Consider the following 71,738-nt stretch of genomic DNA (forward strand, 5'->3'; position numbering starts at 1 on the left):
AACATGTATATCACATATACCTTTGTTCACCTTGCCATCCTTCTTATCCGCCAAATACTTGGGGCAGTTCCGCTTCCAGTGACCAGTCCCTTTGCAGTAGAAGCACTCAGTCTCAGGCTTAGGTCCAGACTTAGGCTTTTTCACTTGAGAAGCAACTTGCTTGCCGTTTTCTTGAAGTTCCCCTTCTTCCCTTTACCCTTTTTCTTGAAACTGGTGGTCTTGTTGACCATCAACACTTGATGCTCCTTCTTGATTTCTACCTCCGCAGCCTTTAGCATTGCGAAGAGCTCGGGAATCGTCTTATCCATCCCTTGCATGTTATAGTTCATCAGGAAGATTTTGTAGCTTGGTGGCAGTGATTGAAGAACTCTGTCAATGACACTATCAACTGGAAGATTAACTCCCAGTTGAGTCAAGTGATTATGTTACCCAGACATTTTGAGTATATGCTCACTGACAGAACTATTCTCCTCCATTTTGCAGCTGTAGAACTTATTGGAGACTTCATATCTCTCAATCCGGGCATTTGCTTGAAATATTAACTTCAACTCCTGGAACATCTCATATGCTCCATGACGTTCAAAACGACGTTGAAGTCCCGGTTCTAAGCCATAAAGCATGGCACACTGAACTATCGAGTAGTCATCAGCTTTGCTTTGCCAGACGTTTTTAATGTCATCGGCAGCATCTACAGCAGGCCTGGCACCTAGCGGTGCTTCGAGGACGTAATTCTTCTGTGCAGCAATGAGGATAATCCTCAAGTCACGGACCCAATCCATGTAGTTGCTACCATCATCTTTCAACTTAGCTGTCTCTAGGAACGCATTAAAATTCAAAGGAACAATAGCACGGGCCATTGATCTACAACAACATAGACATGCAAAATACTATCAGGTACTAAGTTCATGATAAATTAAAGTTCAATTAATCATATTACTTAAGAACTCCCACTTAGATAGACATCCTTCTAATCATCTAAGTGATCACGTGATCCAAATCAACTAAACCATGTCCGATCATCACGTGAGATGGAGTAGTTTTCAATGGTGAACATCACTATATTGATCATATCTACTATATGATTCACGCTCGACCTTTCGGTCTCAGTTTCCATATCTGCATATGCTAGGCTCGTCAAGTTTAACCCGAGTATTCTGCGTGTGCAAAACTGGCCTGCACCCGTTGTATGTGAACGTAGAGGTTATCACACTCGATCATCACGTGGTGTCTCGGCACGACGAACTTTCGCAACGATGCATACTCACGGAGAACACTTGTACCTTGAAATTTAGTGAGAGATCATCTTATAATGCTACCGCCAAACTAAGCAAAATAAGATGCATAAAGGATAGACATCACATGCAATCAATATAAGTGATATGATATGGCCTTCATCATCTTGTGCCTTTGATCTCCATCTCCAAAGCACCGTCATGATCACCATCGTCACTGGCACGACACCTTGATCTCCATGGTAGCATCGTTGTCGTCTCGCCAACTATTGCTTCTACGACTATCGCTACCGCTTAGTGATAAAGTAAAAACAATTATAGGGCGATTGCATTGCATACAATAAAGCGACAATCATATGGCTCCTGCCAGTTGCCGATAACTCTGTTACAAAACATGATCATCTCATACAATAAAATTTAGCATCATGTCCTGACCATATCACATCACAACATGCCCTGCAAAAACAAGTTAGACGTCCTCTACTTTGTTGTTGCAAGTTTTACGTGGCTGCTACGGGCTGAGTAAGAACCGTTCTTACCTACGAATCAAAACCACAACGATTTTTCATCAAGTGTGCTCTTTTAACCTTCAACAAGGACCGGGCATAGTCACACTCGATTCAACTAAAGTTGGAGATACTGACACCCGCCAGCCACCTGTGTGCAAAGCACATCGGTAGAACCAATCGCGCGTAAGCGTACGCGTAATGTCGGTCTGGGCCGCTTCATGCAACAATACCGCCGAATCAAAGTATGACATGCTGGTAAGCAGTATGACTATTATCGCCCACAACTTTTTGTGTTCTACTCGTGCATATAACATCTACGCATAGACCTGGCTCGGATGCCACTGTTGGGGAACGCAGTAATTTCAAAAAAAATCCTACGCACATACAAGATTCATCTAGGTGATGCATAGCAACGAGAGGGGAGAGTGTTGTCCACGTACCCTCGTAGACCGAAAGCGGAAGCATTATGACAACGCGGTTGATGTAGTCGTACGTCTTCATGATCCGACCGATCCTAGTACCAAAAGTACGTCACCTCCGCGATATGCACACATTCAGCTCGGTGACGTCCCACGAACTCTAGATCCAGCTGAGTGTCGAGGGAGAGCTTCGTCAGCACGATGGCGTGATGCCAATGATGATGAAGTTACCGACGCAGGGCTTTGCCTAAGCACTACAACGATATGACCGAGGTGGAAATCTATGGAGGGGGCACCGCACACGGTTAAACAATCAACTTGTGTGTCTATGGGGTGCCCCCTCCCCCGTATATTGTGACGCCCGGATAGTTAAGCTACAGTAACACTCTGCTAATGATACCATGTCACTTCGATTACTGTTGCTAATCTCGCGTTAGTTCGAAACCGATTCAAATTCAAATTCAAAATCAAGCAAACAATAAAATTTTCAAATGTTAAAACTAAAATGTCCGGGTGAACCAAATATTTGCATAGGAAATTATGGTGGAGAAACCACACCTTTATAAAATGTTTAAACACTCTAAAATGAATAAAATAGTAGCAATAATAATTATTTAAATGCTTTTAAAATGATAAACAATTTCAAAACTATTTTATTTTAGTGCTAAGTTGTTTGTGGTTGTGGCATAATTTGTAACATCTATTTGGGTGCCACTTTAGTATTTTAATAAAACTAAAAATAAAAAAACTAAAAGAAAGCAAATAAACAGAAACTATAAAAGAATATAAGGATAAAAGAAGGGGTGGCAAGCCCCAGGCCACTGGGCCATCCGGCCCAGCTCCACCCTGGCCCGACCGGCCTCCCTTATCCCCCACCCCAGGAAACCCTGACCCCCGAGTCACCCCACTCCCCCCACACGATCCCCTCCTCTGCCCCTCCCCCGATCCAGATCGGGGGGCATCGACCCCTTCGCCGCCCGTAGTCCCTGCCGTCGCCGCCGCCTCATCGCCGCCGTGCCCTGGACCTCCGCTCGCCTCGCCTTCGACTCCCACGCCGCTGGATCGGAGCCGGGGAGTACATGCGTCGCCGCCCGCCGTCTCCGGCACCGCCACGCCGTCGCCCGGCCTCGTCGATGCCTCCCCGCCTCTCCCTCGCCGGCTCCAACAAGCCACGCCTCCCCCTCTCTCGTCAACGCATGTGAGTGCCCCCCGTCGCTCCTTTCCCCGCTGCTGTCTGCGCTCCTCGCGCTCACCTCGCTCGCGCCTCGCGTTGTGGCCGCGCCACCGCCACGTCCAGCAACCGCCTGCGCGCCCCGCTTCGCCCTTCACGCTCCCGCTCGTGCAATTGCACGGCCGCCCGCGCGTGCGCTCGCTCTGCATGCCCCCGCCGCTGCTGGTGCTGCCTGCTGCTGCAGCCACCACGCCTCGGTCGCACGCGCCCGTCGAGCCCAGTCGCAGCCGCCCACGCTCGTCGTCCCACCTGGCCTCCTCGCGCCGCCCTGCTCCGGCAGCCACCGCGGTCGCCCCCTTCCCTGGTCGCCTCAGGCGTGCGGGCACCCCTTCGCCCGCACCCGACGCCCGCTAACCCACATCGGCCCCCTGGGCCTATGACATGTGGGGCCGCCCCCTGAGAACGTTAACAAAACATATAGTAGAAAATTAATTAATTAATTAATTAATTAAAGAGTTAATTAACTTAATTAACCTGTGTTAGTTAATCTAATAACCTAATTAGTCTATTTAATCTGTTAGGTTAGTAAAACAGTCAATGACAGGGGGGGCCCACCCCCTGTTGACCTGGCCCACCTGTCAGCCTCTGGTACACTTCTGTGTACGCAGAGCTGGGTGCACCTAGCATTTAGCTATTTAATTTCGAATTAATAATGATTTCATAATATTACTAAAACTTGGAAAATTATAATAAATAATCCGTAACTCGGATGAAAATACTTTGTACATGAAAGTTGCTCAGAACGACGAGACGAATCCGAATACGTAGCCCGTTCATCCGCCACACATCCCTAGCATAGCAAACACGCAACTTTCCCCCTCCGGTTTATCTGTCCGAAAACGCGAAACACCGGGGATACTTCCCCGGATGTTTCCCCCCTTCGCCGGTATCACCTACTACCGCGTTAGGGCACATCTAGCACCGCTCATTGTCTTGTCATGCACCGTCATGCTTATGTTTGCATTATATTTATTGTTTCTTCCCCCTCTTCTCTCGTTAGACACCGAGACCGACGCCGCGACCCCTAGTTCGACTACGGTGTTGACGACCCCTCCTTCTTGCCAGAGCAATCAGGCAAGCCCCCCTTTGATCACCAGACATCGCCTATTCCTTCTCTTCACTGCTTGCATTAGAGTAGTGTAGCATGTTACTGCCTTCCGTTAATCCTATTCTGCTGCATAGCCTGTCATTGTTGCTACAGTTGTTACCCTTACCTGCAATCCTAAATGCTTAGTATAGGATGCTAGTATTCCATCAGTGGCCCTACACTCTTGTCCGTCTGCCATGCTATACTACTGGGCCGTGATCACTTCGGGAGGTGATCACGGGCATATGTTATATACTTTATACTGTTACATTACTTATGATACTGTTCGGAGATGGGGGCTGAAGGGGCAGGTGGCTCCATCCCGGTAGAGGTGGGCCTTGGTTCTCGACGGCCCCCGACTGTTACTTTGTGGCGGAGCGACAGGGCAGGTTGAGACCACCCAGGAGAGAGGTGGGCCTGGCCCTGGTCGGCATTCGCGGATACTTGACACGCTTAACGAGATCTTGGTATTTGATCTGAGTCTGGCCACTGGCCTATACGCACTAACCAACTACGCGGGAACAGTTATGGCCACTCGGTGTCGTGGTATCAGCCGAAGCCTTCGTGATGTCAGCGACTAAGCGACGTGCGCCAGATTGGAACGTAAGCTCACGCTTGTATTAAGGGGGCTAGTTCCGCTTCCGGCCGCCCACGCAACATGCAGGTGTGCAATGGGCGATGGGCCCAGACCCCTGCGCCATAGGATTTAGACCGGCGTGCTGACCTCTCTGTTGTGCCTAGGTGGGGCTGCGACGTGTTGATCTTCCGAGGTCGGGCATGACCCAGGAAAGTGTGTCCGGCCAAATGGGATCGAGCGTGTTGGGTTATGTGGTGCACCCATGCAGGGAAGTTTATCTATTCGAATAGCCGTGTCCCTCGGTAAAAGGATGACCCGGAGTTGTACCTTGACCTTATGACAACTAGAACTGGATACTTAATAAAACACACCCTTCCAAGTGCCAGATACACCCAGTGATCGCTCTCTAACAGGGCGACGAGGAGAGGATCGCCGGGTAGGATTATGCTATGCGATGCTACTTGGTGAACTTACCATCTACTCTCTTCTACATGCTGCAAGATGGAGGCTGCCAGAAGCGTAGTCTTCGACAGGACTAGCTATCCCCCTCTTATTCTGGCATTCTGCAGTACAGTCCACCGATATTGGCCCTTTACACAAATACCCATGCATATGTAGTGTAGATCCTTGCTTGCGAGTACTTTGGATGAGTACTCACGGATGCTTTTCTCCCTCTTTTCCCCCTTTCCATTCTACTGGTTGTCGCAACCAGATGCTGGAGCCCAGGAGCCAGACGCCACCGTCGATGACGACTCCTACTACACCGGAGGTGCCTACTACTATGTTCAGGCCGCTGACGACGACCAGGAGTAGTTTAGGAGGATCCCAGGCAGGAGGCCTGCGCCTCTTTCGATCTGTATCCCAGTTTGTGCTAGCCTTCTTAAGGAAAACTTGTTTACTTATGTCTGTACTCAGATATTGTTGCTTCCGCTGACTCGTCTATGATCGAGCACTTGTATTCGAGCCCTCGAGGCCCCTGGCTTGTATTATGATGCTTGTATGACTTATTTTATTTTTATAGTTGTGTTGTGATATCTTCCCGTGAGTCCCCGATCTTGATCGTACACGTTTGCGTGTATGATTAGTGTACGATTGAATCGGGGGCGTCACATATATAAAGGAGGGGAGGAGGAGGCCGGCCAGCCCTAGAGGGCGCGCCAAGGGGGGAGGAATCCTCCTCCTAGTAGGAGTAGGATTCCTCCTTTCCTAGTCCTACTAGGAGGGGGAAGGAAGGAGAGGGGGAGGGAGAGGGAAAGAGGGGCCGCGCCCCCTCCCCTAGTCCAATTCGGACTCCCTTGGGGGGGCGCCACCTCCTGGCTGCTGCCCTCTCTCTCCCCTAAAGCACACTAAGGGCCCAATAACTCCCCGGGTGGGTTCCGGTAACCCTCTGGAACTCCGGTTTTATCCGAAACCTCCCGGAACACTTCCGGTGTTCGAACATAGCCGTCCAATATATCAATCTTTATGTCTCAACCATTTCAAGACTCCTCGTCATGTCCGTGATCACATCCGGGACTCTGAGCTACGTTCGGTACATCAAAACACATAAACTCGTAATACCGATTGTCACCGAACGTTAAGCGTGCGGACCCTACGGGTTCGAGAACTATGTAAGCATGACCGAGACTCATCTCCGGTCAATAACCAATAGCGGAACCTGGATGCTCATATTGGTTCCTACATATTCTACGAAGATCTTTATCAGTCAAATCGCATAACAACATACGTTGTTCCCTTTGTCATCGGTATGTTACTTGCCCAAGATTCGATCGTCGGTATCTCAATACCTAGTTCAATCTCGTTACCGGCAAGTCTCTTTACTCGTTCCGTAATGCATCATCAAGCAACTAACTCATTAGTCACATTTCTTGCAAGGCTTATAGTGATGTGCATTGTCGAGAGGGCCTAGAGATACCTCTCCGATACTCGGAGTGACAAATCCTAATCTCGATCTATGCCAACTCAACAAACACCATCGGAGACACCTGTAGAGCATCTTTATAATCACCCAGTTACGTTGTGATGTTTGATAGCACACAAAGTGTTCCTCCGGTATTCGGGAGTTGCATAATCTCATAGTCATAGGAACATGTATAAGTCATGAAGAAAGCAATAGCAACAAACTAAACGGTCATCGTGCTAAGCTAACGGATGGGTCAAATCAATCACATCATTCTTTAATGATGTGATCCCGTGAATCAAATGACAACTCATGTCTATGGCTAGGAAACTTAACCATCTTTGATTCAACGAGCTAGTCAAGTAGAGGCATACTAGTGACACTCTGTTTGTCTATGTATTCACACATGTAGTACAATTCTAGCATGAATAATAAACATTTATCATGATATAAGGAAATATAAATAACAACTTTATTATTGCCTCTAGGGCATATTTCCTTCATCTATAAAGTAAGCCATGCTGTGTACCAGACCTATTGTATACCCTGCCCTGAGTTTAGCAAGGGAGTACAATTTTGATCTAGGAGTAGATCACTGGACAGCGGTCAAAATTATCCTTAGAGGACTAAGGAAATATTTCTCGGTTATGGAAGTGATAAAGAGTTCGTCGTAAAGAGTTGCGTCGATGCAAGCTTTGACACCGATCTGGATGACTCTAAGTCACAATTTGGATACATATTGACAGTGGGAGCAATTAGCTAAAGTACCTTCATACAGAGCATTGTAGACATAGAAATTTGCAAAATACATACGGATCTGAATGTGGCAGACCCGTTAACAACTTCTCTCACAAGCAAAACATGATCACACCTTAGTACTCTTTAGGTGTTAATCACATGATGATGTTAACTAGATTATTGACTCTAGTAAACCCTTTGGGTATTGGTCACATGGCGATGTGAACTATAGAGTGTTAAATCACATGACGATGTGAACTATTGGTGTTAAATCACATGGCGATGTGAATTAGATTATTGACTCTAGTGCAAGTGGGAGACTGAAGGAAATATGCCCTAGAGGGAATAATAAAGTTGTTATTTATATTTCCTTATATCATGATAAATATTTATTATTCATGCTAGAATTGTATTAATCGGAAACTTGATACATGTGTGAATACATAGACAAAACAGAGTGTCCCTAGTATGCCTCTACTTGACTAGCTCGTTGAATCAAAGATGGTTAAGTTTCCTAGCCATAGACATGTGTTTTCATTTGATGAACGGGATCACATCATTAGAGAATGATGTGATGGACAAGACCCATCCGTTAGCTTAGCATAATGATCGTTTAGTTTTATTGCTATTGCTTTCTTCAGGGCTTATACATGTTCCTCTCACTATGAGATTATGCAACTCCCGAATACCGGAGGAACACCTTGTGTGCTATCAAACGTCACAACGTAACTGGGTGATTATAAAGATGCTCTACAGGTGTATCCGATGGTGTTTGTTGAGTTGGCATAGATCAAGATTAGGATTTGTCACTCCCACTATCGGAGAGGTATCTCTGGGCCCTCTCGGTAATGCACATCACTATAAGCCTTGCAAGCAATGTGACTAATGAGTTCGTTGCGGGATGATGCATTACGGAACGAGTAAAGAGACTTGCCGGTAACGAGATTGAACTAGGTATGATGATACCGACGATCGAATCTCGGGCAAGTAACATATCGACGACAAAGGGAACAAACGTATGTTGTCATGCGGTTTGACCGATAAAGATCTTCGCAGAATATGTAGGAGCCAATATGAGCATCCAGGTTCTGCTATTGGTTATTGACCGGAGATGTGTCTCGGTCATGTCTAGATAGTTCTCGAACCCGTAGGGTCCGCACGCTTAACGTCTGATGACGATTTGTATTATGAGTTATGTGATTTGATGTACCGAAGTTTGTTCGGAGTCCCGGATGAGATCACGGACATGACGAGGAGTCTCGAAATGGTCGAGAGGTAAATATTCATATATTGGAAGGTTGCATTCGGACATCGGAATGGTTCCGAGTAATTCGGGCATTCTTCCGGAGTACTGGGAAGTTAGCGGAACCCCCTGGGGAAAGATATGGGCCTTATGGGCCATAGGAAGGAGGCTAACAAGCCCATAAGGGGCTGGTGCACCCCCCACAAGGGAGGAGGCCGAATTCGATTTGGGAAGGGGGTGCCACCTCCCTTTCCTTCTCCTACTCCCTCTCCTTCCCCTTTTCCCCCTCCGGTAGAAGGAAAAAAGGGTGGGGCCGAATCCTACTAGGACTGGAGTCCTAGTAGGACTCCCCTCTCCCTGGCGCGCCCCTTGTTGGCCGGCCTCCTCCTCCCCTCCTTTTTATACGGGGGCATGGGGGCACGCCAACGGCACAACAGACAATCTCTTAGCCGTGTGCGGTGCCCCCCTCCACAGTTCAACACCTCGGTCATATCGTCGTAGTGCTTAGGCGAGGCCTTGCACCGGTAACTTCATCATCACTGTCACCACGCCGTCGTGCTGACGAAACTCTCCCTCGGCCTCAAATGGATCAAGAGTTCGAGGGACGTCACCGAGCTGAACGTGTGCAGATCGCGGAGGTGCCGTGCGTTCGGTACTTGGATCGGTTGGATCGCGAAGACGTTCGACTGCATCAACCGTGTTACTATACGCTTCCGCTTTCGGTCTACGAGGGTATGTAGACACACTCTACCACCTCGTTGCTATGCTTCTCATAGATAGATCTTTCGTGATCGTACGCAATTTTTTTATAATCTACGTTCCCCAACACACTTTGTGTGCTATCAAACGTAACAACGTAATTGGGTGATTATAAAGATGCTCTACAGGTGTCTCCGATGGTGTTTGTTGAGTTGGCATAGATCGAGATTAGGATTTGTCACTCGGATTGTCGGAGAGGTATCTCTGGGCCCTCTCGGTAATGCACATCACTATAAGCCTTGCAAGCAATGTGACTAATGAGTTAGTTGCGGGATGATGCATTACGGAACGAGTAAAGAGACTTGCCAGTAACGAGATTGAACTAGGTATTAAGATATCGACGATCGAATCTCGGGCAAGTAACATACCGATGACAAAGGGAACAACATATGTTGTTATGCAGTTTGACCGATAAAGATCTTCATAGAATATGTAGGAACCAATATGAGCATCCAGGTACCGCTATTGGTTATTGACCGGAGATGAGTCTCGGTCATGTCTACATAGTTCTCGAACCCGTAGGGTCCGCACGCTTAACGTTCAATGATGATCGGTATTATGAGTTTTATGTATTTTGATGTACCGAAGGTAGTTCGGAGTCCCGGATGTGATCACAGAGATGACGAGGAGTCTCGAAATGGGCAAAACATACAACAACAACAATAACTACAACAACAACAACAACAACAACAACAACAACAACAACAACAACAACAAAGCCTTTAGTCCCAAACAAGTTGGGGTAGGCTAGAAGTGAAACCCATAAGATCTCGCAACCAACTCATGGCTCTGGCACATGGATAGCAAGCTTCCACGCACCCCTGTCCATAGCTAGCTCTTTGGTGATACTCCAATCCTTCAGGTCTCTCTTAACGGACTCCTCCCATGTCAAATTCGGTCTACCCCTCCCTCTCTTGACATTCTCCGCATGCTTTAGCCGCCCGCTATGCACTGGAGCTTCTGAAGGCCCGCGCTGAATATGCCCAGACCATCTCAGACGATGTTGGACAAGCTTCTCTTCAATCGGTGCTACCCCAACTCTATCTCATATATCATCATTCCGGACTCGATCCTTCCTCATGTACACATCCATCTCAACATACGCATCTCCGCCACACCTAACTGTTGAACATGTCGCCTTTTAGTTGGCCAACACTCAGCGCCATACAACATTGCGGGTCGAACCGCCGTCCTGTAGAACTTGCCTTTTAGCTTTTGTGGCACTCTCTTGTCATAGAGAATTCCAGAAGCTTGGCGCACTTCATCCATCCGGCTTTGATTCGATGGTTCACATCTTCATCAATACCCCCATCCTCCTGCAGCATTGACCCCAAATACCGAAAAGTGTCCTTCTGGGGTACCACCTGGCCATCAAGGCTAACCTCCTCTTCCTAACACCTAGTACTGAAATCGCACATCGTGTACTCGGTTTTAGTTCTACTAAGCCTAAACCCTTTCGATTCCAAGGTTTGTCTCCATAACTCTAACTTCCTATTTACCCCCGTCCGACTATCGTCAACCAGCACCACATCATCCGCAAAGAGCATACACCATGGGATATCTCCTTGTATATCCCTTGTGACCTCATCCATCACCAATGCAAAAAGATAAGGGCTCAAAGCTGACCCCTGATGCAATCCTATCTTAATCGGGAAGTCATCAGTGTCGACATCACTTGTTCGAACACTTGTCACAACATTATCGTACATGTCCTTGATGAGGGTAATGTACTTTGCTGGGACTTTGTGTTTCTCCAAGGCCCACCACATGACATTCCGTGGTATCTTATCATAGGCCTTCTCCAAGTCAATGAACACCATATGCAAGTCCTTCTTTTGCTCCCTATATCTCTCCATAAGTTGTCATACCAAGAAAATGGCTTCCATGGTCGACCTCCCAGGCATGAAACCAAACTGATTTTTGGTCACGCTTGTCATTCTTCTTAAGAGGTGCTCAATGACTCTCTCCCATAGCTTCATTGTATGGCTCATCAGCTTAATTCCACGGTACTTAGTACAACTCTGAACATCCCCCTTGTTCTTAAAGATTGGTACTAATATACTCTGTCTCCATTCTTCTGACATCTTGTTTGCCCAAAAAATGAGGTTGAAAAGCTTGGTTAGCCATACTATCGCTATGTCCCCGAGACCTTCCCACACCTCAATGGGGATACAATCAGGGCCCATCGCCTTGCCTCCTTTCATCCTTTTTAAAGCCTCCTTGACCTCAGACTCCTGGATTCGCTGCACAAAACGCATGCTGGTCTCATCAAAGGAGTCGTCCAGTTCAATGGTAGAACTCTCATTCACCCCATTGAATAGCTTGTCAAAGTACTCCCGCCATCTATGCTTAATCTCCTCGTCCTTCACCAAGAGTTGGCCTGCTCCGTCCTTGATGCATTTGACTTGGCCAATATCTCTCGTCTTCCTCTCTCGGATCTTGGCCATCTTATAGATGTCCTTTCGCCTTCCTTCGTGCCTAACCGTTGGTAGAGGTCCTCATATGCCCGACCCCTTGCTTCACCAACAGCTCGCTTTGCAGCCTTCTTCGCCATCTTGTACTTCTCTATGTTCTCTGCACTCCTATCCAGGTATAGGCGTATGAAGCAATCTTTCTTCTCTTTAATTGCCTTCTGGACATCATCATTCCACCACCAGGTATCCTTATCTTCGCTTCTCCTTCCCTTGGACACTCCAAACTCCTCCGAGGCCACCTTACGAATGCGAGTCGCCATCTTCATCCACACATTGTCCGCATCCCCTCCTTCCTCCCAAGGGCCCTCCTTAATGACCCTCTCCTTGAACGCCTGAGCTACCCCCCCCCCCTTGAGCTTCCACCACTTTGTTCTAGCGACTTTGGCACGCTTATCCCGCTGGACACGAATCCGAAAGCGGAAGTCAGCAACCACCAGCTTATGTTGGGGTACAACACTCTCTCCAGGTATCACCTTACAGTCTAGGCACGCACGCCTATCTTCTCGTCTCGAGAGGATGAAATCAATCTGGCTAGAGTGTTGGCCACTACTAAAAGTCACCAGATGTGATTCTCTCTTTCAGGGTGTTAGCTACAATCATGTTGTAGGCTAGAGCAAAGCTTAAGACATCTTCTCCTTCTTGATTCCTGATGCCATAGCCAAAGCCCCCATGCGCCCCTTCAAAACCTGTGTTAGATGTACCCATGTGGCCATTGAGGTCTCCTCCTATGAAGAGCTTCTCACCAATCGGTACACTCCTAACCATGTCTTACAGGCCTTCCCAGAACTGCCACTTGGTGTTCTCATTGTGGCCTACTTGCGGGGCATACGCGCTGATAACATTGAGAACCAAGTCCTCAACTACCAGCTTGACCAGGATAATCCGGTCCCCACGTCTCTTGACGTCTACCACTCCATACTTGAGGCTCTTGTTGATCAAGACGCCAACGCCATTTCTGTTTGCAACTGTCCCCGTGTACCACAGCTTGAAGCCAGTATCCTCCACCTCCTTCGCCTTCTGTCCTCTCCATTTGGTTTCTTGGACGCAAAGGATATCAACACATCTCCTCACCGCTGAATAAACTAGCTCCCGAAGCTTCCATGTCAGAGACCCTATGTTCCAGCTACCTAAGCGAATCCTCCTAGGCTCGGCTAGCTTCCTTACCCTTCGCACTCGTCGAGTCAAATGCGAAGACCCTTGCTCATTTTCCACTACATTCGAGCGCCGATGTAGCGCGCCACTAAGGATGCGACGGCCCGATCCTTGCTCACTTGCCACCGTATCTGGATCAAGATACGGCGCGCCACCTGGGGGGTGACGGCCCGACCCTTGCCCATTTTCCACCACACCCGGGTTTCGATGTGGCGCGTCGCTGAGAGTGTTACGCCCCAACGAAAATCTTTTGGGTTTCATCTCCATAAGAGTGGCTGAGTTTTTACGTTGGCTTGCCAAGCCTATCACAACCCTCCTCCTTTTCGCGGGCTTGGGACTTGAAATGGGCGAAACATAAAGATTGATATATTGGAATGCTATGTTTGGACATCGGAATGGTTCCGGGTGAGTTCAGGCTTTTACCGGAGTACTGGGAGGTTACCGAAACCCCCCGGGGAGTATATGGGCCTTATTGGGCCTTAGTGGGAGAGAGGAGGAGGCGGCCAAGGTGGGGGCGCGCCCCCAAGCCCAATCCGAATTGGGGTGGGGGGTCGGCCCCCTTTCATTCTCCCTCTCTCCTCCTTCCTTCCTCTCCTACTCCAACTAGGGAAGGGGGAATCCTACTCCCACCGGGAGTAGGACTCCCCCCTTGGGCGCGCCATAGAGAGGGCCGTCCCTCCCCTCCTCCACTCCTTTATATACGGGGGAGGGGGGCACCCCATAGGCACACAAGCTGATTGTTTAGCCGTGTGCGGTGCCCCCTCCACAGATTTCCACCTCGGTCATATTGTTGTAGTGCTTAGGCGAAGCCCTGCATCGATAACTTCATCATCACCGTCATCACACCGTCGTGCTGAAGAAACTCTCCCTCGACCTCAGCTGGATCTAGAGTTCGTGGGACGTCACCAAGCTGAACGTGTGCAAATCGCGGAGGTGTCGTACTTTTGGTACTAGGATCGGTCGGATCGTGAACACGTACGACTACATCAACCACGTTGTCATAACGCTTCCGCTTTCGGTCTACGAGGGTACATGGACAACACTCTCCCCTCTCGTTGCTATGCATCACCTAGATGAATCTTGCGTGTGCGTAGGATTTTTTTTAAATTACTGCGTTCCCCAACAAATAGATCCGAGGGCCATAGGTTTCACTAGAGGCTTCTCTCGAGATAGAAATTATTACGGTGGGTGAACAAATTACTGCCGAGCAATTGATAAAAAAGCGCATAGTTATGGCGATATCTAAGGCAATGATCATGAATATAGGCATCACGTCCGTGTCAAGTAGACCGAAACAATTGTGCAACTACTACTATTACTCCACACATTGACCAACTCATGCCTGCATCTAGAGTATTAAGTTCACAAGAACATAGTAACGCATTAAGTAAGATGACATGATGTAGCGGGATTAACTCAAGCAATATGATGAAAACCCCATCTTGTTATCCTCGATGGCAACAATACAATACGTGCCTTGCTGCCCCTACTGTCACTGGGAAAGGACACCACAATATTGAACCCAAAGCTAAGCACTTCTCCCATTGCAAGAAAAACCAATCTAGTTGGCCAAACCAAATCGATAGTTCGAAGAGACTTGCAAAGATATCAAATCATGCATATAAGAATTCAGAGGAGATTCAAATAATATTCATAGATAAACTTGATCATAAATCCACAATTCATCGGATCTCGGCAAACACACCGCAAAAGCGTATTACATCGAATAGATCTCCAAGAACATCGAGGAGAACTTTGTATTGAGAATCAAAGAGAGAGAAGAAGCCATCTAGTTACTAGCTATGGACCGTAGGTCTCAAGTAAACTACTCACGCTTCATCGGAGAGGCAATGGTGTTGATGTAGAAGCCCTCCGTGATCGATCCCCCCTCCGGTAGGATGCCGGAAAAGGCCCCAAGATGGGATCTCACGGGTACAGAAGGTTGCGGCGGTGGAAAAGTGGTTTCGTGGCTCCTCTAGATGTTTTTGGGGTATAAGAGTATATATAGGAGGAAGAATTAGGTCAGGAGAGCTACGAGGGCCCCACGAGGTTAGGGGGCGCGCCCTCCACCCTTGTGGCCGCCTCGAAGCTTCTCTGACTTGTACTCCAAGTCTCCTGGGTGTCTTCTGGTCCAAGAAAAATCATGGCGAAAGTTTTATTACGTTTGGACTCCGTTTGGTATTACTTTTCTGCGAAACTCTAAAACAAGGAAAAAAACAGAAACTGGCACTGGGCTCTAGGTTAATAGGTTGGTTCCAAAAATCATATAAAATAGCATAGTAATGCATACAATACATCCAACACAGATAATATAATAGCATGGAACAATCAAAAGTTATTGATACGTTGGAGACGTATCATCGGGCGTCGCCGAGCGGTGGAGATGCGAACCGCGACAGGCCGCCATGGACCGGCGCGAAGCTGCAGCTGCCCCTCCGGGCAACCAAGGAGGTCGAGGACACTACGGAGATTGAGATCCTGCCATTGTACATGTGTGATCGGCGGAGGGAAAGTTCCTCGTCGTCCTCCTCGGGTCTGGATTCTTCCTTGAGGAGTGCCTCCCATTCGATGGGGTGGGACTTATTGCCGAATCCACTGCCGGAGTTGGCCATGCTGGCGGTGGGAGGGGACGGGACAAGGAGGGGAAGGAAGGAGATGGGCGATGGACGAAAGCAAAAGTTGTCAAGACTATGGAGGACTATGGTTTGATCCGGGGTGGGGTATATGTGGGGTCGGATGGGCCGGTCCGACATGACGGCGCCATCCAGGCGCGTGCTGGCCGTCCGATATCCGCCCCACATATAGGTTGAGTTTGGGGATGCCGGTTAGCCCAGACATTTAGACTGGGTATAAGGCGGTCGGTTGGGTGCTGTTTTTCTAACCGGTTTGTCCACCCGAAAGTTTAGGAAAAAAAAGTAAAATTTCTTAAAGAATAGCTCGTAGGTGACACCAAAACATCTTCGCTTTTCGAGGGAAAAAATAAAATTTCTTAAAGAATACCTCCGTTTGGTGTTGAAATGATGCAATTGACAGTTGCGTTTATGAAGAATACGATTTTGCTAAAGCATATTCAGACGTGTCTTAATTATTGCACATCTAAGTCTTATGTCATTGATTTTACACGGAGATTCGTGTGGGTATTTTTTTCTTTTTTTTTCGTTGTATGTTTGAATGAATCATTTAGATGTGCAACACTTAAAGCACATCTAGATGTGTCCGTCCCTCAAAAAATTAGATGTGCCCTAGACATACCCTTGTACTCTTTCCGTTTCTTTTTACTCCGCATATAGAATCTGTCTTAAGTCAAAATTCACAATGTTTGACCAAATTTATACAAAACTAAAATTATGCAATCTGGAAATTAATTTCATAATGCATCTGATTATATTGATTTAGTATTGTGAATATTGATATTTATTTAGATAAATATGATCAGACTTTACTATGTTTGACTTTAAGCAAATCTTATATGTGAAATAAAAAAGAAACGGAGGGAGTACATGTTAGAACTTAGAAATCATCTTCCGTGTAGCACCTTTCACCGTCTAATATTTTCGATAAAAAGATGGATTTGTCTAGGGCATATTTAGATGTGCCCTAGTTATTACACATCTATTCTAACTTTCTAAGTGACTCAATCAAGCATAAAAAAGCCTCGCATGAATCTTCATATAAGATCAATGACATATGACCTAGATATGCAACACAGTTTTGCTAAAGCACATCTCAGGTGTGCTTTAGTAGAACAGTAGAAAGATATTGTTGATTCTAATGGGCATTGCATAATTTAAAATCTGGATTGTGCTTTTCTATTTTGCAGGTGAAAATCTGGATTGTGGATTTGTGGTTACCTCTTCTTATAACCATCCATAGTTTTTCTACACAAAATAGTTAGTACGGCTATATATGAAACAAAAAATGTATAAGGACGTTCATGTTGATCTTGGTAGCCTTAGGAAAATTGGATCATCCGCCAGTAAATGTTCTGCAGCGTGAATCAAGAAGTTGTGTCATCACAGTTCGAAAAGAAAAGAGGACGGTGGAGGTTGGATCAAAATTTCGATTCACGCCGCAGCTGCATGTATGCATATGGTGTGGGAGACCATTCACGGCCCGCTTCCGATGGCATCGGCATGTCCTTACGCACAACATGGCGTTGCATGCATCCGGCTGAAACGACGAGCTAGCTCTCTCAAAATTTCGGCCCAACAATCACTCCCCACCGTAGCTTCTCCGTCCCCGGCATGCAGTGCATGGAACGATCGCTACGTCGTCACCGTCGACCGTGAAGCCGCCGTCGCCGGGGTTGGAGTTAGGCAGAACGGCCGGCCGAGGACGGGAAACGATCGATGACGACGCAGCCGGCGGTGGGCGACCCTCTGTCGGACCTATGGGAGCACCTGATGTCGCCGAACAGGACGCACCTGTCCTGCTTCTACCCGAGCAAGATCACCATGAGCGGCATCTGGACCGGCGACAACCCGCTCGACTTCTCCCTCCCGCTCATCCTCTTCCAGATGCTCCTCATCACCTCCACCACCCGCGCCGCCACCCTCCTCCTCTCCCCGCTCGGCCTCCCCCGCTACATCTCGGAGATACTCGTACGTCCGGCGTCTCCATGATCACCGCGTGCATGCACGCGTCCATCATCCATGGCGGCGACGACGGCTGACTGTTTGCCATGCATCAACGCGTGCAGGGCGGCTTCGTTCTCGGGCCCTCGGTGCTCGGCCGGCTCCCGCACTATACCGACATCGTTTTCCCCCCGCGCAGCATCTTCATCCTCGACTCCATGGCCCTCCTCGGCCTCGTCTACTACAGCTTCACCATCGGCGTCGAGATCGAGGTGCCCACCATCACCCGCGCCGGCTTCCGCAGCTTCTGGTTCGCCGGCGCGTCGGCGCTCCTGCCTTTCCTTATCGGCGCCACCACCGGCTACGTCGCCCTCGGCACCGACGATTCCCGTCAGAATGCTGACTTCGTCGACAAACTCTCCTTTCCCATCTTCCTCGGGTCCACCTTCGCCTCCACCGCCTTCTCCGTGCTCGCCCGCAACATCGCCGAGCTCAAGCTCGCCGGTACCGACGTCGGCCAGATCACGCTCTCCACCGCCCTCATCAACGACACTATCGCGTGGACTGGGCTCACCGTCGCCACGGCGCTCTTGTACGCGGAGGACAGTGGGTTGCTCTCGTCCGTGTGGACGCTCCTGTCGGGGCTTGTCATCTTCGGCGCGAGTGTCCTCCTGGTCCGGCCCGCGCTCGTGCGGCTGGCGCAACGCGCAACCACCGAGGGGGAGGTAATCGGTGAGGAGCGCGAGTGCGCCGTGCTTGTCGGCGTCATGGTGGCAGCTCTCGTGGCGGACGCCGGGGGCACACACGTCATCTTTGGGGCCTTCGTGTTTGGGCTCGCCGTGCCCAACGGGCCCGTCGGCGTGGAGCTGGTGGAGAAGGTGGAGGACTACGTGGTGGGGACGCTACTCCCGCTCTTCTTCGCCATGTCCGGCCTCCGCACGGACACCTCCAAAGTTACGAGCATGGAGGCCGCCGTGCTGCTGATGGTTGCCACCTTTGCCGCGGCGGTGTTGAAGGTGGTCGCTTGCATCGGTGTGGCCGCGGGGTTCGGCATGCCGCTGCACGACGGCACGTCCATTGGGCTGCTGCTCAACACCAAGGGGGTCATCGAGCTCGTCATCCTCAACATTGCAAGAAACAAAAAGGTTTCAATTAAGCCGATTAATTCTAGGATATAGTGTATTGTTGGACAATCAATTTGTTGCTAATTCGTGCGTGCGTGTCTTTCTCTGCTGCTTGCAGATCATGAGCGACCAGTCGTTCACGGTGCTGGTGTTCATGTCGGCGCTGATCACGGCGCTGGTGAGCCCGTTGCTGACCATGGTTGTCAAGCCGGCACGGCGCCTCGTCTTCTACAAGCGGCGCACCGTGGCGTGGCCGCAGCCGGACGCCGAGCTCCGCGTGCTCGCCTGCGTGCACGTGCCCCGCGACGCCCCCGCAGCCATCACGCTCGTCGACGTCCTGTGGCCCTCGCGGCGCTCACCCATCGCCGTGCACGCCCTTCACCTCATCGAGTTCGCCGGTCGCGCCTCGGCCCTCCTCTTGATCAACGCCGCTGCCCCGGCCGCCTCTTCCTCCGAGTTCTCGGACCAGGGCCGGAGCCACGTGGAGATGCAGTTCAAGCACATCGCCCACGCCTTCATGGCTTACGTGGAGAACCACGCGCCAGGCGGCGTCTTGGCGCGCACCATGGCCGCCGTGTCGCCGTACGCGTCCATGCACGAGGACATCACCGCCGCCGCCGAGGACCAGCACTCGGCGCTCATCGTGCTCCCGTTCCACAAGCACCGGTCGGTGGACGGCGGCATGGAGGTGTCCCACCCGGCGATCCAGTCGCTGAACGCCAGCGTGCAGTCCTGCTCGCCATGCACGGTGGCCATCCTCGTCGACCGAAGCCTCGGCAACGGCGGCACCGCGCCGGGTGGAGCCGGCGGGTACCGCGTGGCGGCGCTCTTCTTCGGCGGGCGCGACGACCGCGAGGTGGTGGCCCTGGCCACCCGCATGGCGCGCAACCCGGCCGTCGGCCTCACCGTGATCCGCTTCGTCCAGAAGGGCAGGGCCGGCAGCATGACCTCGAGCGAGTTCGACGCCCTCAAGGAGCGGAAGGCCGACGACGGGTGCATGCGGGAGTTCCTGGACCGGGCCAACGCCGGCGGCGGGGGCGTGGAGTACTGCGAGAGGGGGGTGTTCAACGCGAGCGAGATGGTGGCGGAGATACGGAACGTGGAGGCGGCCGGGAAGGACCTTTTCTTGGTGAGCAGGACGCCGGGGGCGACGGGACTGACGGCCGGGATGTCGGACTGGAGCGAGTGCCCGGAGCTGGGGCCGATCGGGGACCTGCTTGTGTCCAAGGACTTCCAGACCAAGGCGTCCGTGCTGGTGGTGCAGTCCTACGGGAGGGCGGCGGCGTCGGCGTCTTCCGAATTTGCTGTTGGCGAGGCCGTCTTGCCGGCGCCAGAGGCCATCATGCCGGCGACCTCCATGGGGCACCCGCCAAGGCGCCCACGACAACATTCACATTCTGACCTTATGCTTTGATAGTATAGTTTGGTAATGCTTGCTAGCACATTAATTAATTAATTAGGGAGCGCCTAATTTTTGCAGGGGAATTAGGAAGTGTCTAATGATCAGTCCACTGATGTTAATTTGGGTGACAGTCAAACATTTAATCTAGTCAGAAGCGTACACGTCTATTAGCTAGCTTTGTTAACAGGGTATAAGATTACTGTAAGAGTGTGACTAGGTCTCAGTCCATTAAAATTTAATTAAATCTCAATCAAGTGACATAACATGTAAAAGAATTTAAAAATAAAAATTTGCACGGAACTTAATATAACATCTCACGGACTTAGTATCGACTGAGACAGAGACATAACGAAGTATCAGTCAACTGAGATTTAGCTCCATAACCAGCCCCTCTCCATCGGGCTAATTAATTGAAGGAAAAGGCACACCCGCTAAGACACTGAACAAACACAGAAAAAGGCAAACATACACATTCACACAAATACCTCTGTTTTTAAGAATCTTTAGCATATTTTCTCAACAACAACAAAAATTTAGCACATGCTATCAAAGTAAGAAAACTTTACATATTACACAATCCTCTAATATCCAAGGAGAGCAAGCGCCAGAAACGTCTCAAGAAAATTCCATTGCGAGATAAATGGGCTGACTTCAAAATTATTTGGTTGAGAAGACAAATTCATATGAAAACTGATAGGGATCTTCTATTCTATAACTTCCAAAATTGCAGATGGACAAAGCTGCCGAACAAATGTGAGAAAGCAAGGTACAGATGAACAACTGCAACAATGTTGTGGTCACTACTGGAATTGCCTGTTGTGTCGAGGATACTCGACGAAGGCCCTAAGAAACTCGGGAAAGCCTTTGCCGAGAACAGTTATCAGCAAAGCATACTGGGCGTCGACCCCTCTGGCAAATCTTTGTCGAGAACCGTCCACCGGGCTCTCAGCATAATTATCTCTGAGTATAATAGAGGCACTCTCGGCAAAGTAAAGTGACTTCACGTCCGCGAGTTGAGGACGACATCGTCAGGCCTTTGCCGAGAACCAAGGGAGAACTCGGCAAACACTTTCCTAGTTGCCGAGCACCAACTCTCGACTTACCTGGCACCAGCACCTCCTCAGGAGCTGCCACGTGTCACCTTTTGCCGAAGTTGCCACCAAGATCTCGGCTTATAGACACCAGCAACTCCTCATGTGCTCCCTTTTGCCGAGCTCCTTCCCCGGGTTCTCGGCAAAGACTCAAGCGAGCTGTCAGCGCATGCCACGTGTATTTTTTACCGAGAGCGACACTCAGAAAAGACCTCTTTGCCGAGTTCACCTCTCATAAAATGACATTGTTAGCCTGGTTTCTAATTGTTTTTTTATATAACCCTGCACCAAAAATAGATATAACAGTAATATCTACTAAAATTCACATTATGAAGCTTGTATACTCTATAAGGATCACATACATAATGACAAAACTCACAAAAGCATCATATATGGTCTACACAAGCTTCATACGGAGTCACAAAATAGTTACTTAGCACTAGCGCCTGCTCACTAAACAATAAGGTAGCCAATGCATGTTACTTACGAGCACATGATAAAAGCAACACCATAATTCGGATGAACAGGAAAAGAATTGTCAAGTTCTTGAATCCACTTAGACCCGATAAGCTGGCCTGCACCATTGCTTAATTCATGATTACTCTCCTCATTGAGCGCATACTTGGAATAATGATTCTTTGCCTCCTCCCTACTGTTGAACGAATCTAAGGAGCTGACTTTGTAACGAATCACTTGTTCATTGCATGTGGCTATGAAACATAGACTTCTGAACACCTACCTCTGTACACCACATACCACTTCATCTACAAAGAAAAATATATTTCAAGAATTGCAAGTGAAAAATAATACATATGACAGTCACGTAAGCATTCATCACTCATATACCTAGAAGCATCACAAGTGCTAATCCGAGTCGACAACTACATCACTAAATTAAGGTCGAACTATCTAGTTAGACTACTCTGAGTTGTAGTCCGTGAAGCTAGTGATCGTGGAGTCGGAGCAAGTGGGCCCCCACAGTAGAAGAGCAAGCATTGCCGGGAATGGCGGTCGGCGGACCATGGAATTTTATTATTAGTTATAGTCCTCACAAAAAAAAGTGTTTCTAAAAACCATGGATTTTTTTTTGTAATTTTGCCATGGCATTTTTTACTACATGGCATTTTTATTATTTAGAGAACTTCATTTTTATTATTAAGAGCATAGCAATTTTTAAGAGCTTGGCATTTATTTTATCTATATAAGGATGGTAAACTTATTTTAAATGGCTTAATTTGTGAATCATGGTAATTTCTTTTTTGTGTGGTTATTTATTTTGACAAAGAAAATACATAGTAATGCAAAAATTTATCATCCAATTTTATTATTTAAGACATGGACTTATTATTATTATTAGAGCATGTCATTTTCACTATTAAGAGCATGGCATTTCCCTTAAAAAGAAGAGCATGACATTTTTAATATTAATACCATAGCATTTTTAATATTAATAGCATGACATTTCTATTATTAATAGCATGACATTTCTATTATTCGGGGGAACAAGTCGTTTGATGTGGGAGGCCTCCCTGGGAACAATTACCATATATTGGCATCCTAGAAAAAAAAAGACAATAAAATTACGTCCTATATCTCTTACTTAAAAAGATTGAAACGTTCTATCATCCGCTCATCCAATCTTATGTACGCCCCCTCCTTTTTCTTAAAAATTTTCTTCCCATATCTGATTTTTTTTTCATCAGGTTTCTCTCAAAATCACGTTAACTATCCCATCCCTTATTGACTTACGAAAAATAATACTAAGTTTTCTTTAATAAGACAATAAATGCTTATCAAACAAGAGTTTACCAAATAAAATCCCCTTTTTTTATACAATCACACCAATACTAGAATATTTATTCCCCCGCCGCAACACACATGCAATTATCTAGTATCTTCAAAGGATGTTGTACGACATAAATATAACATTTATCTACAGTGATAAATTTTTAAGTCTAAACGCAACTAAAAATAGCAAAATTATATATGAGAACATTAATAGGCCAATACACAATCTGATTCTGATTTGTAACTATTCATAATGTGGTATGTTTATTTTTTGTCTTTGAGCAGTGGGTTGATGAAGCACCAGAAGTGGAAGCAAAGGGCAAATGTGGTTGAAAGATGATGACAAGATCACAAAGTTTTTCCATATGTGCGGGGCTGATAAAGCACATGAAGTGGAAGCAAAGGGCACACTCCGGTAACATCTAATGCGTCACCTCTACTCATGACATGATTTGTTCTTTTTAATCTGATTCTATTTTACTCCCTCCGTTCCTAAATATAAGTTTTTTTAGATATTCCAATGCGGATTATATATGGAGCAAAATGAGTGAATCTACACTCTAAAATGTGTCTATATACATCCGTATGTAGTTTTTTTTAGATCTCTAAAAAGACTTATATTTAGGAACGGAGGAAGTAGTTAGTAAGGGCATCTACAAAGGTGCCATCTTATCGCTGCCACTTAGAATAGATATTGAGGTGGAGAAAAAGGAAACCAAAAAAATAAGCGTCGCCTTCTCTTAGTTAGGAGATTATCTGTTAGCAACAAATTGCTAGAGAAACGAAACACCATAATCTTTTGTCATTTTTAAATTACGTGCCAGGATTAATATAAGACTGTCTTATCAACCATTGTACATGACCTAACTATATCTAATATGTTTTTCTAATCTTTCTTGCCCCTACATTGCAAACATCACTAATTAGTTAAGTTGCTCCAATTAAACAGAGCACTCACCCGAAAACACACATTCTTGGCTTGACAAAAGATGCATTCGACAAAGCGATTGCAAGCAGAGACGTCATTTTTTAGTTGACACGGGCAAATGTCCTTCACCCACGATAACACATATCCCGGGCAGAGTTCAGGCGAAGGTAACACACTAGGCTTGAAGCTGAAAGTTATGCTAAACGAGTCTGGGACCCTGCATAGTCCTACCACGGGAATTCAAGAACTCTGCGCACTTGGCGTCCCTATCGGCATCGAAATAGATGCAATCCTCCTCACATACTTCTACAGAAGAATCAATTATAAACTTGCCATCACTGATAGAATCTTCAGTCGTCGTGCTACTGCTGTCACCGCAAGCCATGCGCTCAAAGTCGGGTCACGCCCAATATACTTCTCTAGATCAGGATGTACAATCTTTGCACCTTCTTTCTCACAGTAATAACAACGGCCTTTTCCCACAAAAAGAAGAAAAGCAATCATTAGTTCAAGCAATAAGAAAATATCTCTGTGGAGAAAAGATTATCATCATTTCATAGCCTACACTAAGATAAGAAGAGGTAAATCCCTAACAACACCATATAGCTAAAGTGCAGACAACCACATGTACACAAAAACACTGGTCAGTGGCATGTATAAAATGTGCTCAAGCCTAACAATTCGGAGCATGCTTAGAATGTTTCTTGCAAAGATGAAGCTCTAAAAGACTAATTTATTCATATGTTGTTCTCAGACTAATTTATTCATATGTTGTTCTCAGATTAATTTAATCTAAAATACTACTGATCTAATATGTTGTTCTCAGACACCATCAGTTATCTGTGCCATGTTACATGTGATGATAAATTCAAGTACAGTGGCAAATTGGATGAGTTTGGTATAGGTGATGACTTCTACGGACTTGACTGAAGCACTGCCAGGGGTGTTTGGACCCCTGGTGGTATTAATGCCAGAATGTTATTACTTATTAGATCAGTAGTATTTTTATGGTGAGGGATCTGTTCTCACAATATTGCTGTGACAACCATTTGCATAGCTGTGCATAAAGACTTAACAAAAGTTCTAGCCAGGTCCGATGCCTTATTATATCCCTTTTTTCCTTCTTTTTTTGATCATAAAAAGGGCCTCCCCCTCCAATTTTCATTAAAGAAAACCATATCGCCACCTTCCTTGAGGTCATATTTTAGTAAAAGGTCACATTTGGTTAACAGAAGACATTGCCAAAAAGATTAAAGGAACATATGTAACAAGCTGACAGCATATATTTTGATGAACATGTGGCGTAGATTATTCAAATGGAGAGAAACCATATATACCAGGATGTCCCGTGACCGGCCAACATGACGGTTCATCGACGGCATCTTCATCATTGGAGCACTCAGCAAAGAACAGTATAGGAACCGTGTCAGAAGAATGCAAATCTCTCGGCCTTGCCAAAAAGTTGATGTGAGAATGCTGAGTTTTCTTTGGGCGCCAAGAAAGCAAGGGGCCATAATGGAGGCCCCAAACAAAAGCTTTGCCTACGTTTGAGTTCAAGCCACAGATAACATGAAGCTCATATTCAGGTCCCTATATATGCATATCATGGTGAAGAATCAGACAGGTTACTTTACTATTCATATTTGCAATACTGAAGAACTGAAAGAAGCACCAAATAAACATACCCCAGTTCGCTGTGTGTATCTCTTCAGCATGGCACCGACCTTCGTACAGACAAAACGTTCCTCTTCGTGGAAATCTCTCAGAATGCACGACAGGAACTTGGGACCCCCCCCCCCCCCCCCCCCCCCCCTCTGAAAGCACAGGAACTGTGTGAGCTGAATCACTGGGAGTTGAACAGTACTCAGACAGCAACTGCTGGATGCGTTCCACATCCAATGCCTCGTTCTCCTCCTTGGGTAGAGGCATCATGGGAAAGGTTGACATGAAAAATTCCACAACGGCATCAGGATCTGGGTGCTGTGCTGCGGTGGCCGCAGCCTTGTAGGCGCTGTACTGCCTCAACATAGTTCCCTCAGTGTGTCCTTGTTGCCTTGCCAATTTCATTGCTCCCCAAAGATTGACCTCGGTGAAGAGCAGACAATGCATGGCCTGGTGTTCAGACATCATGCCAAAGTAAGCGCGGATGTAAGCAACGAGGCCACGAAGGGAGCGGTATGCGACGAGAACAAGGCTGCGTGAGCAGATCATGGTGGCCGGAGAGAGCCCTCCTGCCGGCGGGAAGGTCGCGTTGTACCAGAGCGTGTTGAGCACAATGTTGGAGACGGGGTCCGTCGATGGCCCGTAGCAGTGGCCAGCCTTGAGGAGGCACCGGTGGTGGTGCGTACGCAGGCCGTCCGTCGGCAGCAACGCGAGTCCCTTGAGGTAGAATCCGTAGATCTTCTGGAGCAGGGTGCTTCGCAGAGATTTTGTAGGAACGAACGGCGGCGGCCTGTTCAGCTCCAGATGAAACTGCGGTGGTGTTACTCCGGCGAGGGCTCCAAGCTTCCGCCGGGGCTTGATCAGCAATGTGTGGATGCTCTCGATGGCGTTGCAGGAGAGGCAGCCGCCTTCGGTCGCCAGGAGCTGGGACAATTGCTCCATCCGAGAGGCGAGCGAGTAGGACCTGTTGACGAGGGCCCTGGGCATGGGGTGGCAGGCAGCCAAGGCGGCGCACTTGAGGGCCGTCTTGGTGGTCCGGGACGCGAGGCTGAAGCTGCCGCTGGAGTTGCGGTCCTCCTCCACGAGCCGCACGGCGGAGAGAAGGTCGGCGTTGGCCAGGCAGAGATACTCGAGCGCCTCGCAGGCGGGGAGGCGGGGGAAGTAGCAGGTGAGGAACGCGACGAGCGCCCTGAGCGACCGCTCGGCGATGGGCATGCCGCGGAGGAGGCGGCGGGGAGGCGGCCAGCGCTTGGCCTTCCCGGTGCCGGAGACCGCCCGGGAGAGCGCCTTCCGTCGCCCCCTCCTCGCCTTCTTCTTCTCCTTCTCGCCGTCGTCGGGCGTGGACGTCGCCGCGGCCGCGGGCTTGCGGCGGCCGTAGGAGGAGACGGTGTTGACGATGATGTTGGAGACGGGGTCGGCGAAGCCGACGCAGAGACCGGCCCTGAGGAGGCGCGGGGCCAGCGCCGGCATCTCGTCCAGCGGCAGCCTGTCCAGCGCCGCCGCGTAGAACCCGTTGATGGCCTCCAGCGCCGCCGATTTGTTGCGGGAGATGCGCTTCGAGCTGTCGCATCTGTAGGGGCGATCGGCGTGGGCACGCTCGCTCCGGCGGCGCTTGAGAACCATGGCCGGGAATTTCGCGGCGCTGTGATTCGGGAATTGACGGCCGGGAAGATTGTGCTATGTTTTTTTTTAGTTTGGGAAGATTGTACTATCATGAGGAGACTGGAACGTGCTTTGTGGGCCGGCCAGCCATTGGGCCGCTTTGACGACGAGCGGTGCGGTGGGTTGGGTGGGGTGGGGGACTCGCCAAGGGTGAGGAGGGATACTCCGTATTTCTCTGGGCTAGGGGTAGGCCTGGGATTTCGCATCCCTAGGGTTGCAGATCTAGAGTCATCAAGACCCAGACGCAGCCGCCTGCTGCTCCACTTTTTCACGCCTCCAACCACCCCCTCTCCCTGTCTCTCGTGGCCGAGGAAAGGAATATGGCCATGGAGTCGGATGGGAAATTTTGCAGAGGTGATGCCTCCCCCCTCCCCCTCTCTGCGAAAAAAGGAGGTACGGAGGGCGCCCCGACGAAACCCAATCCTGTCACGCCGTCGTATTGCGGTAAATAATCCTTCCTTTGCATCTTTTCCGTGTATATATAGAGTAATTTGTTTTTCCTCTGATCCTGCAGGTTCTTTAAGCTGGGACGTCACAGATGCATACCAACCCAAGATGACAGGCGCACCTGCACGCTGTCACTGGATCTGCACCAATGGATAGATTGGTGTTTTTTTTCCTTTCTCTGCAGAAAGCAATGATTTGTGTTTCCCAGCTAGCCTGTAGCAAAACAGGTTTTATCGAAGGATTAGTAATTGTATTTTTCAGCGGAAAAGGAAAAGAGGAAGGCTGTGTCCTCGAATTTTTGGATCGATTGATGTTCAGAAGGAGGAGACGGTTTTATTTTCTTCTGCTGCTGGAAAGGAGGTTGGTTGCTTGTCTAAATTTAAGGTCTTGATTGTTTCATCTCTATCTGTTTTAAAGGACGGGGTGTTCATTGCTGCAAAATTTCCAGCTCGCTTATACTCCGTATTGGTTGCGGTCAGTGTTTGTGTGTCTCCTTTATTATTCATATTTTTTACAGCGCAGCTCCCCAGATTCGATGCAAAAAGTAAGATGCGTTTTCTACAAACAGTGTGCTCTGCTCTGCCCGTTACTCTATGTTATTATTACGGTCAGGGTTGATTGATGGGACGCGCACTGTACCGTCCTCGTGATTTCCTGCCAAACCATGCGACTAGCAGTTTTGTCCTCGACCCACTGCATGTTTAGGTGCGCCGTACAGTAACTCTAGGCCGGATACAAACGGACGGGACTTCGGAGTTGCACGGACAGGCATTTTCATTTCCTCGCCCGCTCCCGCTGGGGTTAGTGCTTGCTACGTTGTACACCCGTCCGTTCTAAAACACTTGAATTTTTTTAGATTTCACTAAGAGCCCTCCCTTGAGAAACGCCCCCAATAAGTGTTATTTTGGCTTTCCCAAATGATTTAGGGAAGGTTTACATGTGAGGTGCTTTATCAAAACTGCAATGCTAAATCTAACTTTGAGGTCCTACTTGTCAATGTGATGTTATTCTCGAGCGTCGGTGGCGGCTTGGAGGGAGTCCATTGGGAGGGCACTTGTTGGAAGTGGGATGAGAAATCTGATGTGGCACTTGTTGGAACAAGCATTGGGAGGGCCAAAATTTCCAATATTTGAGGGAGATGGGGCTGATTATTGAGACGTCTCAATAATTTACTGGGAAAAGGGAGTCCAGCCGAGCGTATTGTTTGTTCAATTCCCCAAATACGAGAAAATTATTGGAAAAGGGGAGGCTCTTGAAGATGCTCCTAAGTCTGTGTAAAAATATACCGTCATCTACAACACCCAATTAGTTTTATTAGATTCATTTTAATGTATATTCTTATATTATATATATTAGATTCATTTTAATGTATATTCTTATATTATATATATTAGATTCATTTTAATGTATATTCTTATATTATATTTTTCCCTATAAGTTGGTCGACTGAAGGACTTTTGACTTAGGACAAACCAAAAACTTTAAATATTTTGAAGCAGAGCAAGTACTAATTATCGGTTTCTACTTCATTGTGTGTTGTCTTTTGCAGATCTTTCAGCGAACATGATGACAAGCAGATCTTTTAGTGGTTGTGGTATTTTATTGTTCTTTGTACTCAAATTATTTGTCTTTTGTATCCAAACAAATCTTTTGAGCAACTCATAGGGTTTCTACCCATGCAACTTTTTCAACATTTCTCATCGGCTTCGCTTAAGCATCACTAATTGTATATATCTTGTTTGTGTGTCATGTGTAGGTCTGACGAAATCATCTAAAGAAAGGACATATGATGAGAAAATGCATTCACAAGTATTTGAGGGGGGCATTGGTTCACGTGGCCTTCAAGGGATATATTTGGATAAAATTTCCTAGCCCTCCAAAGGCATATTCGTAAGTAACGTCAACAACATAATATTTTGGTTATAAAAGTGAACAAATGGATGAGGATCATAGATCAAACAGATGTCTCTGCATGTTAGATGTAGTATTTTTAGGTGTGGCTAGCTCTCATCTAGATGAGAATTAACTAAATCTCAACCAACTCACAGAGACATTCACTTCTATTTTTTCCTTTTTTTTAATATTTTGTTTCTTGGCTTTTTACTATATTTTTTTCTTAGAAAATACATATGTGTAGTTGATACATGGTAAACTCATAAGCTTGCTCCTGTCGCCGCCAAATGACAAGGGTGCATATCAAAGTTCTAAATGCACCGTAAAAAATAATCAAAGTTCTAAATAACGTGCTATCTCGGCATTAAGATAAATTTATAGGAAAAATATGAACATTCACAATACCAAATCAATATTGTTAGATGCATTATGAAATTAATTTTCATACTATATAATTATTATCGTATACGTTGATATTTTTTTAAGATAAATTTGGTCAAACATTGAGCAGCTTGACTTCAAACAAATCTTATATGCCCATCCGGCGGCTTGATTTTGGTTTCTTGGTGCCTTACTCATTGTTGAATTGCTTCATAGTTCTTCACTGTGAGCAAGCTCCGATCCGCCTACTATCTTTCAATTTTTCTACAAAGCTTTTTCCTTTGTAATTATAATGCTATTGTATCCTAGCCGATTGATGGTTTCATTAATTTAAAATTGGGCATTTGTGCCTTTTCTCTACAAAGAAATAATTCTCACGGGGGCTACTTACGTTTTATAACTGAAAATGAGTAACCGTATGCAAATGTAATATTGACGAAGGTATCTAAGTCCCACTGCAAAAGAAATCATCAATTGTTTATGGCAAAGAAAAGGCAGTAACTGGGTGGGCTACATTGCAGTTTAAATGGGCCAAATTTGGGCAGGCCTAGCCTTTCTGAAGCCGAGCCATTCGGTTGGTCTCTCCATCGTGTCATCACTTTCCCTAACGCGACTATATCTGGGAGGAGGAGGAGGAGGAGGCGGCGGCGGCAGCGGTTAGGAAGCAAACCCTAGAGCGATGGTGGCACGAATCTGGCTGGCCAGCTTCCTGTGCCGGAAGAAGCCCTCCCCCCGAGTGCTGACCGCCGGGTGGTGCCCCCCCCTCGGCTACTTCACGCCACGGCCCTGCCCCCGAGTGCTCACCGCGGATCCCTGCCCCCCCCCCCCCCCCCCCCCCCCCCCCCCCTCGGCTACTTGCGGCCACGGCCCTCCCCTCGACTTCATACCGCCGACGGCTCCTCTCCACTTGGCTTGACGCCACGATCAGGTTAGGCTGCTGCTGATCTTCCTCAGATGGGGAATCCCCCAGCCCCCCTATGGTGATTTTTTTTCCTAACTGCTCATCTGCTGTCATGCCGTGGCTATCCTAAGCACCTCAAAAAGAAATTTCTCCTGCTACTTTTGCCATCAGTGGTGATTAAATACTATTTTTCGTTGTTGATGTGTGCAGCAGATGATGGGGAAAGGATCAAGCTGAAATTGCAGTGGCTGAGGTCAGTGTTATTTTGACATTTTTGTTCGTTGTCTCTGGTACTGCAACCAGTGCAAATCAAAGCTAATCTATTATTCAATCCAGTCTAGCATTTTTTTTAAACGTGGGACTTGTGTGAGAATTTGTTAGGGATGTTAGCAAGACAGCAACATAAAATGCTAGTGGATTTTGGTAGTGCCAATTGTCAAGCATTTGCTGTAACATAATATGCTAGGGTGCGTTTGGTAGGGTGTATGAAGGGTGCATGAGAGCAAAAGTTCCCTTCTCGACCCACGTTTGGGTGTTTGGTAGAGTGTATGAAGGGTGCATGAGTCCACAATAGCTTAACACAAATACACTAGAAGCATGCATGAAGAGGGGTGGTGAAATGAGCATGCATAAAAAGGGAACAACTATGCTGAGATGAGGACGCAACCAAACACACCCCTAGTGGATTGATTTATGGAACCTGTAAGATGTACAGTACTTGGTAGCATATAAGTAGGACAGAGACTGCTTTTGATCCTTTTCTGCATCTTGTTAATCTTATTACTGATTGGTTTCTTCTTTGTTAAGTCGCATTCAACAGTATGTCATGCTTCTTTTTCTTTAATGCTTTGAAAGCCATGTAACAACATACAATTTTCTTTTGCTGTAGGTATTGGCTCTCTGTTGGGGAAAAACGTTCAAATGATATGCACCTTATGACTGGGAGCTTCTTGAATCTGGAGGGCATCACCCCTGTTGATGATTCCAGATATAATGCAGAGGAAAGCGACACACGTGCTGATGTGGTGCCTGAGATTGCTGATGTTTGCTCCAATGCTCCTGAACGAGATGATCCACCTGCAGGCCTTATTATCAGCAGGTCTTCTGGACCGGGTGCACTTTTGCATCTTGGAAGGAAAAGATCATCATGTACCTCAGTTGAACATACATGTTCTAGGCGCCTTAGTAGCAATAGTCAGATGCCAGATTTCACAGTTGTCCAAGGCAACAACCTCTCACTCCTTGGTCAAATTGATGCAGATATAGTGGAAGCGGAATCTGAGTTTACTGAGGCTGAAGTGAGGAAAAGATACCTGAAGCATGTCGAGCCTCAGTTGTTGTCCAGAGGCCTCGTTCTCCCCGGGAAGCTGAGTCACAGTACAACAGCCTTTGTGCACCGCAGAACCCAAGAAATTACTGGCCACAGGCCAAAATACATGAGCATTCTCGATGTTATGGGACATGAGAAAAGAATGAAGGAGGATGAATGGCATTTCTTCCTGAAGGATATGATCAAGACAAGAGTGTACGTGGTTGAGAATTGGAGCTCTTCCCTTTGCCGTGTCGTGTCTCTGACGTATGATTATGGCATCGTTAGTCCCGATGAGGGTCCAGATGTGGAATTCTTCAAGGCGGAATGTGACGCAGCCTACTGTGAGAAGAAGCAGCAGGCTGAGTTGTCATTTTTTATCTTTAAAGGAAAGCAGATAATTCATTGTCAGGTTCATCATGAGGTGCCCTGCAGGTCTTCTGTGGTGGCAGAATGCTATGCGGCTGCTGCTTGTCTTATAAAAGCCAAGGAACTTGGAATAGAGAACCTTGTCATATACATGGACTGCAAAGATTCCCATGGCGTTTTAAGTGGTGAGCGGAATATTAGACCTGATGATGTAAACATGGGAGTTTTTCTGATGTTGAAAAAACATCAAAACGCCCTTGAAAGGGTGGTGCCTGTGTGGAAGGAGCGTGAGCTTAACCAACTCGCGGATGATCTTGTAACACTCGACCCGAGAACCACCCTTGATCCTATGTTCCCACAGCAAGCGATGGAGAGATGGAAGCATCCCCTGGAGGGTTATCCAGTGTTCAGATATAAGCAAAAAAACGAAGTTGAAACCATCACCAGAGGATTTGGTATGTATCTGCAGTTTCATATAGTTTCAATATAAGTGGTAGTTTGCATCATACATGGTAGGTTATATGGTTCATAGCTATAATCTGACAACCTGCTGTTCTGTTCACTTCAATCCAATACTTGCATCTCATTGATTAGAGCATTTTTTATACCCTACCACGCACCATGGTCAATTTTGGAGGAACAACAAGTGTTTCTAGTTTGAGCGCTTGCCATTTGCTGCATCATCGACACGAAATAACAATATTATTAAACTGCAAAGCTTATTTTCTTTCCAAATCAGTGATTATAATAATTACTATAACATTTTATGTATTGTAGGAATTATATGCTTCTTTTTAGAAAATGAATCATTCTCCTCTTTAGGTAATAATTAGTTTGTTCAGCCTTCTGAATTAAACCAATTCAAGCTGTTCCTATTTTTTGATCATTTAAATGAGGCACTGCCATGTGAAAATATGTATTTGTTTTTGCTGCAAGTCTTCTCAACCAAGAAAACAGTACAAGCACATAAAATCCTACAAGAACGGAGCATTGCATTGACCATATTGTGTAATTATTATAACCAATATCTCCAAGAAGCAAAATATTTCCTACTTACTCATTGGGGTTATAAAATTTATATTGTTGGTAAATTTGATTGTTTGGCTGGCTTGCTCGATGGGTTTGATCCGGACGACCTGTATGTGTCTGCCATGAGTTTGCCAAAAAGCCCAAAGACCTCCAGTTGAAATTTGAGGAGTTCTTTGATGGACCGGGACGCGATGTGGTTGGAGGAATTACGTTCTTCCACAAGGGCAAGGAGAGTGATACTATGAAGAAGGACAAGGGAAGACGTCTCTCAGTTTGTTTTGATGCCAAGCTCTGGGACGTATCCTTCCACCACAATCTGACGGTCGTCCTATTTGCACCAGGAGAGGCTGAAACACTGGGGAGGCAACACAATCTACGAAAACTCAGCGCACTGGACTATGTGCGCTTCAACAAGGATGTGCGCTTCAACAAGGTGTCATGATGTGTCATGTGTTGCCACAGCCTTGGGATTAGAGAAAAGTCTTTGTAATATGCTAGCCACTGAAACTTGTTTTGGGAGCCTGTAGCATGTCGTGCCGTGTGATGGTCTCGAAGGCTAAGGGGTCTTTGGATTGTGACTATGTTTGCCATATTATTTTTGCCACACTTGCCTAAGTAGCCTAACTTGAGTTAGCTTAAATTGTTAGCCATACTTTGGCTTGCCTAATGGAATCTTGCCATATTTTTTCTGTCCATGATATGTGGGGTTTACTATAAAATTTTTTTTTGCCTTGGGTGTGGCTAGAACCAAACACCCACCTAACTTGATCAAACTTGCCTAAGGTAAGGTGTGGCAAAGTGTGGCAAGAGTTTGGGGAATGACGTGTTCTTGTGCGGCACCATTGACTTTGCAGTGATGACTAGAGGACCCAAATAGTATATTAGTAGCATTAGATTTTGGTTTTCAAATTCGCCGCGCCGCTGAGCGGCTCAGGTCTTCCCGACGGTGCTTTGTTGCACTACTTTTGTACTCACTTTGCTGTATAAACGCAAGCTGGCTTGGAACAACATTTCTGGAGCCCTTTGGCACCTGTTAGTTAACCACCTGAAGCTTTGCTGAAAGTAGCGACTTGGAACAATGTTTTTAGGTGCAGCTACCCATGACCCTTCGTTTGGCGCGCTAGAAACACACCGCGGAGATAAGTTTATCTACACACTAGTCCAATAAAGCATACATCTTGACGGCACAATGCATACATCGTGTTAGTGATCAAGCATACATCGTGTCAGTGACCAAGCATGCAGAAGCAGAATGTCACTCTCAGGGATCCAAACTAAACTTACGTTTTCATGAAACATAAATAGTAACAAATTTGGTCAGATGAAATGAATACGCCGAGTCTATCCGGAGTATCATAAAAGCAGTAACATAATTGCCAGTCCGGCATCACCAGGCGGCCATACAATGCTCTTACAAGCTGCAAAATACAAGCAGCAACTTAATTGCCAGTCCGGCATCACTAGGCGGCCATACACAATGCTCTTACAAGCTGCAAAATACAAGCAGTAACTTAATTGCCAGTCCGGCATCACCAGGCGGCCATACAGTGTACCAGCAGCCTCATCTTCCCATCTAGGAGAAAAATGCACTGAATGACTGCTCGCACCAGCAACCTGCACAAACAAAAACAAGATAGCGAGGTTCAGATTAAGAACTGAAGATCCATAAAAGTAAGTGATAAAAGCAAGAGGCCATACAGACTAAAACACAAGAAAAATAAGACACATGAATCTAAACTAAGCCTATCAAACAACTCGCTTATTTGCTTGCATGAGCTTATGTTGGACACGTTCAAAAACTTCAAATGGAAGGCCACAACTCACCACTCACACTTTCCTTGCCACCTTCAGGAGGATGGACGCAGCAGTACCAAAGAGTCTTCTAGATTGACCATGATCATTTGTTACTTGTGCAACTCCTACCAGCAGTGAAAGGTTGTGAATTTGACTTGGAGTGCTGTCCATTGAGCTACCCCGGGAGCGGCGGAGCTCTTCATAACCAAGTGCAGACCTAGCCGCGGATGCGCCAGTACCAAAAAGTCTTCTGGATTGACGATTGCTTAACAGTTGTGGAGCTTTTCCCAGCGAGGGAAGCTTATGGCCTGGAACTGGAGTAGGCACAGTAGGTCGACTGGCATCTGCTGTTGCATATGATGGGTACACCCGCAGAAAAGCCCGGGCCTGTAGCACTGATCTCCAATATGGGAAGAACTTTCTCCTTGTGAATGTGTTATCCCATCCTTTAGGCAGATACTTTTCCGCAGCCTGTCCCACAATGACATAAAGCATAAGCATCAGAAAACCAAAAAAACATCCATATTCAGCATCATCAGCCAACAACACTCGCTATTTGATATGGTATATGTTATTTGCATTATTATTGAACAATTTCATGTTTAAGCTATAGTGTCATTGTGTTGCTACGAATTATGTTTGTGGCAAGCTTAAGGAACATGAGAAGCTGTTGAACCAGCTTGATGCATGGGACAGATAAAGCAAGTGAAACATGCTTTGCTGTCCATTTCAAATTCCAAGTTGTTTTATCTTTGTCCTCAGTCAAACTTGTGTCATTTTGATCAAGCCTATAGAAAAATGCACTGTCAAGATATATCTCATGGGGTATATCTATCATTACATTCCTCTTCCTACGTCAAAAGGTTGATAGGAAACAGATACACTAGTCCCCGTCACATTGGCGTGACAGACAAATCAAAGTTCAAGTGCCATCGGATCGCAAATAGGCAATTTGAATATAGAGGCAGTTCAAAGCAATTGGAACAGTAAATTTCAGTGAATATTCCTCGGTCAAAAAATGTGATATAACACATGTCCCCATACAGAGAAAAATCCTAAAGATTTCTTTCTTCACCACAATATGAACTCAAACTGAATATTATGATTCAGACCGCTTCCACCAAATTCATGACCAAAACCAAGCAACACAATTTCAACAGGTCACCACAATACCACAAACACAAAAAAGAAGGTAAAAAGACCCGGAAGAATAGATGTTAGCACAAGAGTAATCAACTCCTTTATAAAACCCCATTCACATGGTATTGAAATGTAGGGCTGCTATACAAAGTATGCATTGCCCCATTCAAAGGATAAGCTAAAACATGAAACATACAGAAATTGAGGCATGTAGATAACTGCAGTGTAAACACCGCTGTGGGGACAGGTGGTGATGAATGCCTTGGGCAAAGACAGCGATTAGAGATGAGACCAGTTTTGCCTTTCTAATCAAGAGATAATATATTGGCTTCTATGTAACATCCTGTACCAATAGTTAACTAAAGAGTGATTTGATCCAACACGGGGACAGAGATTAGAGATGAGACCAGTTTTGCCTTTCTAATCAAGAGATAATTTTTTGGCTTCTATTGTAACATCATGTACCAATAGTTAACTAGGAGTGAAGATAGAATGCTCCAGTACATGTACTTCTTCCATTGTAGCACACGGATTATCTGTTCCTGTAACTCCCTTGGTTGAATTCATAAGCCCTGCTTTCCATGAAACAATAGTTAGGGTCCATGTTATTAAATCTGAAAATAATCACTTAAGCCCAACACACCTTGGTGGTATAACTCTTCATCAGACATTACGCAGCAGTTGTAAGGGCAGCTTCAAGAACAAGTGGAAGAAATAATTAGATAATCAACAAGATAAACAAAGTAGTTGCATAGAAAATTATAATAGGAAGCAACACAAGAGTATTACAGGTTCTTAACATCAACGATTTCTCCAGTTGGGCAAAACCCATACTCCTTGAGGATAGAAGAAACTCGCTCCAGAACCTCCACGTGGGGCACCTGCATGACGTACAAGCTGCTGTTACAAGATATAATAGGAAGAAAAAAGGTAAAGACAACGCATAGATAGCACATATAATGTGGCAATCATGTGGCCAATTGTAGCAGCGAGATGATGGAAATAATGGTTTGGAGGATAAACTTGCAATTATGCCATATGAGCTGGAAGGCAATAGAACAGTATGCCAACACTGTTATAAACATATATGACACTAAGAATAAATGTACTTGGTCCAATAAAGTACATAACAACATATTAAAATTTACTTCATTGACTCATCATGGCTTCCTTAAGCAAAATTTATTAGCTTCCACATGTATTGTAATCTCGCAATCTAGACACTTCACAAAGTGGGAGTCATGAACTGCATCTTACTTGTACTAGTAAGTGGTACATGCTACCAAGTGTTTTCTCAGAAAGTTTTCAAAAAAATCAGAATACCTGTTTAATTTGCCTTCCATAAGAAATAGATTAGTGTTATGTTCTACTCCCTCCATTCCTTTATATTAGGTGTATTTGTTTTTTGATAAAATTTCATAATGTAAGGTGCATTTCTTCTAATTTCACATAATTCCCTTGTTAGCCATCCAGAAAAAGGGAAGTATCTCTTTCCTGATTGTGTGTATCTCTTCTTGTAGCAAAAGAAGGAAAGTATCTCTCTGGCGATTGCATGTTTATCTTATTTTCCTGGAATAACTGATTTACTTTCCACTAAACAAAGATTTGCCAAGGGTAATTTTGTCCTACCTTGTCTATAATTGTGTGCCTTGGTCACCATGCCAAAACTAATACACCTTATATAAAGGAACGGAGGGAGTAGTACGGCAGACATGATCCATACTGCTGTCATCTCTCTAAAGCCTTAAGGACAAGGGATACGGAGGGTTCTGAGGCCATCTGCGGACAGATGATGTAGTTACTAGTTTAGTTACATGAAAGAAGAATTTGAAAACAGTAAACTGATATGCTGGGGATACTGGCTGGGATGTGAGGCTGTGAACTTTGCAGTTGTTGGTTTCTTTTAATGGAAAGGGAAACCCTTCTATAAAAAAATCATTTCCTGTGTAGATCAATGCCAGCAAGCCATAGTGAATGAAGTAGTGTCTCAACAAACTGTATTAGAATCTTCCTCTCTTTTCTCCCAGTGTATCTCATCTGAACTTGACATGATCTATCATTTATCCATGAAAAGCCACTTGTTTACGCCTATAAAACTTTCTTTTCAGGAAGATAGCACGATGCTAATTGGTCCAATTAATGCTTTATTTATTTTGCCGAGTGGTGCTAATGCAGGATATCAAATGACCGGTGCTTGAAAAAATAAGTGATGATGGGTTTTGCGATCCAAAGAAGTAAAACCATTACCCTACAAAGCAGCAATATATGTTTCTTTTTTAAAATGGATCAAGCAGCAAGATATGTATGGTATATATAGCTTTATGAAAAATTGCTTCAAGGACCACGCAGCTTGATTGCTTTAAAAGTACATGTGCAATCACCTACATGTATTTCCGGTGCGGGGAAGGGCACTTAACCATCTCCGCTTCATTCAGCCAAACTGAACCTGCCAATCAAATGACTCAGCCGATGTACAGCCTGCTTATAACTTATAAGCGCATGCCAAACCGCCAGCTTCCTGTCACGGCGAAGTGCGTGTGTCTCTCTAGTGAATACCAACCCAAGCATAGTGAAATGCTGCTGCTATACGTATGTACACAGGGGCAGTGGCGGATCCAGGAATTGAACATTGGGTGTTCAAAAAACAAAAATCCCACCCTAGCAGTGAAGCCAATGGTTCATGGCAATATAAAGTTTTCAAATCAATGGCCTTCCCCTTGTTTTCTGATGCTATATTGCCTACAATTCAAAGACAGTGGCCTCATTCTGTCACTCAATTCGAAGGTCGACTAATGAAATCAATCAGATCAGCAAAATGACATGTACAGAGCTATCTTTCTCTAAATCCAAACAGAAGCTACACATGTACAGGTCAACAAATGCAATTTCAGAATGAAACTTTGGAGGGGCTTCACCTAATCACCTTAGGGTTGGAGATTGAGTTTGTTGGCAGCTGGAACAAGACCGAGACGTGCCCCATGATCCCCGGCCCTCAACGACGGCCGCCGCGCCGCTCATCGATCCCCACCGTGCGAACAGTCTATCCTGTAGCATCCCATCTGCAGCGGCGGGCATGGCACTGCACGGATCCATCCCGTCCGGTGTCGGCGGCTTTGTTGAGCTCTCCCTCGCCTGGCTCACCATCGGCACCGAGCGCCGTGCCGCCGTGCTCCGTGCTCGCCCGACTCTGGTGGATTTGGACCGGGCACAATCGTTTTTTTTAGGCAAAGACCGAGCGAAGTAGTTTGTGGGCTCAAGGGGCTGGTTATGCTCATGGACTGCTAGGCATGTTGCCGATGGGCTATTTGCTTGTCGGCCACAAGTGGGCTACTACATATCGTATCTCAAGCACGTAGGCTACGATTTTTGTCATGCTCCTATATATATGATTTTTTTTGGCAGAAAAATTTGGGTGTACATCTGTACACCCATGACCAATACTGGATCCGCCCCTGCACAGGGGATTGTGCTCCAGTGCATATCGGAGCTGACCGTGGCATTGACGCCTTTATTTATTTAGCTATTAGCTACTCCGCATGGGCCAGTAAGGCAGTAAGCACGGCAGGTCTTAGTTCACTTATGGTGTAGGCTTGTCAGTCTAGTATGACAGGGCACATTGCTTTGCGCGAATGCAATCCGTGGGATGAAATAAATACGGCTGATGTTGCAGGGATTCGCTCATGTTTTCACCGTCTGATTCATTCAATCGATGGGTAGAACTGCTCAGAATTTAGCATGAAGGGTAAAATCAGATTCAAAAACTGGTATACTAAATGGGGTATAGATATCTCTAACGATTAAACAATTCTTCCTTTACTCAAATCTCAACTTCATAAATTAAAGAGATTTTTGCAAAGTACATGGAGATACTTTTCTGAAACAAAATCATAACATAGAAGTCTGTTAAACAAACAAGTATTGTTGCTTTTCTCTCAATAGACATGATAAGTACTAGCATTCATCTTGCCACAGTTAGTTCATGATCTTTCAAAGACATCTTCTATAATATAATTTAGATACTAAGGTTTAAGAACTGCAACTACAATAGACAAGAAAGGGGTACCTTTGAATGTGCCTGAATGTATGCAGAAAGGGCTTCACCAGCTTGGGAAACAATATCAACAAGCAGGCCCGTAAACTCCATAAATATTCTCTCTTCCTCACGCAGCTTCCGTGTATTTGTATTTTTGTTCTCCGATCTTAGGGTAACCAAATGTCTCACTATATGGCACATGATAATATCAAACCCATCACGCTTATTATTGCCGTTGCGTTTGGAGGAACAGCCCCCACGGATTTGCGCTTGAGCTGACAGAAGCAAAACTGCAGACTGAACAAGTTTTCCATCCTTCACGTAATTCCATATCTCATCAACTAGATTATCTGTTCTTTCTGCTAGCAGTCTAACCGTATCCAAAAAGATTTTCTGTAAAGCAATCACCACATAAAAATAATCTTAGTGCCTTTAAGCATATGTATGCAAATAAGTGGTAAAGAACAATTTCCTATTTATCACCTCAATTCCTCCCATCAAAGTAACTACTGGAATGGGGATAATCTTCAGGGCAAAAAAAAAAGCTGAACGGAATAGAATTGCTGACTGCAAGCCTCTAAAGAAGAATATTCAACAACAGATGGATACATACAAAATATAAGAACAATTCAGTATCTGGCAACTGAAGATGTAATATTCTAGCCCTTTGGTATCATTATTAACTTATTAACAGCAATTCATGATCTATGACAATACCGAAGCTTCCTTTTATTTATAATGCTGCAAAACCACATTGTCTAGAGAGGGAAGTGAAACAAACCATTTCAGGCATGCATAGCAGATGGATAATCTTGTAGATATAATCCCGATGGTTCTGGTATGGAAATAAATTATCCTCCAAATACTTATGCAGGCAAGTATTTTCGACCGCAACATGGAGTGGGAGTAGGTTCTCAATGATGTTATCCCCGACTGTGCGTACATTGGCTGATGCACCATGACGAAAGAGTAACTTGATCATGTCAACAGAAAACCTTTCGGCAGCTTCATGGAGCGGGAAGTATCCATATGGGTTAATGCAGTTGGGATTGGCATGGTGTCCATTGAGCCTTGGTGCCTTGCCCTCCAATATAACTTTTGCACATCGTAGGGCATCATAACTGATCATGTAAGTTAAGGTTTGTGAGGTGATGGTATGTTTATATGCCATACCCCGCTTGCTCACCAAAAAGTTGAGTAAGCACCGGACGCTATCCTTCTCTAAGATGGGCCACAATTGGGGAGATAGCTCATAGAAGACCGCGTGTAGCGACTAAATCATGCACAGTTAACAAAAGGTGAAAAGGGATCAGTTATCCCATTAACAAAACACAACAGAATAAGCAAAATCCTGTTGACGTGTATTTTGACAACAAAAAACATGTTTTTCAGTAGACAACTTGAGTAGCCATAATAATAATAAAGGATAGACACTAAGCAATTAACCAATACGGCAAAACTGAATTTTGTATAAGGCGGGAAAAACCTTAGGAGTAGGATCTTGGGTGATTATATCATTTGGCATGGACCGGGCAATCAAAGCATATTCTTGAAAAATATCCTGAAAGAGATAATGTCAGCGACAGATTATATCATTTGGTGGACTTGGCAAACAAAGCATACTGTTGAAAAATAACCTGAAAGAGATAATGTCAAAGCCAGCAATAAAAAAGAAAATAGAAGGGCAAGGAAGATCATAGAGATGGATAGTTACAATACCTCCTGAATCTTCTTGAAATCAATTTTAACAGGAACTTTAACAGATGGGTCCTTTAAACTGGCCCTAAATTTCACTTCCATCGTTCCTTCCTCTGAAACAAGGATGTTTAATCTCAAATTCACACTCCATAAAAGATTACAAATTAACATTGTAGGTAGTATGCTGTAGAACAAGCAATGGTTAAACAGTGAACCCAAGACCATGAAGGGAAAATGGGACCTTATATTTCAAATGAAACAGTCAAGAAAAAGACTGCGACAATAAAACGGGGCGCAACAAATTAAGCTCGGTTTCAATCAAAATTTGAGATTTTGACATGAGGAACACCTCCAGATCTGAGGGCTGTGACTAACAGCTATTGACCCCGACTTTAAAGTAGCAACAGATAGCTTCTCACCATAGAAATAGGTGTCCTGATTCACAGATCCTTTCCAATAAAGCGAGACGCAACAATATACAGACTCATATAGGAAACAAAACAAAAAAGAACTAGTGCGGAGAAAAATCAAAAATTGATGCCTTACCACAGTCGAATTCCGACATGATTATGCCGAATGTGATGAAGATTGAATATCCCAGTAAGTCGAACCAGATCTCCGGGTGAGGGGCTGAACTGGGAGGCGGTGGAAGGTAGTCACCCGAGGGCAGCCAGGGGTTCGCGGTGGCAGGAGACGGAGTGAGCTAGGGTTTTCCGGAACCTCAGGCTGACTGGATGAGTGGCTGGAAACAATACCAAGGTGTTGAAGGGGGGAATATATGCGGCCCGGCAGCCTGAAGGCCTGATTTTGCTGACAACCTCCCGTAGGCCTTGCTCTCGCGGCAGCATAAACTTTTCCGCACCGACGCGAAATGGGCCGGTCGACTAGCAAGGTTCCCAGCATACATTCTCTTCTGGATTTTAAGTTGGTTTTGTGGCCGGTGTTATTCATTATCTTTGGTTTTCTCTTTCTCATTTTGTTACGTTTTTTCCTTAAATTTCCTTTTTTTATTATTCTCATGTATTTATTTTATCTTATTTTTAATTACATGATTTCTTTAAAATGCAAAAACATTTTTGTAAAATCCATAGAATACCTTTTTACTTATATGAATAATTTATTTATTTCTACTTCTTTTTCTCATTTTAAGTGCATGACCTTTTTTCTGTTTTCTTTTGATTCACCTTTTGTTCATCGTATTTCTAAAATGTGCATGGTGTGTTTCAAAAAGGTATGCCATGTTTTAGGATAATATTTAGCGTGTATTTTAAAAGATGTTCAATGTGCTTTTAGAAAATATTCATTGTATTTCAAACAATCACGCACTTTAAATAATGTCATTGTGTATTTAAAAAAAATGTTCATCGTCTATATAGGAAACTAGAAAATAGGCCATGTTGCTACGGAAATCGATTGCCATATATTTCAGTGATTTGATTGTATGAAACATGCATAGTTGGATTAATAATACATAACTTAGACAAAAAATGAATATTATATATTGTATTTAATTATTGTGTAGTCAAAAAATATTTTGAATATAAGTGGCATAATATAATGGAAAAAATCATGTATGTTGCGTGGACCTTTGATGAGGTGGCATGTGTGGTGTGATGGGATGTATGCATGTAAACCTGGGAATGGTTTGGATTGGAACCGCAGTTTCAATTTGGTTTCTCTACTGAATCCTCTTTGGATGGGTTTAAATGGGCTGAGCCCCTAATATAATCTGGTGTGGTTTGGGCTTTAGGTATTATGGATTAGTCTGATTCAATTTGGACACCTACAAATCGGTCTCAAACAGTTTCAACTCGTGGATAGAAACCGGTCTCTCGACCAAAACTGTACGAGACCAACGCCCCTAGCCTCGACAGTCATTGCCATGCGGTTAACACCCGCCGGGCCGTCGGTCGTCGCCGCCACCAGCTGGAGCTCGCTCATCTCTCCTCCAGCTTTCCGACCCTTGAAGCTGCCCGATTTTAGTTGCCTCCAACGTCCCAAGGCTCGAGTCGTCGCCGCCGCCATGGAGCTCGAGTCTGTCTCCGCCGCTGCCATTGGTTTCGAGTGTCGAGTCGTCTCCGTCGCTGCGGGTTTCAGTCTCCTCGTTGGCGTCCAGAGCTCGGCCTACAGGTTCTACCTCCCGCCCACACCGCTTCCCATAGAAAGATTCCTAGATGCAATTCAGAAACTCCACACCCGCATATATGAACTAGTCCACGACACCTGCATATATGGACTTGTCCATGGTTTCAATCTGTGGATTCAGTCCAAAAATGGAACCGGTTTTGGTTTGGGTTGGGTGAAAAACAAGTACAGATTGGTTTGGTTTGGATTCTAGCAGAATTTTGTTGGATCGAGTTGGTTTGGATGCTGCCCGTGGAGTCACGTAGTTTGGGCTGGCTTTAGTCTGGATGATAAACTATTCACACGCTTATGTGCATGTTGGGTTCTACCATAGGATGCGTCGACTGCAAATTAAAATTTTCCTACGCGCGGAACACCAGGAACATGCTACGGGAGATAAATCACAGTTCGTTACCACTAGACGCGCAGTGCCGTGCAGCGGAAGAAGAGTTGGGGCAGGGCGTCCGCGTGGATCGTCTCCTCCTCGTCCGATCTCCCTCGAACAGCCGGTCGTCGGTTCCCACGTACAGGTTCGCCGGAGCGGCGTAGGTGCACCGCCTCTAATGGTATCCGCGCGTGCAGGAGGAACGTCGTGCGGCGGACTGCTAGGTCCGATCACACAACCGGCGGCGAGTGGAGGTGTCTATTAACACATGCAAACCCTAGTGACAGCGCCGAAGCGATCAACCACATGAGTGTGCCGCACCCCACTTTATATAGGCGTCCGTCGAGGGCTCAACATTTGGGCCTCGCATAGACCCTAAAGCCCATAAGTCTACTCGGCCACAATCCGAACACAGCTCGGATCACATCCGACCAGTGTCTTCGGATCCGACCTCGTAGGTTCCTTCCCTTAAGCGCGCGACCCCTTAGGTTCAAGCCGGCTTGGTCGCAGTTCGGATCACCTCCAAACTACATGGCTCGGATCACCTCCAAACTACATGGCTGGTAGCGGCCTCTAGCAACGCGTGCCGACCACCAAGTAGGCGATGAAGCTGGTTAGGCGAACCTGTACATCACACTTCCATTCCTTTTGCCACATGATATATGTTGTCATGCTCAAGGCGAGTCTGTCATCCTTGTGCTAGCCCGACCTCTTTCTCGTTCCAGTGATGCCGACCACAAACCGGATTATCTCATAATCCATGTCGCATGGCCATGCTTATCTTGGTCGGATCACATGAGGGCCCCAGAGTATATCTCTCCTGATCGGAGGGGCAAATCCCATCTTGCTCGACCACGTCTCGCAGCATGGGTCTAGACAAACCCGAAACCTACCTTTGTAACTACCCAGTTACGGAGTAGCGTTTGGTCGGCCCAAAGCAAGTCTGTCACCATCCCGAGTACATGCGTCAGCTCAAGTCTTAGGACATAGAATGCATGTTGTACTAGAGACTCACAGATGACATATCGCTGCGTCTCATAGTTGGGTCTGTCCGACTCAGACCTTATCTCGACTCGGATCCGACTACGTTGAATCCGACCAGATCCTTCCAAGTCCATATTATTCGGTTAGCATCCAATGCTCCATGGCTAGTGAGACCAAGCCATCGACCGTGTCATATGCTAGTCTAGTTGGTTGCGCGTCCACACAACTCTTTCGACTAGGGACCTTTTAGGACAGTCATCATACAATGCATAGTCCCACAAACAAGTCACGTACTTGCTGATACACATCATTGATAATGTCCAAGGACTATCTTTATTCATAAACACATAGGAAATATCATCATACATGATTGCCTCTAGGGCATATCTCCAACAGTCTCTCACTTGCCCTAGAGTCAATCAAATAGACATCGAATGCCCATAGCTCTAACGTGCCCCTCATGCTTGGGTTGTGGAAGCGGCTTAGTCAACGGATCTGCAACATTTGCATCCGTGTGAATCTTGCATAACTCTACATGACCATTCTTTACGATCTTTCGTATCAGGTGATATTTCCGATCTATGTGTCTGACCTTGTGGTGATTCCTCGGCTCCTTGGCTTGTGCGATGGCACCAGAATTATCGCAATAAAGGTCCAACGGTTTTACTGAGGTTGGGAAAATACCAAGATCATCCAAAAAGTTCCGGATCCAAACACCTTCTTTCGCAACTTCACAAGCCGCAATGTATTCGACTTCTGTGGTAGAATCGGCCACCGTATCTTGCCTGGAACTCATCCAGCTCACTGCTCCTCCGTTCATGACGTACACAAAAAATACCAAAATCATCCAAAAAGTTCCGGATCCAAACACCTCCTTTCGCAGCTTCACAAGCCGCAATGTATTCGATTTCTATGGTAGAATCGGCCACCGTATCTTGCTTGGAACTCATCCAGCTCACTGCTCCTCCGTTCATGACGTACACAAATCCGGACTATGATCAACAATCATCTCTGTCGGTTTGGAAACTAGCGTCGACGTAACCCCTTACGACGAGCTCTTCCTCACCTCCATAAACTAGGAACATCTTTTTAGTCCTTTTCAGGTACTTCAAAATAGTCTTTACCGCTGCCCAGTGGCTCTCACCTGGGTTGGCTTGGTATCTGCTTGTTAGGTTTATTGCAAAAGCAACATCTGGCCTTGTACATATCATGGCATACATGATGGATCCGATTGTCGAGGCATACGGAATCCTACTCATCCTGCTTCGCTCATCAGATGTCGAAGGACTCTGAGTCTTGCTTAGCCTTATACCATGTGAGAGTGGCAAGAACCCTTTCTTCGCCTCACTCATGTTGAACCGCTTCAACACTTTATCTATGTACGTGCTCTGGCTTAAGCCGAGCAGCCTCCTCGATCTATCTCTATAGATCTTATAATGCCTAAAATGTACATTGCCTCACCAAGGTCCTTCAACGAAAACGTGCCATTCAATGACTCCTTGACCGAGTTCAACATGGAAACATCATTTCCGATCAGTAGTATGTCATCCACATACAAGATCAAAAACACTATCGAGCTCCCACTTAACTTCTTGTATAAACAAGAGTCCTCTTCGCTTTTGATGAAACCGAGACCAGTGACGACCTCATCAAAATGAATATTCTAGCTCCGAGATGCTTGCCTCAACCCATAAATGGATCTCTTGAGCTTGCATAACTTACTAGTGCTAGTCGGATCGAAAAAACCCTCGGGCTGTATCATATACACGTCCTCGGTTAAATTTCCGTGAAGGAAAGCCGTCTTGACATCCATCTGTCATATCTCGTAATCGAAATATACAGCTATAGCTAGTACGATCCTCACCGACTTCAGCATCGCTACCGGCGAGTAAGTCTCGTCGTAGTCAATTCCTTGAACTTGTCCATAACCCTTAGCGACAAGCCGAGCTTTGTGGATCTGAACATTTCCATCCACAGCGGTTTTCTTCTTAAAGACCCATTTGCAACCAATGGCTGTTACGCCAGGCGGCGGATTAACCAAGTCCCAGACTTGATTCTCATCCATGGACTTTAACTCGGATCTCATGGCCTCCAGCCATGCCTCGGAATCTGGGCTCACCATCGCTTCCGCGTACGTGGCCGGCTCATCGCTCTCTAGCAACAATACATCACGCACTCTGCGCAATCTTTCCGACCTCCGTGGTTCCGGTGCCGCTTCCACTACGGGTTCCCTGACTGACTCCGGTATGATCTCATCACCAGCCGAGCCGTCCCCGAGTGGTCCTCGAATTTCTTCGAGTCGACCGTCCTCCCACTGGCCTCCCGACTGAGAAAATCTTTCTCTAGGAAAACCCCGTTACGAGCAACAAACACTTTGTTCTCTTCCCAGTTGTAGAAGCTATATCCCAAGGTTTCCCTCGGATATCCCACGAATATGCATTTATCCGACTTAGGTGTAAGCTTGTCTGACATAAGTCGCTTGACAAAAGCTTCACAACCCCAAATCTTTAGAAAAGACAAACTGGGACTCTTCCCAGTCCACATCTCATGTGGTGTCTTGTCTACGGATTTTGATGGTACCCTGTTAAGTGTGAAAGCTGCAGTTTCTAGAGCGTATCCCCAGAATGACAAGGGTAAATCCGATTTGCTCATCATAGACCGAACCATGTCCAACAAGGTCCTATTCCTCCGTTCTGACACGCCGTTTCTCTGTGGCGTACCCGAAGGTGTGAGCTGAGGTACTATACCTCGGCTTTTCAGATGATCATCAAACTCCTGGCTCATGTACTCACCTTCACGATCAGATCGTAGAAGCTTTATAGTCTTGCCGAGCTGATTCTCAACCTCGTTCTGAAACTCTTGAACTTTTCAAAAGTTTCCGACTTGTGCCTCATCAAATAGATATATCCATATCTACTCAAGTCGTCGGTAAAAGTCACGAAGTACTGATAGCCACCTCTGGCAGTTGTGCTCATTGGCCCACACACATCACTATGTATAAGTTCCAATAGCTCAGACGCCCTCTCGCAACTCTTTGCGAAAGGAGACTTAGTCATCTTGCCGAGCAAGCATGATTCACATGTCTCGAACGACCCGAAGTCGGACAAAGTTAGGAGCCCATCATCATGGAGCTTCTTCATGCGTTTCAGACTAATGTGTCCAAGCCGGCAATGCCAGAAGTATGTCGGATTTATCTCATTAGGCTTATGCCTCTTGACATTCACGTTATAGACCGGTTCCTGTTCTAGATTCAATATAAATAGCCCATCAACAATGGGTGCATAGCCGTGGAACATACCATTCAAACAAATACCGTGGAACATCATATCAACCGTGCACATAGCCGATCTCATACAATGACAGATCTCATCTGCCGCCTCCACATATCTAATATGCATACGATCTGAATCCAAATCCTATAGCAGAGGCTCTGATACCACTGTTGGGTTCTACCGTAGGGTGCGTCGACTGCAAATTAAAATTTTCCTATGCGCAGAACTACAGGAACATGCTACGGGAGATGGATCACAATTCGTTACCACTAGACGCGCAGTGCCGTGCAGCGGAAGAAGAGTTGGGGCAGGGCGTCCGCGTGGATCGTCTCCTCCTCTGATCTCCCTCGAACAACCGGTCGTCGGTTCCCACGTACAGGTTCGCCGGAGCGGCGCAGGTGCACCGCCTCTAATGGTATCCGCGCGTGCAGGAGGAACGTCATGCGGCAGACTGCTAGGTCCGATCACACAACCGGCGGCGAGTGGAGGTGTCTATTCGCAACACATGCAAACCCTAGTGACAGCGCCGAAGCAATCAACCACATGAGTGTGCCGCACCCCACTTTTTATAGGCGTCCGTCGAGGGCTCAACATTTGGGCATCGCACGGACCCTAAAGCCCATAAGTCTACTCGGCCACAATCCGAACACAGCTCGGATCACATCCGACCAGTGTCCTCGGATCCGACCTCGTAGGTTCCTTCCCTTAAGCGCGCGACCCCTTAGGTTCAAGCCGGCTTGGTCGCAGTTCGGATCGCCTCCAAACTACTTGGCTGGTAGCGGCCTCTAGCAAGGCGTGCCGACCACCAAGCAGACGATGAAGCTGGTTAGGCGAACCTGTACATCACACTTCCGTTCCTTTTGCCACACGATATATGTTGTCAGGCTCAAGGCGAGTCTGTCATCCTTGTGCTAGCCCGACCTCTTTCTCGTTCCAGTGATGCCGACCACAAACCGGATTATCTCATAATCCATGTCGCATGGCCATGCTTATCTTGGTCGGATCACACGAGGGGCCCAGAGTATATCTCTCCTGATCGGAGGGGCAAATCCCATCTTGCTCGACCACGTCTCGCAGCATGGGTCTAGACAAACCCGAAACCTACCTTTGTAACTACCCAGTTACGGAGTAGCGTTTGGTCGGCCCAAAGCAAGTCTGTCACCATCCCGAGTACATGCGTCAGCTCAAGTCTTAGGACATAGAATGTATGTTGTACTAGAGACTCACAGATGACATATCGCTGCGTCTCATAGTTGGGTCTGTCCGACTCGGGCCTTGTCTTGACTCGGATCGGACTACGTCGAATCCGACCAGATCCTTCCAAGTCCATATTATCCGGTTAGCATCCAATGCTCCATGGCTAGTGAGACCAAGCCATCGACCGTGTCATATGCTAGTCTAGTTGGCTGCGCGTCCACACAGCTCTTTCGACTAGGGACCTTTTAGGACAGTCATCATACAATGCATAGTCCCACAAACAAGTCACGTACTTGCTGATACACATCATTGATAATGTCCAAGGACTATCTTTATTCATAAACACATAGGAAATATCATCATACATGATTGCCTCTAGGGCATATCTCCAACAGTGCATGGGATCAACTAATAATGAGTGTTTTCCTCATGCAAGTTGTGGTGGGCCTTTGATGAGGTGGCATGTTTGCATGCTAAGATAAAAGAGTTACTGGGGATAAACTATTTAGGAATACTAGACAATTCCCCCGCGCATTGCCGTGGGAATATTAGTTGCAATAGTTTGGATGGAATTTCATTATGTGAAACATGAAGAAATGACAATGAAAGTACATTATTTATTTTACTTGATTATTTGATAGCTGTATAAGAGTTTGAAAGGACAAATATCATAATATGTGCTTAAATTTCCTCGTAGCTAGTGCCTCCTTCCTTTGAGAACAATTTGAACATGTGGGATTACTTTCTTCATCTACTCAAAGATGAATTTGTCACCACTGAATGAATGACCCTTTGTGGTGTCGTCTTCAAGACTGAGTTGGCTATTGGCAGTTTCATAGTATTCTTCGTGAAAATGACATCAATGTTTGTTGTCAAAAAATTCAGATTTTTTTGAACTTTTTAAATATTTTTTCGATTTTACTGTAGCATAGGGTGCATGTGAGCTCGAGCTCACAAAAGCACTTTCGCCTCTATGTATCTGGTTTCCCTCGTTGCATGTGTTGGTGAAGGGGGCAGAAAATTTTCTGGTGCATGAGCTTACATCCTGTAGGAAAATAGGTATGCGTGCTTTTAATTGTGGTAGAAGCCAAAAGTGATAAGTGGAAAACAACTTTAAATGTATAATAGTCATACATGTTGCCTTCTTGCTGGTTGTCCATGTACTTACCAACAGTCAATATTTAAAGGTAGCAAAGATGAACTTGTAGGGATACAATGGTATGGGTGGTGTTATATAGATGTCTTGAGGTAATGGAAAGACATTTTTTAAGACAACTAATTTAGCATTGAATGTATAAAAAGTCAAAAATTGTATTTATATTGTGATTTAAAATACCAGACAATTAAGCAGTCAACGTAGGTACTATTAGTATGGCACATGCATGTAATATTTGACCTTTTTTAAACATTGGCACAGTGATAGCACTACATACATAGTCGAGCGGGACAAATTAGGCTGGCCATAGTGGGGGTAACATAACTAGTATCATGTAGGGACTCGCAAACATGCTTACGTGGCAGATAATTAAAGAAGAGAGAGAGGGTCATAGTAACATAGGTAGATACCGTAACATAATAAATGTTATGCTACTATGTGTCATGCATGGCAATAAATGAGACCACCTATAAAACTACTTTATAATACTATGCACTATGGATACAGTATCATACACTAGTATTGATACTAGTATATGTTATTCCCCACTATGATCAGCCTTAGGACATGTTGCAGGGGAAATTGAAGTCGTGGCATTTGTTTATAATATATCCATGCAGATGCATGTGGTCGCACTCAATATCATACGTAGATGTGTTGTTGCACGAAACATAAGTATTTCATTTGATAACATTTCTGGGTTACAATGGAAGGCGAAGATTATTTTTCAGCAGTAGCACAACAGATGTTGTCCTGCATGTATTGTGAAACGTAACTTTGTTAATCTGCAAGTACCACAAATAAGGTTGGAATTAAAAATTGAAGTATGTCAATACAGATTACCTAATTTTTCTGCATGTTTGGTTTACTCCGGATGTTCAGAGTTGGTTGCAGGATTATTATTGTCTGCATTGCTGCGTACGGAGAATATCTGGAATTGTAATATTTGAAGGAAATAATTCATACCTGTGAGAAATTTTTTATGTAGGCTCTGATAAGTAATACATGCTCTTGCTTGTGTCTTTTGGGGAGACTACAGTCTTGTTCCTGTAGCTACACCTAGATAAGATAATTCTCTTATGGGCTAAGCCAACTGATCAATAAAAAGAGAGCATGTATGTAGTTCATCTAGTTATAATGAAATCATGTGCATTATAGGCATGTGAGTGTTGTTATACCTGGTAGGTATGTCGGCACCATCCTGGTAGTTTAATTAGAGGAATGCAATAAGCATGGAGTTTTGTGAAGCATTACACACAGAAAGCATAAGTTTGAGAAGAGGGATTCAATAAGCATGGAGGTTTATGAAAAAAGGTTACAAATTCAATCAAGCAAAATTAAATTTAGTTTTAAACGTACCAGTAGGTGCCTAAAAGGAAGACCAGCAAAGATGAACACTTGGACGTCGTCCAGCAGGCACCACCTAAGAAAATGCAAATTTGTGATGCAAGTAGCAACATGTCATAGGGGATGTGGAGGAAATCGGAGGTAGTTGCTGACCGATGGCTGCAGTAGGAGTGCTATGGCAGACACCCAGCCGTGCTGGAGCACAATGAGAAATAAAGTGAGGTAGAGCACATACTTTAAACAACAATCCGTCAGTTACTTGTGGAGACTGTGGGAAGAGGAAGAGGAGCGCCATCTCAGTTATTAACTTATTATTAGGAGAGGGAGCGCCAAACGTCAACTGTAGTGTTTATAGAAGCAGGCGCTATTACATGGACTATATGGCAACGGGGGAAGATAAAGAGTATTGGACGGTCACTGGGCTGCATTGGGCCTGAAGTAGTGGGTTGTGTGGTTAGTGTATATGAAAAAAATATTGACAGAATACGAAAATAGAGAAAAGAACCTTGAACCCCAGAGATATCCTCGCCGTAGTTCAAAGTTTGATGTCTCGTTCCCCACAAATCCATCACCAATGGAAAGGAACAGAACTTCCTTCACGTTGCTGAACTACAATGTGCTCTCTGAATCAGTCGGGGCCGACGGGATGAGATCGATCCAATGCTCCTGGAAGCCATGGATGTCAATCGAGGCCCTACTCGGCATCACCATCAGCCTAGCCCTCCGAGGCAGAAAAGAAAGCCATGTCAACCGGCTGGGAACCTGACCGGCGCGGCGTCCACTGATACGTCTCCGTCGTATCTACTTTTCCAAACACTTTTGCCCTTGTTTTGGACTCTAACTTGCATGATTTGAATGGAACTAACCCGGACTGACGCTGTTTTCAGCAGAACTGCCATGGTGTTATTTATGTGCAGAAACAAAAGTTCTCAGAATGACCTGAAACTCCACGGAGATTATTTTTGGAAATAATAAAAAATATTGGCGAAAGAATCAAGGCCAGGGGGCCCACACCCTGTCCACGAGGGTGGGGGGCGCGCCCCCTGCCTCGTGGGCCCCCTGGAGCTCCACCGACCTCAACTCCAACTCCATATATTCGTGTTCGGGGAGAAAAAAATCAGAGAGAAAGATTCATCGCGTTTTACGATACGGAGCCGCCGCCAAGCCCTAAACTCTCTCGGGAGGGCTGATCTAGAGTCCGTTCGGGGCTCCGGAGAGGGGGATCCGTCGCCGTCGTCATCATCAACCATTCTCCATCACCAATTTCATGATGCTCACCGCCGTGCGTGAGTAATTCCATCGTAGGCTTGCTGGACGGTGATGGGTTGGATGAGATTTATCATGTAATCGAGTTAGTTTTGTTAGGGTTTGATCCCTAGTATCCACTATGTTCTGAGATTGATGTTGCTATGACTTTGCTATGCTTAATGCTTGTCACTAGGGCCCGAGTGCCATGATTTCAGATCTGAACCTATTATGTTTTCATGAATATATGTGAGTTCTTGATCCTATCTTGCAAGTCTATAGTCACCTATTATGTGTTATGATCCGGCAACCCCGAAGTGACAATAATCGGGACCACTCCCGGTGATGACCGTAGTTTGAGGAGTTCATGTCTTCACTATGTGTTAATGCTTTGGTCCGGTACTCTATTAAAAGGAGACCTTAATATCCCTTAGTTTCCATTAGGACCCCGCTGCCACGGGAGGGTAGGACAAAAGATGTCATGCAAGTTCTTTTCCATAAGCACGTATGACTATATTCGGAATACATGTCTACATTACATTGATGAATTGGAGCTAGTTCTGTGTCACCCTATGTTATGACTGTTACATGATGAACCACATCCAGCATAATTCTCCATCATCGATCCAATGCCTACGAGCTTTTCACATATTGTTCTCCGCTTATTTACTTTTCCGTTGGTACTGTTACAATCACTACAAAACCCCAAAATATACTTTTGCTACTGTTACCGTTACTTCCATATTACTTTGCTACTAAATACTTTGCTGCAGATACTAAGTTATCCAGGTGTGGTTGAATTGATAACTCAACTGCTAATACTTGAGAATATTCTTTGGCTCCCCTTGTGTCGAATCAATAAATTTGGGTTGAATACTCTACCCTCGAAAACTGTTGCGATCCCCTATACTTGTGGGTTATCAAGACTATTTTCTGGCGCCGTTGCCGGGGAGCATAGCTCTATTCTTTGAGTCACTTGGGATTTCTATCTGCTGGTCACTATGAAGAACTTGAAAGACGCAAAAACAAAAATTTATCCCTCAACTACGAGGGGAGGTAAGGAACAGCCATCTAGCTCTGCACCTGATTCACCTTCTGTTTTGAGTAAGCTTGCGACACCTAAACCTGCTTCTGCTATTCATTCTGATATGTCGCATGTTATTGATGATGCCACTTCTGCTATGCATGACACTTATGATGAAACTGCTTCTATGCTTGATACTACTGTGCCACTCGGTGAATTTCTTGATGAACAACTTGCTAGGGCTAGAGAGAATGAAATTATTGAAACTGATAATATTGATGAAAGTGATGATGAAGACTCTCCCAATAAATATGAATTGCCTATTGTGCCTGAGGGCTATGTTATGGATGAAGAAACTAAAAGAGACTTTCTTGCTTGCAATGATAGAAGTGATCTTAAGTAATTATTAGCTAAGCTGAAACAAAAAACTCTGAATGCTAGAATGAAATATGATCCTGCTTATGCTACTTCACCTATCTTTGTTACTGATAAGGATGAAGCATGTCACATGTGTGTCCCTGACCTCAGTATTCTCAGGAGTGCTGTGTTAGGAGATAAACATTATAATTTGGGAGCCATTGTTGCATGTAGGTTGCATCATAATAGATTTAATGGATATTTCTTTGGTGGAATTTATGCAACCCGTATAGCTAATTTTCTTGGTGTAGCCATACGTGAGGATGATATTGAGTTGCCTCCTGCTTATCTGTATTATGAGGCTATGGTTCGTCATCATTTTATTGAGAGGAACGATCAGTTCCTCCAGTACCGACTAATCTTTGACAGACGACGCACCTATCACGTCGCTCTCCCTGCTTCTACTTTCTTTGACTTTCAGGCAAAAAGGAGATATTACATAACCAGAGAGGAGGCGGAGGAGTATAAGAGGAGGGCTGAGATAGCTCGCCTCCAAGCTGCAGCACACGATGCAATGACCGCTGCATCTCAGTACGACCCCAACTACAACTTTGGATATCCGCCAGGCCATCTGTGGCACTAAACCAACTTAGGCCAAAAGCCTAAGCTTGGGGGAGTACGTATTTCTCACCGACATTACATTTATGTTCACACACTCATTGCTAGATGTTGGTGCTCATACTCTTTCACTGTAATATCCATGCTAGTTTATTTTCCCTTCTATGCTTTTTTCTTGTGTGTTTGATAAACCTTAAGAAAAACCCAAAAATATTAGTAATAGCTTTTAGCTAGTTTACTTTCTTGCTGTAGTAGTAATAATTAAAAGAAAACCCAAAAAGATTTCCTGTTCTTCTTTTGCTTGTTGGGAGCTTTCCCGTGTAAATAGTTTTATTTCTTTTCTTTTCTTTGGGGGTCGATAGGAGAAGACCATGATTAAAATGTTGAAGTGGCTCTTATATGCATTATTGTTGATTTAACCAAGAGCCCATATTGCCTTGTCTTCTCCTGTTTATTGAATGCTCGCAGATTCCAACTTAGTCCAATGCACGTGCACTATTATTATTATTCACATCATTCGGTCGTGCAAGTGAAAGGCAATAATGACGATATATGATAGACTGATTGAGATGAGAGAAGCTGGTATGAACTCGACCTCTCTTGTTTTTGTAAATATGATTAGTTCATCGTTCCTGATTCAGCCTATTATGAATAAACATGTTTGCAATGACAACTAGAGATTATAGTTGCTTATGCCATGCTTAATTAGCTAGGAGTTTATAATGATTTACCTTGTGTGCCAACATGCTATTAAAATGGTTGTGATGTGCTATGATAGGGTGGTATCCTCCTTTGAATGATTCGAGTGACTTGACTTGGCACATGTTCACGCATGTAGTTGAAACAAAATCAACATAGCCTTCACGATATTTATGTTCATGGTGGATTATATCCTACTCATGCTTGCACTCAATGTTTATTAATTTTAATGCATGTTCATGACTGTTGTCGCTCTCTAGTTGGTCGCTTCCCAGTCTTTTGCTAGCCTTCACTTGTACTAAGCGGGAATACTGCTTGTGCATCCAATCCCTTAAGCCCCAAAGTTATGCCATATGAGTCCACCATACCTTCCTATATGCGGTATCTACCTGCCATTCCAAGTAAATTTGTATATGCCAAACTCCAAACCTTCAAATGAAATTCTGTTTTGTATGCTCGAATAGCTCATGTATCAACTAGGGTTGTCCTTATCTTCCATGTTAGGCGGGTTATTCTCAAGAGGAGTGGACTCCGCTCCTCACTCACGAGAAAATGGCTGGTCACCGGGATGCCCAGTCCCATGCTTTATGCAAATCAAATCAAAATAATTGCAAACAAAACTCCCCCGGGGCTGTTGCTAGTTGGAGGCACTCGTTGTTTCGAGCCAGCCATGGATTGATGCTTGTTGGTGGTGGGGGAATATAAACTTTACCATTCTATTTGGGAACCGCCTATAATGTGTGTAGCATGGAAGATATCGCCATCTCTTGGTTGTTATGTTGACAATGAAAGTATGTCGCTCAAAATATTATTTATCTCTGCTTTAAAATCGAGCTCTGGCACCTCTACAAATCCCTGCTTCCCTCTGCGAAGGGCCTATCTATTTACTTTTATGTTGAGTCATCACCCTCTTATTAAAAAGCACCAGCTGGAGAGCACTGCTGTCATTTGCATTCATTACTGTTAATTTATATTGGGTATGACTGGATCTCTTTTACCATGAATTACAATGTTTAGTCAGTCCTTGATCTTTAAAGGTGCTCTGCATTTATGTTTTGCGGTCTCAGAAAGGGCTAGCGAGATACCATCTTGTTATATCATATCATGATTGTTTTGAGAAAGTGTTGTCATCCGAGATTTATTATTATTGCTCGCTAGTTGATTATGCCATTGACATGAGTAAACATGAGACCTAGATGTTATTGTGAATATGGTTAGTTTATAATCTTTGCTGAAAACTTGAATGCTGGCTTTACATATTTACAACAACAAGAGCAAACAGAGTTTGTAAAAGTTTTTCTTTGTCACTTTCAGTTTGTCAACTGAATTGCTTGAGGACAAGCAAAGGTTTAAGCTTGGGGGAGTTGATACGTCTCCATCGTATCTACTTTTCCAAACACTTTTGCCCTTGTTTTGGACTCTAACTTGCATGATTTGAATGGAACTAACCCGGACTGACGCTGTTTTCAGCAGAATTGCCATGGTGTTATTTATGTGCAGAAACAAAAGTTCTCGGAATGACCTGAAACTCCACGGAGATTATTTTTGGAAATAATAAAAAATATTAGCGAAAGAATCAAGGCCAGGGGGCCCACACCCTGTCCACAAGGGTGGGGGGCGCGCCCCCTGCCTCGTGGGCCCCCTAGAGCTCCACCGACCTCAACTCCAACTCCATATATTCGTCTTCGGGGAGAAAAAAATCAGAGAGAAAGATTCATCGCGTTTTACGATACAGAGCCGCTGCCAAGCCCTAAACTCTCTCGGGAGGGCTGATCTGGAGTCCGTTCGGGGCTCTGGAGAGGGGGATCCGTCGCCGTCGTCATCATCAACCATCCTCCATCACCAATTTCATGATGCTCACCGCCGTGCGTGAGTAATTCCATCGTAGGCTTGCTGGACGGTGATGGGTTGGATGAGATTTATCATGTAATCGAGTTAGTTTTGTTAGGGTTTGATCCCTAGTATCCACTATGTTCTGAGATTGATGTTGCTATGACTTTGCTATGCTTAATGCTTGTCACTAGGGCCCGAGTGCCATGATTTCAGATCTGAACCTATTATGTTTTCATGAATATATGTGAGTTCTTGATCCTATCTTGCAAGTCTATAGTCACCTATTATGTGTTATGATCCGGCAACCCCGAAGTGACAATAATCGGGACCACTCCCGGTGATGACCGTAGTTTGAGGAGTTCATGTATTCACTATGTGTTAATGCTTTGGTCCGGTACTCTATTAAAAGGAGGCCTTAATATCCCTTAGTTTCCATTAGGACCCCGTTGCCACGGGAGGGTAGGACAAAAGATGTCATGCAAGTTCTTTTCCATAAGCACGTATGACTATATTCGGAATACATGCCTACATTACATTGATGAATTGGAGCTAGTTTTGTGTCACCCTATGTTATGACTGCTACATGATGAACCACATCCGACATAATTCTCCATCACCGATCCAATGCCTACGAGCTTTTCACATATTGTTCTCCGCTTATTTACTTTTCCGTTGCTACTGTTACAATCACTACAAAACCCAAAAATATTACTTTTGCTACTGTTACTGTTACTTCCATATTACTTTGCTACTAAATACTTTGCTGCAGATACTAAGTTATCCAGGTGTGGTTGAATTGACAACTCAACTGCTAATACTTGAGAATATTCTTTGGCTCCCCTTGTGCCGAATCAATAAATTTGGATTGAATACTCTACCCTCGAAAACTGTTGCGATCCCCTATACTTGTGGGTTATCATCCACTCCATGGTAGAATCGGCGGCTAGAGCATCCTTCCAGGTGAAACCCCAGTGGCCGGTGTGATTCCGCCGACCAACATAGGGCACCACCGCATGCTGCAGCCTCCTCTAGACATCTACTTCCTCCATTCGGAATTATTTGTCTTGGAAATGGATGTATCTAGAACTAAAATACGTCTAGATACATCCATTTCTGCGACAAGTAATTTCGAACGGAGGGAGTACATATCTTCCATCTGCGGGGAGCAATGGACGAATCAGCGCTCAACCGAGGCCACCAAGGATAACGGCTGGGGACAAAGGAGGAGGGGAGGTAGCCGGTGGCGTCGTCAGCGGCTGGCGCGACTGCTACGGTAGGGGCGTAGGAGGAGTGAAGGTAGCCGGCGGCGTCGGCAGAGGCAGGCGCGAACGCTGCCAGGAGCCCCCTATCTCGGCCCGACCAGCCATCCTAGTCTGGGCAAGGCCGCAAGGGGGACTCCATGTGAGCCGCGGACGCGACCAGCGCTGGCGGTTGTGCCAATGGAGCGCCACACGCGAAGATTAATCGGGGTCGTCGTGCGCTATTGTAGAGAGGGGAGAGGAGCGCTTGATGGTTTGACCTGTGAGAGCGATGAATGAGGCAGAGAGAGGCCAGGTTGTGGTGGGTCCCTTGGCCATTATGTGCATGCTGAAGTGGCAGGGTTGATGTAGTGCTGGGTCCCGCTTGTAAGTCACTAAAAGAATGCTGAGGTGGCAAGTGTGATGAGGTGGATAGACTACATGTTAAGAGAAATACAATAGTGGGGATGAACTATTTAGGTATTATAGATATATAGGATGTTAAGTGTCATAAAGCATTCACTTTCATAGTTGACGATGCATGCCTCCAGGATATTACTCCTACTAGATGACCCGTTGCGCCAATTGGCGTAGAGATCAACTACACCCCGAAAGTTAAGCGATCTATTTGAAAGATATTTTTCCTCAACTGTTTGTAAATGATTATGTTCGTATTGTGTTTCTATTTGCCTCGACAATGATCATTGCACATAGTTTTCTCTCGTGATTCGTTTTCTACTGCATGAGACTGTAGCCCAAAAGTTAAGCAAAGTAACTGACTGCAACCAAGAAGCTAAGAAACGCTATGGGCAACATGTCTAATAAATGTTCATTCCATAAATCATTCCCCAAAGTCCATTTGCATGAATAAGAATACATATGAGAATGATATAAATGAACTAGATGTGAATGAACGAATCAAAGCTAATATACGAGCCAAAAAATAGCTCGAAGCAACCTATGAACAAATTTTTAAAATGTTTTTCGTTAATTACATGCAAGTGAATCCGTTCATATTGTATTCACTAATGATGGGCTGATCGTTGTCCATGTGTTCTTTTAATCAAAATTGTTGCTCATGTCTTTCTTTAGCGTAAATACTCCTTTACGTTCTTTAGGACATGAGATAAATCTTGTTGCTTAGTAATCTTGTGGAGTTGAATCTATTTGAACCAGTTGCAACCCGAAAGGTAAGTGAACTATTTGAGTAGTTTTTTTCGAGAAGTCTGCAAATGATTATGCTTGTAGTGTGTTTGTATAGGTGAATGGACCATGTTTTTTTCCATTGTTTTCTCTAGCAACACATAAGTCGTTTGCTTGGGTAGGTGAATGGACTATGTTTTTTTATGCTCTCGCCTTTCCTTATTGCATAATTGTCAAATTCTGGTTGTTCGGTTGCCCTAGTTGGTCCTCTTTCCAACCGCCTATTTGTTCGCATGTGCCTTGCCAGACTATATTCTCGCCAGCCAGCGACAACACACTCCAAATTATTTTGATGTTGTTTATTTTTCCGCTGCAAAGCCCACGAGTAACTCAGCCACCAAACAATATTCGGCCAACCTGAGCTGGATGTTTGCAATCGACGGGATGGGATGATGGCTTCTTTTATCCTCTCTCCATTAAGGCTCCATGCGCCGCGTTAGTAAAACAAAAAACTAATGTAGGTAGAGCCAATCTCATCTCTGGTTCATTAGTATTGATGACTTCACGAAGTTGGTTTTGAGAGTGCGGGAACACATCCCAAAATATCTTGTCCGGCTGGACGGTAGTGTGGAAAGATGGACTCACTGAAAACACGACAGGCATGCGTGAGCGTCTGACTCAATGTGCACGTCGGTCACATCCCGACGAGCTGTTTTGTTCATTGACATGTGGATGTCGGGTTGTGCCACGACCTCTTGCCATCGCGTCCTATTAGCCGGATGCCTTTTTTCGAATGTATGCCCGGTATTTGGACTTTAGGGTCTGCCCGAAGGGTCCCGGATTGTCTCGGCTGTTGCAAGTAGGGGTCCCTGGTTGTGACGGCTCAGGTCATGTGCCGTAGGGTGGTGTGGTTGGCCTTTCTATTGACCCGGCTATTGGGTTACGTTGGTCAGCCAAAGAAGGACATGAGCACCCATCATCGTTGTCTACCATTGGTATATACAGGGCAAATGCAAACACAATACGAATATAATCACATGCATGCCATTCGGTGATAAACATCCTTCAAAAGTTCACTTAAATTTTCGATTGTATTAGCTGCTTCGCTTCTTGGGTTAACTTACGGGATGCGGTTGGTTTCCAAGTCAATGGCGCAGCGGGTCTTCTATTTATATCATTTCCGTATTTATTCTTATTCATGCTAATGGCTTTTGGGGATGATTTATAGAACATACATTTGTTAGACGTGTTGCCCATAGCCTAGGTACAGGTCAGTTACCGTAGGCTGCGGTCGGGCTTTTAGTCGATCCGGTTGTTGAGACTATTTGAAACATCATCCAAAAAGTTAAGCAACACTATGAGCAGCACGTGTAACAAATATTTGTTCTCTAAATCACCCCCCAACGACCATTAGTATGAATAAGAATACATACGGAATGATACAAATGATGAGATGTCAATAGACAAATGGAAACTAAAATACCAGGCAAGCAATAGACTCTGGGAAGTGGCTTTGAAAGTTGTATGCCCTGTCGTGTTGCTACTCAGTCATATTGAGTTGGGGTTGTTAGAGTTGTGTCGAATATTGTGTACAAGGTAGGTTACAGTTGGACTCTGAGTAGTATTATCAGGTAATGGATGGAGATTCGCGGAAGACGATTTGGGTGTCTCGAGTGTGTCATGCAGTCGGATAAGTTCGACTGGGTTAGACTTGGACAGTCTGATGGATCGACGTGAGTCAGTTGGTACAGAAGACGGTGGTGGGATCGGCGGCGAAGACATATGAGCTTGTTGCCGACGGTGACCGACTTCTGGGCGTGGAAACACGTGGCGCGGGCCCAGAGGGCTTGTGTGGCTTCGACAAGACTATGGCGCGGGGTTGATTCAAGACAGTGCGCACATGAGAGCTTGAAGTCGAAGGGGCGCGAGGGTGGACTGGTCATCTACCATGGAGTCTTGTTGAAGATGGAGCTGGATTGAGGGGCTATGATGTAAGTGCAAAGGGAGTCGAAGCCTATTCAGCTGGAGAAAAGCGAGTGACACGTAATTCGGACTGGAGCCCAGTGGTTTGATGGAAGCGTGAAACTCGTCATCGGTCGGCGATAATCGATGCTGTCGGATTTCGGGTTCCGGCAAAACCCTTGAGGTTCGAACACTGGGGTGCGCGCGAAGATCTCTCCCTACCTAATCACGCCCTCAGCCTCACCGCGATCTCAAGGCCTAGCTCAACGAACCCGCAACACAAGAGAGATGAGATTTATACTCGTTCGGGCCACCGTTGTGGTGTAATACCCTACTCCAGTGTGGTGTGGTGGATTGCCTCTTGGGCTGATGATGAACACTATAAGGGAAGAACAGCCTCCTGAGGAGAGGTGTTCTTGTGCTTGGTAGGCTTGTGTGGGTGAGGATGATCTCAATCAGTTGCCTCCTACGGTGGTGGCTAGTCCTATTTATAGAAGCCCAGGTCCTCTCCCCAAATATTGAACGGGAAAGGGATCCAACAACGGCCAAATTCGAAGGGAGACAGTTAGTACAAGTTATCCTGACTAAAGGTGGTCTTCGCCTGCCAAAGGCTCTGGTGGTGACGCCGTCTTGGGCTCCACGGTGTGACGCCCGGATAATTAGACTACAGTAATTCCCTACTATTGATGCCACGTCACCTCTGACACTGTAGTTAATCCCTTTCGTTAGTTCAAAAACCAATTCAAATTCAAAATTGAATAAAAGGCAAACAACAAAAGTTTTCAAACTTTAAAACTAAAATGTTCGGGTTGTGCCAAATAATGCGTAGGTAATTATGGTGGAGAACCACACTTTTATAAAAATGTTCAAATATTCAAATGGTAATAAAACAGTAGCAAGACTATTATTTAAATACTTTAAATACTAAACAATTACAAAATATTTTATTTTAGGTGCCAAGTTAATTGTGGCAGTGGACTAATTAGTAATACTAATTTAGGTGCTCATTTGGCATTTTGCAAAATTAAATTAAATGTAACTAAAATAAAACAGAAAAGAAACACAAACAAAAAAAGTGAAAAGGAACCCCCCCTGGCCAACTGGGCCAAGCGGCCCAGCCGGCCAGCACCATCCCCCCCCGAAAGGCCCAGCTCCACCCTGGCCCAACTGGCCTCCCTTATCCCCCACCCCAAGAAACCCTATCCCCCCACTCTCCCTGATCCACCCCACTCTCCCCACGTCGCTCGCCCCACCCCCCGCTCCAGATTGGGGGATCGAACCCGATGCCGCCACCCGGGACCACATCGCCGGAGCCGCCACCGCTGCCTTCCACCTCGACCCCCGTCCTCGACCGGCCCCACTGGACCGCTTCTTCCTCGTCTCCTCGAAGTCCCCGACCGGATCTGGGCCGCGCGCCTGGCACCCCCGACGTCGCCACCTCGTCCCGCCACTTCTTCGACGGAGCCATGCCCCGTCGTCGTCGCCTCCTCGTCCTCCTCCCCAAGCCCCGTTGCCCCGAACCCTACGCCCCCCTGTGAGCCGCTACCCCCCTCTCCTCTCTCCTCATGCCTCGTTCCCGGCCGACGCGCGCCCTCCCCTGCTCACCGCACGAGCCCGCCCTCACCTAGCGCCACCACGCCGCTCACCCGCTCCCCTGCACCCTGCTCGGGGCGCGCCCTGCACGCGCCCACCCGTGCCCCGTGGCCGTGCCCTGCCTCGCCCACGGCCACCGCTGCCGGTCGCCCCTACCCCGTGCCCCGCCTGCCGAGCCCTTGCCCGCGCCCCTCGCTACCCTGCCTCGCCGACGCTGCTGCAACTCGCCGGAACCGCCGCTCGCCTCGTCTCCGCCCTCTCCTCCTCCCTCCCGTGGCGCCGCCCTCCGCCGCCTCCCTTGGCCGGCGTCGTGGGCGCCGGCGGCCTCGCCACGCCCGTGGCTGGCGCCCCCCCTGCCCGTCGATTTGGGCGCCCGCCCAGTCGAGCGACGACGCCCGACGCCCGGCTCCGCCCAGCACCCGACGCCCGCTAACCCGCATCGGCCCTCTGGGCCTATGACAAACGGGGCCCACTGCCCAGAACGATTTATGTAAAAAAAAGAAAAAAATTATTAATTAATTAGTAAATTAATTAAGTTAATTAATCCTAATTAAATTAATCTAATTAATTAGTTAATTTAATTAAACAGTAATTAATTAGCTAAACCCTAATTAAGCTAAGAAGTGTATGACATGCGGGACCCGCCCGTAGTTGACCCAGTCAAATGCACAGTTGACTGCTGACGTCAGTATGATGTCATGCTGACGTCATATTTTACTGTTCTGGATAATGTTGAATAAATTAATTAAATAAATCCTAAAATGATTTAAATCTTTAAAAATTAATATAAATTAATTCGTAGCTCGAATGGAAAAACTTTGTATATGAAAGTTGCTCAGAACGACGACACGAATCTGAATACGTAGTCCGTTTGTCAGCCACACGTCCCTAGCATAGTGAACCTGCAATATTTCACCTCCGGTTCATCTGTCCGAAAACGTGAAACACCGGGGATATTTTCCCGGATGTTTCCCCCCTTCGCCGGTATCGCTTACTACCGCGTTAGGGCATACCTAGCACCGCGTTTTTGCCTCCTTATGTTTTGTGATGCTTTGTTTGCTCCGTATTTACTGTTTCTTCCCCCTCTCCTTCTCCGGTAGACTACGAGACCGACGCTGCTGCTACCCAGTTCGACTACGGAGTTGACGACCCCTCCTTCTTGCCAGAGCAACCAGGCAAGCCCCCCCCCTTGATCACCAGATATCGCCTATTCTTCTCTATACTGCTTGCATTAGAGTAGTGTAGCATGTTACTGCTTTCCGTTAATCCTATCCTGATGCATAGCCTGTCTTTGTTGCTACAGTTGTTATCCTTACCTGCTATCCTACTGCTTAGTATAGGATGCTAGTGTTCCATCAGTGGCCCTACACTCTTGTCCGTCTGCCATGCTATACTACTGGGCCGTGATCACTTCGGGAGGTGATCACGGGTATATACTTTATACATTATATACATGACACATGTGGTGACTAAAGTCGGGTCGGCACGTTGAGTACCCGCAAGTGATTCTGATGAGGGGGCTGAAAGGGCAGGTGGCTCCATCCCGGTAGAGGTGGGCCTGGGTTCCTGACGGCCCCCGACTGTTACTTTATGGCGGAGCGACGGGGCAGGTTGAGACCACCTAGGAGAGAGGTGGGCCTGGCCCTGGTCGGCGTTCGCGGTTACTTAACACGCTTAACGAGATCTTGGTATTTGATCTGAGTCTGGCCATTTGGTCTATACGCACTAACCATCTACGTGGGAGTAGTTATGGGTATCCCGGCGTCGTGGTATCAGCCGAAGCCTTCTTGACGTCAGCGACTGAGTGGCGCGCGCCGGATTGGACTAGAACGCCACTAGGCTAGGTCTGCTTCCGGCCGCGTACGCAACGTGCAGGTGTACATAGGGCGATGGGCCCAGATCCCTGCGCGCATAGGGTTAGACCGGCGTGCTGACCTCTCTGTTGTGCTTAGGTGGGGCTGCGACGTGTTGATCTTACGAGGCCGGGCATGACCTAGAAAAGTGTGTCCGGCCAAATGGGATCGAGCGTGTTGGGTTATGTGGTGCACCCCTGCAGGGAAGTTTATCAATTCGAATAGCCGTGTCCCTCGGTAAAAGGACGACCCGGAGTTGTACCTTGACCTTATGACAACTAGAACCGGATACTGAATAAAATACACCCTTCCAAGTGCCAGATACAAACCGGTGATCGCTCTCTAACAGGGCGACGAGGAGGGGATCGCCGGGTAGGATTATGCTATGCTATGCTACTTGGAGGACTTCAATCTACTCTCTTCTACATGCTGCAAGATGGAGATGGCCAGAAGCGTAGTCTTCGACAGGATTAGCTATCCCCCTCTTATTCTGGCATTCTGCAGTTCAGTCCACTGATATGGCCCTTTACACATATACCCATGCATATGTAATGTAGCTCCTTGCTTGCGAGTACTTTGGACGAACTCACGGTTTCTTTTCTCCCTCTTTTTCCCTTCCTATACCTGATTGTCGCAACCAGATGCTGGAGTCCAGGAGCTAGAGATCCCGAGGATGATTCTACATGGAGTTCGGCTTCGAGGAGTAGTTAGGAGGTCCCAGGCAGGAGGCCTTGCCTTTTCGATCGTTGTTACTTTTGTGCTAGCCTTCTTAAGGCAAACTTGTTTAACTTATGTTTGTCCTCGGATATTGTTGCTTCCGCTGACTCGTCTATGATCGAGCACTTGTATTCGAGCCCTCGAGGCCCCTGGCTTGTATTATGATGCTTGTATGACTTATTTATGCATTAGAGTTGTGTTGTGATATCTTCCCGTGAGTCTCTGATCTTGATCGTACACATTTGCGTGCATGATTAGTGTACGGTCAAACCGGGGGCGTCACAAGTTGGTATCAGAGCCAACTGCCTGTAGGAATCCCCCTTTCCAACTCCTTGGCCGAAGTTGAGTCTAGTCAGTGAAAACTGTTTTACTAACATGGCTGTGTGGCTTACGGGCCCACGTCGCCATTGGGTGGTATTAGGATCTTTTACTCCTTGTCTATACTCTGGGACTCTGATCTCTCTTCTATTCGGGTTAAGTGAATTTTACTAAATCTAACATTAGGATCTCGTTATCACTTTCACCCGAAGCCCCTTATTACTGATGATCGTCTGCTGCACGTGAAGACCCTGAAGATACTCTCCGCTGATAACCCGAGAACTTGTGTTCATTGCTTTTGCAATTCTCTTTCATCGATAAACTCCTATGGATAACCACGTATACTCGCCATTCATACAATGTTTCCCAGTTGATCTTGTTATTACAAGATACCCCGAAATTCTCTCTGTTGTTCCGAGAATCCTTTGAGCTTACTGCCTTGCTGTTCTTTGTCACCTGAATACCCCTACGGATAATTCTCGCACTTACCGAGTATCCGGTCATCCCCAGTTGATTCAAGTATTCCACAATAGTCTTCAAAATACTATTCGATCTTCCGAAAATCCTCAGGAGCCTATTGCTCTTGAAATTCTTGTTTGCTTGCATTATGGTTAATCCCATAAGTCTCGTAATCTTATTGGCATCTCTTGTCATTATCATTTTGAGTCCGTTGATTCAAAATATTGCGAATGCTCACAATCCTCAATCAGATCCTAGAATTCTTCCTTCTGGCTCAAACGTCATTTTAAACATGAGCTGGTATCGACCAATCGAATTGCCATCGATTGTACCCCTAAGGCTATTCAACTTATCCATCCTTAATCAGAGCGTTTGCTTCTGATCCCTTGATTTGGAAATCATAATTCCTTTGCATTTGAGCTTTGAGTTAGTCAGTTGCTTCTATAATCAGATCTCCTTGCATTCTTCTTCCTCTGGTTGAGTACCGATGCTCACATCAGATCCCTTGTGGACCATCGGTTCCTTTGTTGGATTTTATCCGACAATGTCCTCCATATTAAATAAGCTTGTGAGCTTTTCCTCGGATACATGATGCCTTTGGTAAATTGTATCCTCTGCTTTGTGAACCATGCTCTACTTTCGAGCTTGTATTATTTACTCCGAAGTTTGTGGTATATGTTCCTAAGATGCCCTGATGGGTTGAACCTATGCCTTCCATAATATGTGTGAACTCGGAAGTTTTCATGAGTCATACTCTTCTGGTATTTTGCCAGATAAAAATTTTCAACACTGCAACTTCATCAAACGCGAGAAGTGAATGAAAGGTTATGCATTGAAGAAGTGGGAGTCGACCTTGAACTTTGCGTTCATGCCCAAGGACACGATGTAGATCTTATCATTAAAGCTTTTCTTAAATTAATTATTCCCTTGGTATAAGTTCATCTTATATCTGGGATCTGGCCTTTTGCAATCGTGGATCCGACCATGTTCTCCTTTAAACACCATTTCTCGTACAAGTTAGGCACTTGTCTCCTGCAGAGCAATACCCCAGTCCAACCTCTATTTTGGTTTGTCGTCGAGTATTACCCCCTGGTATCTCGAGATTATCATGGAACTGCATAACTTCTTATGAGTTTTTCATCAAGTGCTACGTTCTCACTGATTCCAATTTTCCACGGGCTCTGAGTTATTAGTCACTCGAGAACACCGACAAGCGAATCGATTCCGCACTCCGATTCAATAACTCTAAGTAATTCTTGTTGCTTACGAGTTTAATAATCCTTCAAGTCATTCCTAGCCTTATCGGCTATATCATTATCGTGCAAACTTTTTAACTGTGCTACCCGGTCCTTCCCGGAACACAACTTTCGATGATGAGCTAAGCTTACGTCGATCTTCCTCGTCATATTAGTTCGCCTTGAACAACAAGCTTGATTTCAAGTTTGTGTCGTACCCCTGGTTCCAATAACTTTTCGCTTCATCATTCCTTGACTTGATGACATCGCCGATCGATTACCTCTTCATAAATTCTCGCTACAAATGTGTCGTGAACATCATCAACATTCTGAGCTCTTCCAAGATATCTATCGAATTCTGGATGAGAAATACCATCCTTGCCCTCGATGATTTGTTTTATCATCGACCATTTTATTGCCTTCCATTCAACACAAACTTGTGCGTGTTTTGTGTTGTACCTTGATTTCCCTGCTATCTAGCTTATGATATGTTGTACCCTGGAGTATTACCAAATTTTACGTCAAGTATGTTGTAAGAATTTCATCACCTCGAATGACATCTTGGTACAGTGATACTTCTCCCCATCACCATTCTTTCTTGGTCCCCGTGTTGTTTCTAAAAGGAATACCGACCAATGGTCTGTGATGTGTAAATTCTAAACTTCCAGCAGCCCTATTGCTTTGGAGTTATTCGTCTATAGCTTCATTCTACGTCTATGGCTTAATGAATCATCATTCGAACATTGATTGTGCTACCTAGCCCATATTTCGGGTGCACATTTCAACCAATGTTTAATTGTGTATGTTTTCCTCGAGCATACATCATTAAGTCATTCGATCTAGTTAATGTTATCTCCTTGTTCACATAGCGGTGGAAATCCACATTTTGGAAATCTCAATGGATTGTCGCTGAGTCAATCAGTCACCTCCTCACCTCTCCTTGATTTAATGATGAACCTTTGTTCGGAACTCGCTTCCATAGTTCATCTCCCGAGAATCTTCGATGTCGTTACGACAATTTGTGTTGCACCTTTCTTCTCAAGCACCCTGAGTCTGAGTTATTCTAACACCAATCCGATCTGAATCTTGGTCAAATATGATGGTTGGAACATATTTCCAAGAGTTATAACATTGGTCTCTACATAACCCGGTAAGGTGGTGTCTTTGCTTAGCACCCCTAGCCAGAGGACCTTTTGTTATAAATTCCTTTTTTAGCAAGGTTAACTATTCTTCCATGAGGAAATTGTAAGACTTACTCTATAAGTTGTTCCTGATGGATCCTTTGTGTATCCATAGCCTGATCTTACCTATTGACCATGTCAATGCTATCTCGAAGCATGTCTATGTTACTCTGATTTTCAACAGGAACATTTGAAGCCCAAAACTAATTGTTTCCTGCTCAATTATCCAAACACCGTTGTATGGGTAATGTCATGAAATTTCTCTCCCGTACCTAAAGAGTTTTCTACATTATATCATGTCATGGATATCATGCTCTGCTTGTCCTTGGGAAGGATATACCATTGAAATATGTGTTTAAACACATTTTCCTTTCCATTCTTCTGTTTAATCTGATAATCATATTTTCCTTTCCATTGTTTGGTTTAACCTTTCTGGTGATCTATATGATCTAAGCAGTAATATTCTCCTGCTTATGTAAACACCTCGGTGTACAACTCTGTCAGTAAGACCCTGTTACTATTGTTGGTGACATTTCGGTAACCACCGATGGACGAGAACCTTGCCTAATGGTCCGCCTCGTTTCAACGAGCAGGAAAATGGTTCTCTTCGTCCCTCGCCCTTGGTATCGACGATGTTGCTGACATATAACTGACAGGCTAACCTCTGACATGCCTTGCTATCATGATCGTGCAAGATGTCACCGCCCTTCCTACTTTTAACCCACATGGTGGGCCCATAACCCACAGTTCCACAGGATCAAAACCTGACTCTCCTGTGCACCCCCTGTTCCCAAATTTATTCATCGCGCGTGGCCTCGTATGTAATTCACGGACCACCGTCCTACTGATCTATACTGGCATCAGACATAATACTTATTCCGATTGCTTTGAACCCCTTCCACACTCTGTTTCAGGCTTCGAACGATTGCCTACCCGTTTGAAACTTCTCATGGTACTTTCTTACTTGCTCTCGGCTTTTCTTAAGATCTAGATCGAGAGTTAATTTCTGCCACCTTCCCAGATGTTAGCTACCAGATAGTCAACCTTGCAGAGGTCCGTTCTCCTGGAATATACCCACCCTTTATTCTTCGTAAGTACAATGGAGTTCCCAAAGAAAGAACGACAACTTCATCATGATAACCTGAAACAGCAGGATGAAGACATCAATGTAATGGATCAACCTCTTCGAGAAGAACAACCAAGACCAAGAACACTCCCTAGAATTTCGTAAACCGAACCTTCCCCCTTTACT

At 45.6% G+C, this 71,738-nt stretch overlaps 4 protein-coding genes across 19 annotated transcripts; 2 read left to right on the top strand and 2 right to left on the bottom strand.

Moving 5' to 3' along the window:
- Window positions 1-17,670: 17,670 nt before the first annotated feature.
- On the top strand, window positions 17,671-20,433 carry LOC109777907 (cation/H(+) antiporter 15-like). Its single transcript, XM_073500683.1, has 4 exons — window positions 17,671-17,922; window positions 18,021-19,040; window positions 19,138-19,601; window positions 19,953-20,433. Exons 1-4 carry the CDS (start codon window positions 17,671-17,673, stop codon window positions 20,431-20,433), a joined length of 2,217 nt encoding a protein of 738 aa, XP_073356784.1.
- A 3,861-nt stretch (window positions 20,434-24,294) lies between these two features.
- On the bottom strand, window positions 24,295-27,630 carry LOC141026274 (uncharacterized). Its single transcript, XM_073502359.1, has 3 exons — window positions 25,914-27,630; window positions 25,566-25,818; window positions 24,295-24,701 (listed from the first exon to the last, which is right to left on the bottom strand). The coding sequence occupies exons 1-2, from the start codon at window positions 27,511-27,513 to the stop codon at window positions 25,811-25,813; spliced, it is 1,608 nt and encodes a 535-aa protein (XP_073358460.1). The 5' UTR covers window positions 27,514-27,630; the 3' UTR covers window positions 24,295-24,701; window positions 25,566-25,810.
- A 124-nt stretch (window positions 27,631-27,754) lies between these two features.
- LOC109777910 (uncharacterized) lies at window positions 27,755-34,574 on the top strand. 10 transcript variants are annotated; one of them, XM_073502360.1, is made up of 7 exons: window positions 27,755-27,996; window positions 28,067-28,359; window positions 29,549-29,593; window positions 29,756-29,889; window positions 30,795-31,201; window positions 31,385-31,427; window positions 32,064-34,574. In XM_073502360.1, the coding sequence occupies exon 7, from the start codon at window positions 32,101-32,103 to the stop codon at window positions 33,340-33,342; it is 1,242 nt and encodes a 413-aa protein (XP_073358461.1). In that variant the 5' UTR covers window positions 27,755-27,996; window positions 28,067-28,359; window positions 29,549-29,593; window positions 29,756-29,889; window positions 30,795-31,201; window positions 31,385-31,427; window positions 32,064-32,100; the 3' UTR covers window positions 33,343-34,574. The 10 variants fall into 10 exon arrangements, 8 of the variants coding, with proteins under 8 accessions (XP_073358461.1, XP_073358465.1, XP_073358462.1 ...); XM_073502364.1 differs by having other exon boundaries at window positions 31,388-31,427; XM_073502361.1 differs by having other exon boundaries at window positions 29,549-29,587; window positions 31,388-31,427.
- Window positions 34,575-35,149: 575 nt separating this feature from the next.
- Window positions 35,150-43,365, bottom strand: LOC109777912 (uncharacterized). 7 transcript variants are annotated; one of them, XM_020336473.4, is made up of 10 exons: window positions 43,093-43,365; window positions 42,568-42,659; window positions 42,335-42,409; window positions 41,630-42,121; window positions 40,879-41,241; window positions 37,605-37,696; window positions 37,459-37,508; window positions 37,326-37,387; window positions 35,713-36,146; window positions 35,150-35,495 (listed from the first exon to the last, which is right to left on the bottom strand). In XM_020336473.4, exons 1-10 carry the CDS (start codon window positions 43,109-43,111, stop codon window positions 35,411-35,413), a joined length of 1,764 nt encoding a protein of 587 aa, XP_020192062.1. In that variant the 5' UTR covers window positions 43,112-43,365; the 3' UTR covers window positions 35,150-35,410. The 7 variants fall into 7 exon arrangements, with proteins under 7 accessions (XP_020192062.1, XP_073358457.1, XP_020192060.1 ...); XM_073502356.1 differs by having other exon boundaries at window positions 35,706-36,146; XM_020336471.4 differs by having other exon boundaries at window positions 37,320-37,387.
- Window positions 43,366-71,738: the final 28,373 nt, after the last annotated feature.

Source organism: Aegilops tauschii, chromosome 6 (assembly GCF_002575655.3).
Source record: "Aegilops tauschii subsp. strangulata cultivar AL8/78 chromosome 6, Aet v6.0, whole genome shotgun sequence".
Lineage (NCBI taxonomy): Eukaryota > Viridiplantae > Streptophyta > Magnoliopsida > Poales > Poaceae > Aegilops > Aegilops tauschii.

Excerpts from the sequence above, each read along its gene's own strand:
- LOC141026274 (XM_073502359.1), bottom strand. The coding sequence starts at position 27,513 with ATGGTTCTCAAGCGCCGCCGGAGCGAGCGTGCCCACGCCGATCGCCCC.
- LOC109777907 (XM_073500683.1), top strand. The coding sequence starts at position 17,671 with ATGACGACGCAGCCGGCGGTGGGCGACCCTCTGTCGGACCTATGGGAG. Across the intron at positions 19,041-19,137 it reads ACATTGCAAGAAACAAAAAG|ATCATGAGCGACCAGTCGTT; the intron begins GTTTCAATTAAG and ends TGCTGCTTGCAG. Across the intron at positions 19,602-19,952 it reads ACCATGGCCGCCGTGTCGCC|GGCCGGCAGCATGACCTCGA; the intron begins GTACGCGTCCAT and ends CCAGAAGGGCAG.
- LOC109777910 (XM_073502360.1), top strand. The coding sequence starts at position 32,101 with ATGCACCTTATGACTGGGAGCTTCTTGAATCTGGAGGGCATCACCCCT.
- LOC109777912 (XM_020336471.4), bottom strand. Across the intron at positions 41,242-41,629 it reads TGCTATGCATGCCTGAAATG|AAAATCTTTTTGGATACGGT; the intron begins GTTTGTTTCACT and ends ATTGCTTTACAG. Across the intron at positions 36,147-37,319 it reads CTACAATGGAAGAAGTACAT|GCTGCGGAAAAGTATCTGCC; the intron begins GTACTGGAGCAT and ends ATTGTGGGACAG.